Source organism: Manis javanica, chromosome 7 (genome assembly GCF_040802235.1).
Source record: "Manis javanica isolate MJ-LG chromosome 7, MJ_LKY, whole genome shotgun sequence".
Lineage (NCBI taxonomy): Eukaryota > Metazoa > Chordata > Mammalia > Pholidota > Manidae > Manis > Manis javanica.
Window position 1 is genome coordinate 119,545,342 of NC_133162.1, and position 72,089 is coordinate 119,617,430.

General features: G+C 38.5%; 1 pseudogene; it reads left to right on the forward strand.

Moving 5' to 3' along the window:
- The first annotated feature begins 40,152 nt into the window (after positions 1-40,152).
- On the forward strand, positions 40,153-47,330 carry LOC108406444 (proteasome subunit alpha type-3 pseudogene; annotated as a pseudogene).
- Positions 47,331-72,089: the final 24,759 nt, after the last annotated feature.

Sequence of the window (72,089 nt, forward strand, 5' to 3'; positions counted from 1 at the left end):
AGAATTTAGCTTCTCTTTCCCTCTGTTTTTGCCTGAAAAATTGTCTTGTAACCTTTCTCCTTGATAGGAGAAGCTAAGTGTGCAGAGGTTGGAGATGACTGTGAACCCTCTACCAGCTAATAATTCTTAACCTCTGATACTCATTTAGGACCTTAGGTGTTGTTTTGCTGTTGTTTTATTCACTTGGGTTTGGGCCACAAATTTGGTTTGCAACAATCATTAGTTTGTAGGTTTTCTCAGAATATTTGCCTTTTTATCAGCCTACCCAAATCTTTAAGAACCACATTATACTGCAACAGTAAAAGATTTTGTATTTCTTTTGCCCGATATAAATGTTTTCTCACTCGTTTTGCCTCTGGGTTTTTTTTTTTCGGTTTAGAAAGAAGGATTGTAATTCCATCTCTTCTGGAAATATCTCCTCCAACTTTGTTCTTCCTTTTCACTTTGCTGGTCCCATGGCTGCTAACTGCATGCTTAGGCCACACAATGCAAATCATTCCCTTACTGGCTACAGATTTCACATGGAGAATTCAGACATATGTTTCCCATTTTTCTCCCTTTCATGCTGCATACTTTTGCTGAATAGTTTTATTGGTAATGGGGGAGATGCCGGAATATTTACAGGATCGTGGTCATGGGAGTATGCTGTTATTTGGACTAGGTCTGGACAATGCCAACATAATCAATCAAAATGGAAACATTTGGTGAAATAAGCATTTTTTGAACCATTAACATAATGCTAATTGCTTTGAATATTTAACCAACTTTACACTTATTTTGATGTGACACAGAAACAAACTTAGCAGAGTACTTTGTAAGCACTTCTATTTCTTAAAAATGAAGAAATTTTGTGTAGTTGCAACATCTTTCTAGAAAACAGAGTTTTATGTCTAGCTCTGCCACTGCTGTTCTGAAGAAGACATGAACAAATCACTTAACCATGCTGTGATTCAGTTTCCTCATTTATAAAATGAGCATTGTTACTTAATCTTATTTATTTTTGGACACCTTTGGGAAAAATGTAATACAAACTGTCACACACCTCCACCCATACATACACATTCAAAACAATGTAACATAATAACTTCAAATTCAGAATAAGCCATGCACCTTCTTAGGGTTTTGTTAAGAAACTCTTAAGACAGATGATCTTTAAAGACTTGTTCAGCTTAAAATGATATGACTCCATGAATTTTCTCTTCCCTGTGCTGAAGGACTCCTATATCCCCAACCATTCCTTCAGCACAAGCTCTCCTGGTGCCAATTACGAGGGAGCTGTGGGTCTGCTGGAACATTTGCCTGGCTGCCATACTAGGGATGCATCTGTGTTCATGGGCTTCTGTTAATGAGGGGAACTCAAAAGAATCCTCACAGCCACCCAGGAGTGACTGACAAGCACCACCTTCTGGAGAAAATATGCAGCAAGTGTCAGAGTCGACGATGCCTAGACAGCTCTCAGCGGCCCAGAGCCAAGTCTCTTCCTACCTGGCCCCAAATTTCTTCAGCAATTCTCTTTTCCCTTATTTTTACCAATGGTGAATTTATCTTCGGCCTCTGTGAGCCTTGAGAATGGTTTAAGTCTGACAATTAAGTCTGCTAATTGAAAGAATTCTACTTTTTCTCAGAAATCTCACAGGAGCAAAATTCAGATAATTTTAAGACACTGGGCCTCAAGTGATATCAGAAGCTTTCTGTCAAGCGACTTAAATATGACTTATTAAAATGCTGGTGAACTAGTTTACTTACTCAGATGAATGGGGAGATGTCAAGAAAAGAACACAATGATGAATTGATTATAATAATGATCTACTGGAGCCCTACACATAAAAAAGCATCAAAAGAGTATTTGGTTTAAAAGGTTTATTTTAAAACATACAAAACATATTTTTTTTGATAAATAGATAAACTTGCTTTTACATGTGCAAACTTTTTGAATTTAATTGCAAATGCAAATTTTTCAATAATAGAATTTCCAGATAATTGAACTGTTCATGAATATCTTTATTACAGTGCATAAAGTTTAATTTTCTGTTATGATTTTTATAGAACTCCTTTTTGTCTCAAAATGTTTTCTCTGGTTCATTAGGATCAAACCAATGCTTATATGAAACCATCTGTCCTACAGGAATTCCTAGGGAAGTTCTATAAAAGCTTGCTAAATTGAAAGACTCCTATCCTATTTATATCTTTTTATTTTTGACCTAGAGAAGCAAGAATGATTACATTTGCTGAGAAACAATGCTTTTCTTCGCAATAAAGCAAATTCTTTAAGCCTCATTCACAATGCATCTTAGAAAACTTTTGAAAGTTGAGTTAGCTAGGGGAATATTCCTTTAGGCTTTTCATAGCCCAGAGCTGAGCTGGCTTTCCAGGGAGATAAACTGACTAACAATAAGTTTACTGTGGAGGGGATGCAGAAATGGACATTTGGAAATACAGATTGAACACATTAATATATTTCTCCTGGCATTTTTAATGAAAAACTAGGCATTGATTACTCCTAGACAAAATTTCTATGTCCTATACCTAAAAATTTTCAGTCTGCCAAAAGCTTTGCTCTTCCCAAGGGGCTATTAGTCATTCTGTAGAATTATATTTATTTTTTTAACTTACTTTCCAGATGGACATATGCATTGTTTCATTAAAGCCAAATGTAGTTTGTGAAATTTGAGGTTAATGATTAATCATGCCAGTGAGAGCATTTGAGTGAGGCATACTGAGAAAAAACCAATAATAAAAATAGAAGAGGCTGCCATTTGGGGGGCACTTAAACTATATTCCAAGCACTTTTTATGTATAAATGTATCTTGTCTACAATCTTGCACAGTAAGTGTTATTGTCCCCATTTTATAGATGGAAAGATGAGGCCCTGGGAGCTATAAAGTGGTGGAACCTGAATCCAAGTCTGTCTGGTCTAGATCCATGTCCTGTCCATTCTGCAACACTGTCTCCTGAAGTTAAGTACTCAAACTTGACAATCTTGATAACTTACTAAATTGTATGAGCTCTCTATAACTGGTAACTGGAAAGTGAAGAATTATTTGAATTTTACATAGTTCATCTATGGACAATATTTTATCTTTAAACAATATGCCTTATTGGTAGGGAACAAATTTCTTCTAATCAGTACTATCTGTCAACCAACTCAGTTTTTTTTTTTTCTAGCTGAAAAATCGTAAACACAAACACACAGGAAAATATAGCCAATCATATGCTTAGAAGGTTATTTAAAACTACTCTTAAAAAAAACACAGGAACAAAAAAGAGAATAATAAATATAGCTCAACTGACAGAGTCTCTTCATAGACAGTGGAAAGAATAAAGCAGAGGCTGATAAATGCACCTAAAAAACAAAGCATTGGTTCAAGATAGAGATTCTTTAAACCATTTCAGAGAAAGGAAAAATGCTTACATGTATTGGAAAGTAACCTCCAGCAGAAAGACATCCCTATTGCACTCCTGCCATCATGCATCTGGGAGAAGTGCGAATACTTATTTCAGAGCAAACTGAAGAGGTTGTATTGTTTTAAAATAGGAACCTGGCCAACGAGAAGGAAGTCTGCAAACAGCAGCAGCCAGTTTAGCGCACTGGGTGCCCCTGAAAAGGAACAGATGTAAACATAGAAAATTGTTCAGATTTGCAGCAGAACCTATCAGCCCATCACCAAGCAGCCAAAGTTTAGAAAATAACCAGAAATGCTTTCCTATAAACAAAAAGAATTGAAAAATGGATAGGAAATTAACATCCAGGTCTGAAACTGCTGGAAAAAGGAGAGGATGTGCTAAACTTTCATGCGGAACAAGGCACATTTGTCAAAGACACAGCATGGCAAATGTGGCAGAGAGGAGCCAGGTGCATTGCCCCTCTGTGATGGGATTTGGGGCTGGGCCCATACAGACCTGACGGGAGGGAGTGGAAAATTAAAGGGCATCAATGCTGGAATCGTTCACACACTCCGTCACAAACAGTGAGGAAATTTTACTGAAATGCATCCCTGGGAATGGCCTGTAAAACCTCAGCATGTCTGTTTCTGACGTAAGAACACAGAATGTTCACAAACTGGAAAAAAATGTATTTTTGTTGAGAATGTTATAACATTGTAGGTTTTGGTTTCCAAGTTCACTGCTCAGAGACTGCCTTTTTTTGCTCAGGTATTTTGCTTGGTTGCATCCACATGTTTGGGATTGCCAGAATTCCAGTATAGCCTTGGTTAACTAGGAAAAAAGATAAACAATCTTTTCTACTCCTCATTAAAACACAAAGCAAGAATTCTTTAATAAACTAGCAGCATTAAAGACCACTTTGAAAAGATGTTATAAAACTATAAGTCTAATAAAACTGGGCCTCTTTGTGACCTATCTCAGCCTGTGTCATACACAAAAGAAACATCCGAAAAGGTTTTGAAAAGCAATTTAAAACACACTGAAGTTGCCTAAAGAGGCAGCAAAGACGTCTGCCATTCACAACAAATGACAGACCTTCTTAAATATTCTTTCCCAAGAGCTCCCATAGCAGAATTGATGTTTTAAGTACTTTTCTTCATACACATTCAAACTTTCTCTTCCCCAATTAAGCAGACACTGGCCCTTCTTGCTCCAGTCGTCTGTCTCCCCTCCACCTTGCCCTCTCATGCACGTTATGCCCAGGACCAAGAGCAATCACTCTTTATAAGGCAATTTCCTTCTCATGAAAATTAGTTTCACCCTTGCAGCTATGTCAGCTCTGCATCTGTCCATCACACCAGATGAGACAGCAGTAGGCCAAGAACTAACATCATCTCCTCCACTGGTTGAAGGGCATGATGAATATGCTTTGGTTAGTTATTTTTCTTGTCTCTGTTATATGAAGAAGACTTAAAAGAACCAAATCAGTGCTTAGAAAGGACTTGTTACATTTTTGCCCCAGTAATCTTTGAATTACCAGTTACTACTTAATATGTCACCTTGAATCTCTTATTCACCCTGAAACATTTAGAAAGACTGATATACTCAGTCCACATAGATTCAACTCTCTGGCTTTTCTTATGATATAAAATTACTATATGTAGTTTCCAAAAGCTCTAATTAATATGGGAACTTTAGATACAGCAAGAGATAATGGCAGACCCCTAATCAGAGCCCACATTACTTCATTTTCAATTTAGTGTTGTTGCTATTTAGAGTTAGTTGAAAAGAGGTGTTAGTGACAGAAAGAAGAGAGGAATAGAGAGTAAAATCGGGGACTCCTGGAAGGGGAGGCCTGAGTGAAAAAGATAAGCCATGCCTTCCAGACACGATGCTTGTCTCGCATCAATTTCCAGCCCTCCCCACCTCTGCTCTGTACCCAGGGAGGCTCATTCCACTGGCTGGATTTCTCAGATTCCCCTACCTGCTGGTTAACAGCCAGTGGAAACCATGGCTGGAAGGTCAGAGAATAGGAGGAAGAAAGAAATCAAAGCATGTCTCCTGCCACCAATTACTTCATTCAGGGAGTAAGTCATTTGGTGGCCAACGTGACCAGAACTAACGGGAGACCATTTGTGTGAGCTGTAATTCACACACACAAAAAAAAATTAGAAATGTAACTGGACATGCCATTTGACTTTTCCTGTTATCTTGGATTTCAGAGAGGAAAATGCAACAGCCTAAAGCAGATGCTAGACCACCTGTGCAGAACACACTTGGAGACCATGATGCTCATTCTGCCAAGATTAGCCCATCATCTACCTCCCTGCTATAGAAGATGTGGCCAAGGATCCATTTGGGGACCAAGGAGATTGACAGTAAGATTTCTTTAAAGAGAGAGTTGCTGGTGTGCTGGATGTTCGTCCTTCCTCACTCATGAAGAGCAGGGGGGCATTCACCCTTCACCTCAGCCCAAACGAGGCATGTCTTCAGGAGGAACCCTGAGAGAACCTGACCCATGAACACCTAGAAGATGTGAGGACTAGAACCTCTCAAGAATGTCAAAGCACAAGCCTGCGTCGGGAGTTTCTCCTGTTTGGTGGCAGAGGGAAGGGCGAGATTTGAGTTGAGAAAAGCCTAATACTCCACAATTTGGAAGGATAAAGAAAAACTTTTCCTCATGGTCCAGATGACAACCTTTAGAAAGGGTGTCCTTGAGAGGGACTATGCAGGGGTGAGGAAACTCAAGGAGAGAGACAGTCTCCCGAGCTTGAGGTCTGCCAGCAGGCAGGAGGAGCCATTACAATACCCAGGTGGGATTCACCTTCAGATATCAGAGGTCTCCAGGGAAGCTGTTCAGTCACATAAGACATTTTCTGATCCTACATATTTTAACTGACCCTAAAACACAGGAGATAAACATGGACTATGTGGTAGGGTTATCAAACAAAGAGATGGGATATACCTTTCTTTTGTACAGCAAGTTTCCAGTCTTGAAGTAGGCCCAAATAGAGAGAAATTCAAAACTGAATGAGAATATAAAGCAGTAGTGTTCAGGATAAGGCATTTTAACCCTGGAAAGAAGAGACAACTTGTTTCTAGGCAGGCATGTGACTAAGTGACAACAAGCAACGCCCCACAGGTGCCCTCCAGGCAGGGTGGGGGAGCACTGTGATCTGTGACCAAGCTCAGTGGGAGATGTGCCATGACCACATGGACTGGGGAGCAGGACATGGAAGCAGACTCACCACGTACCTGTCGTCTACAGGCTACGGGAAATGGTGCAAGTGGACTTAATATTCTCTCTCTCAGCACCATGGGAACACTCTGAGTGAGTCTGGGACAGGGCTTAACTTAGTAAATTTTTGTTTAATCAGGATAATGTGAGCACTGGAGCAAATCTACAGACTTCATATTTTAGAGGATTCTTTGTACATATGACCACAAGATTCTGCTAAAGAGGAAAGTTACCTTTGATTTACCAGTTAGATGTAAGAATAACCATTACTACCTTTAGTATGACATGCCTAAAGGTCAGGCCCTGGTCAGGAGACACCCATGCTTCCCTGGACTAAACTCCCAAGAGTTGTTGTCACTGGAGGATGACTAACTCCCTGGCTATGATTTAACTATAAGGCTAGCCTTATATTTAGACAACATCTCTAAGATAAGGCAACAAAGGTAGGTTCTTACACTAGAAGTAAAAGAGGGTGGTTGAGGCTCCTTAACCCTTCTACTTTATGGCCCCTAGCATCTTGCTTTTGGGGTCCTAGAAGCCTCTGTCAAGACTTTTCTCTAATTTACTTGCAGACCAGTCCCCTTGTCATTTCTAGGATTACCTAAAGGAACAATCCCCTCTCTCTTATCCATCCTATACATGGTCATCAGATTTATTTTCCTAAAATGCTGAATTGTCTGTACTTCTCCCTGCTTCAAAAATATTTAGTAGCTGCTCATTCCTTAACAAATAGAATCCGTATTCCTTAGTTTCCAAAGGTCCCTACAAATGATACTGGCTCAACCTATTTTTCCAGTCTGGACTTCCACTCCACCCGTCATGCCTACAGCGCCGCAGTACTCACTAAGGATTCCCGCGGCTCATGCTGTTCCTGCTGCCAGAAGGAGGCTGCCTCCTCCTGCCTGTGCCCATCATTCGAAGCCCATCTTGAACACTACCTCCCTCGTGAAGCTTTTCACATCCAACCCACTGGTGTCCACAAGTCAGAAATTTCTCTCCCTTGGTTCAGATCATGTTTTTTGTTTTTTGTTTTAACAGAATTTATCATATATTGTCTTGTATGTTAACAGGAAAATGGCCAAACTCCCTACTAAACATTTGTTTCATAAAGGCATAAACCACGTTTAATTTTCCTTATATGGCTAATTGTACTGAATTCAACAGGGATTGTATATAGGGCAATGAATAAATAATTTAAGAATGAATTAATGTTAAAGATGATAAAAATGTTTTAGAATTAGATATAGTGGTTGCTCAACATTGTGAATACACTAAATGACACTTAACTGTTGCCTCTTAAATGACTAATTTTGTGTTACTTGAAGCTTACCTCAATAATTTTTTTAAAAAGAATGGATTAATGATTGCATGAATCAATATATCTTTCCAGCTTTTAGCTGGCAAATTGGAATAACTTCTTTCTCTCTGACTTCTTCCATTTCACAAAAGGGCAATATGAACATGTAAATGTATTACCACATCAGTAGCATGAATGTGTTCTATAACTAATTTCTCTCAATTTCCCTATCTTCTGGTCAGATTACCTTTGCAGACTGTGGCTTCAGTGACGCCACAGCCTCTGATCAAGAGTGAATCGATGGCATTATTCTGTACATTCTCCATCACCAATCCAAACCAAGCCTTACTGTCCCCCAGCCGGACTATCTGAGGGAGAACTTCACCATCTAACATAAAAACAGGAGAATCCATTTGAGGGCATGTACAACTGTCCTTAGTTTGAAAGAAAGTTAACCTAAGAATTCATAAACAAGGTACTTTTCCTTATCTATCAGAGCTAATCACTGTCAATTATAAATCCTCCTCAATATAAATGCCTTCTGAGATTATTTTATCTTCTACCACAGAAGAAATTTTAGAGTGACATTTAAACAAAATATTTAATATGGTTTAAACAAAGATTCTGAGTGGAGTCATTTCACCTACACTAATACTCCAGCCACTATGAATGAATGTTGAGAAATCCAGTTTCCATCTCCAGTTTCCCCCTTCAATATACCCTGCAAAATGTCACCAGAATTGTCTTTCTCACACACAGAAACATTACTAGCTACTCATCACATACCCAGAAAAGCCCTACCTCGTTAGGGTGATGGGTATTAACTTTGCACATTAGAAATCACCTAGTGGATTTTTTAAATATGCTAATGCCTGGATCGTCTGAATTAAAAGTGCAGCCAGGCCCAGGGGTAGGTATTCTTTTTAAGGGTCCTCAGGTGATCCTAATGTACAACTAGCACAGAGAACCATCATCTTGGATAATCTTTCAGGAACTCTGGGTAGGAAATAGCAGGGGCAGAGCTGTGGGATACAGGATAAGACACAGGTAAGAAAGAAAGAGAAGAAATGCCAGTTACAATGAAAGGACAGAAACTGAGCCCACTGGGACGTTTCTTGAAGATGCTTGGGGTATGAGGAAGATGGAGTTTTTACTCTCTAAGTACAAACAGAACATGAGCCCCACAACCAGCCCTTGACAGTTACAATCCTTCACCAGTCATCAGTCTTTTATATCTGGTTCTGGCAGAGATGGCAGCAATGCAGCCTTCTGCAAGTTACCAGTGTGTCCCAGCAGGCCATTCTTTCCACTCTTTGCCCATAGGTCCCACCCTGCTCCTTCCCAGGGGACTGGACCTCTGAAAGGCACAGTCATAAGAGCAAGCCTCCACTGGTTAGTAATTTTCCCCATTGCACAGAGATAAAGAGTGTGTTTTATCCGCTGTAACTACTTGATAGGCTCTCTCCTCTCTGGGGCAGGATCAGGTACAATTTGTGTCACAGAGTCTACCTGCTAGGATTTCTGAGCCAAAGTGAAACCGAGAATCTTGATGTAAATGGTACAACTGCAAATGGACAGAGACATCTGGTGCCCCAACTCCTTTTAGGAGGCATTCCTGTCTAGGTTTTGCTACAAGACCTAGGGTGGGCTTTATCAAAGCACTTTATGACTTTCAAAAATGTTTCCCTCTAGTCATCATTATGAGGTAATGTATTAGGTAATGTCTTGAAAAATGGCCAGAGGGCTAAAGTGTCAGCTTTACAGCTCACATACCTGAAAATAACAATGTCAGTTTATTATTTTTATACTACAATATCTTTGGAATGCCTCATAAACAGAAATTAATAGTGACAATTCTGTCTCATTACTTAAAACACAACCCTACCAATACATATGCTAAGAAAAGCCAAGGCGACGGACTGACTACTTTAAAGAATTCCTTTCCCTATTACCCCATCCAGGGTACATTCCTAGCCTCTTGGTCTCAGCCATCAGAGCCAACTGCAGTTACCCAAGGCTGACTAAAATCCACAGATAATCCTCCAGTCATATACATATATATATATATATATATATATATATATATATATATATATATTTCAGAATTTCAATTTCCGTTCCTATCTTATCTTCTATCAGAATTTCCAAAAAGCAACTTGGTATATACAGTTCTAAACACAACAGACTGACTTGAAATGTGAGAGTACTAGCAAAGAAATGACCACATTTTTGAAACCATATGTATTATATTTTTCATTCATTTCTTTTCTTTTCTTTCTTTTTATGTAAACTTTTATATGTGTGCTCCATTGATAGTTGTTATTTCTTGGAAGTTAAGAAGTTATTAGCAAATGACAAGACAGCATAATGTCTTCACAATCTGGATTTAAAATCATTACTTCGGGTAGGTCCTATACAGAAATTACTGAAGGATGCATTACTATCAAATACAAGGTTTGGTCATTCTTCTAGAGAAATATTTCAGATTTTTAAAATCAAACAATATTATTCAATAAAATACAAATTAAGCATATACTATATACAAAACAATACTCTATGTGTTTAAAGAAATAGAAAGTGGTCTCTCTATAATCCTTGATTCTAGGAAATTCATCTAACTGAGGAGATATACATAACTCTCTTATGCAATTTCCTTGGACACTCAATAAAACCATGATAATGTTCTTATACTACACTAATCAAATGTTTCATTTCCATGAGTCTGTCTGCTAGAGGTTAGCACTAAGTTATCTTACTTTTTACACCCAGTGTCTCATATAACTAGCTAATTCATAGGAGGTAATATGTATTTGTTGAATAAATGGCCATTTGTCTAATGTATCTATACCTACCAATATACATATTTTTATGTATACATACATATACATGTGCAATAGATATATATAAACATGAAACTGATTATTTATATGAAATTTGGTATGTGTGTAAAATTAGAAAGAAGTAAATGACAAATGCATAAAATATTTCCATTATGCCAACATTGGGAATATAGGGCTATGCCCAACTTGCTCTGTGATGTTATCATGTAGGTGGTAACCTACAAAATACATAGCTGGGAACTTGTTTTGTCTGTATTTCAAATGAAACTATGGCATAATAATGGCCTTCATTACATTTTTTTGGACACACTTTTAGAAGAGTTTTTCCATGAAGCACATTTTGGCCTTGCTGCTTTTTAGTGAGTTCCTGAAAAGACTGTAATGAAAAGAAAGATAACTTCCAAATATGTATCTCTGTATTACACAGAAATGTGTAATAAAATATATGATATATATTTTTTATTACCTGAATTATATATTCTGAGATCCAAAGACTGGAAAAGAGGTTCCAATATATTTTTTCCAGCATGCATAAAGGCAAATGTCCTTTAAAATCTGCACATCATGAGAATGGAATGTGCTCGGAGATCACTGAAAGTTTAAACCAGAGCTTTGCAGCTGTGGCTGTGCACTTAGGCTCAGCGGGAGAGGACAGGTCCCCTTCTGGCCATCCTGCAAGTCCTGATGAGCTCCCCAGGGAGTCACAGACAATAGCCCTGTCCTAACAAAGCCCGATGCAGCCAAACGGATGCAGGTGTACAGTAATAATAAGGTCTCACATTTGCATAGCCCAATATAACCTATTTCTCACTATGCTCTTTTGAGTTAGGCAGAGATGATCATTGTCCCCGGGGTTAGGAAATGGAACTTTCATGAGGTTTAGTGCTATGAGATAATAGAATATATACCATTGACCTCTGCCCCTGGTTCCTGAGAAAGAGCTTGTAAAACCATTATAATTTCCTAAACAGTAAGAGTACTAGAAGCATCTTGTGTTCTAATATTTGGTCTTTGACCTTGGTTCCAGATACAGAGCATCTAAAGCCCTTGGAATTTCCTCGGTGATAAGAGGGTCCTTTGTTCTAATTAGGGGAACCTGAGTGGCTCCTGGATGGGGCTGGTCACCGGGAAGACCAGGCCATGATTAGGTGCTTGGAATTTCCAGTCCCACAGCCCAGCCTCCAGAGACGGGAGAGGGCTAGAAATGGAGCTAATGATCCATCATGCCTATGTGATGAAGCCTCCATAACAAATCAAAGTACTGGGGTTGGGAGACCTTCCAGGCTGGTGAGCACACGGCGGTGCTGGGACAGTGGTGTACTCAGGGCATGGCACCTTCACGCGTCTATGCACATAGCTCATCTTATACATCCCTACCATCTGGATGTTCTTCTGTGTTCTTTACCATATCTTTTATATTAAACTGGTAAATAATGAGTAAACTTTCCTGCATTCTAAGAGTACTCTAGCAAATTCATAGAGCTGAGGAGCAGATCATGGGACCATCTCATTTATAGCTGATTAGTCACAAGCACAGGAAAGAAGTTTTACTCACAACTGGCATCTAAAGCCAGTGGGTTGGTGCAGCCTGGTGGGACTGAGCCTTTAACCTGTGAGATAGGATACTATTTCCAGCTAGTGTCAGAACAGAGTTAAATTGTAGGTCACCCAGCTGGTGTCACAGAATTGCATGGTGTGGGAAAAGCCACCACACATCTGGTGCCAGAGGTGATATGAATGCGGCGGTCATGTGAGAGTAAAGGAGAAACATGGAGAGGGACTGGGCTCTTCCTACTTAGGTGACTTGTAAGGTCCCACAGTAGAAAGGGGTGAAACTGGAAACAGACCCTATAGATCATATCATTTCCCTATGAAAACTTTTGTCCACAGCAAAGTATCATTCAAAGTTCACATCACACTCAGTCTTTTACTCCCTTGCAAACAGTAACTTGTTTTCCAGAAATACCCAGTGTTTAAAAGCCAAGTACTCAACCCACTCACTATCTCCAGTTCTGAAATTCCCAAAGCTGTAAATCAAAAGCTCATTTAGCAGCAAAATCTTACCTGAATGGACAGGCCTATTTATTACCTTGTTTTTACTTATTTGTTGTGAATATTTATTTGCCTCACAGCAGAAATACCCATGTAATTATGAGTTTACAAGTGGCTGCCTCACACCTGTAGATGTTCTGTAACAATCACTAACATAGCATATTGTCTTTCTAAAACCCAAACATCCCCTATCCCAGTGATTTTGAAAGGATCCTGGGGCTTGTTTTATGGAGCAGAATCTCAAGACCCAGCCTGGGGACCAGCTGACGACAGGATATGCTGCAACTCTGGGTGAAGACTGTGAGGATGTCAGAGGCTGGGTGGTTCTGAGCAGAGCCACAGGTTGGGTCCCCTCCAAAGCAGACTCAGGATAGCTTTAAACACGTCACATACCTTCCAGTCACAAGTTTCATCTTGATGCTTGGTCCTGAAACTAGGATGGCTCTTTGAATAACTCTGTTTACAGCAACATATCCGAGTGCCAGAACCAGAAGCCATGGTGGAAAATGGCTACACAAAGACATTGTGTGGCAGAGATCCAAGCCTGAATCCATAACCTACTGCTTACAAGCTCTGCAACTTTGGCAAGTTTACTAAGGTTTCAAAATCTCATCTTCTCATCCTTACAGGGGAATTTTAATATGTAGAGTGTTTTCTGTAGTGACTGATTGGTACTGAGTGTCCAGTAAAGGGTAGATTCCATTCTCTTCCTTTGTTAGCATTTCCATGGTATTTTCATTAACAGAAATCTCTACCATAAGGTTACTTGTGAAGTTTTTCTTCAAACTGCTGATTTGTTGTTGTTATGGTTGTTAATTAAAATAGCTGAGGTTTTTTTTTCTGAATATTGGTCTGGATCTGTGCCATATTAAAGTCCAGAAAGTTGAATTTCTGGTTCAATTCCAATATTATTCTGCCAAGCTATTTTTTTTAAGAAAACAAACTGTTTTAATAATGTATGAGGATTATAATGCACATGTCTCACAGTTTGCAGGAAACAGAGCAAAATACCCCTAAGTGATATAGTTTGTTTATTGTGGGTCAACTAATTACATTTCTCAAACCTGGAGTATACGAATTTGATGGTTGGCTCCAATCTGTGGGAACTGTGGGGCACAGACTATATCTTAGCTGTGATTCATTCTGAAGTTCTGCAGACTGGAGCTCATGACAATAGCATGTGAGCTTTGGCATGACTAATTCACTTATAATTTTATATTGGTGTTGAGTCAAAAAGTTCTCTCCAAAGTGTAATTACCACAAGTCATAAATGCACAAAGAGAGAAGTTCTTCAGTGTTCGCATTTCTGACTGCTGCTATGTGGGGCAGCGGGACAGCCAACTGAAGACAGTCAGGGCACCTTGGGGTGAGGTGCTGGGTGTTGTTCTCAGCCCCTTCTTCTCAAGCAGAGGAACATATGTTGCAAAGGGAAGACTTGCCTATAGGAAGTTATGAAGGTGGCATGTCAGTCAGTGGGGAAACTCAGCAAATGGTCACAGGACAGACAGTCATAATAAAATAAACCTCATTAACGTGGGTCCAAGTAATTCAATATCAGGTAAACTTAAGTCTTCAATGTCAATGAGAAAATTTTTATAAGAAAATATAGGAAACTACCATATGACCTCAGGATAGGGAAGGAGTCTTAAACAAGACAAAAATGCACAAACTATAAAGGAAAATACTGCCAAATTTAACTACATTAAAGTTTAAAATGTCTGCAGAATAAAAGGTACCAATAAACAAAGTTGGAAGATAAGCCACAGATTGGGACATATCTGGCTATAATCAACAAAAGATTAGTACCTGGATAAAGTAGGTCTGTACATTAAAAAGAAAATAATAGCACCATAGAAAAATGGAGAAAGGCTATGAAACACTGAAGAAGAAAGAGTATTGACCAATAAACATAAAAAGATGTGCATTTGGACAAATAATTAGGAAAATGCAAATATAAAGGGATTTGCAAAACTTTATAAGTTCATATACGAAGCTCAGGCACAGATATGGTCAACAGCAAGTGTCATATGCTACTGAAGGGCAATGTAAATTGGTGGAGCCACTTTAGGGAAGAAATATGTGGCATTACCTCCTAAGGTTGAAAATATACCTACTCCTTCTCCCAGGAATTCCATCATAGAGCAAGACTTCCCACAGATGGCATCAGTAAGCTCTGAGTCACATGTGTGCCAAGATTTTGATCCTGGAGGCTGGGGGATACGTGGGGAGGGAAAGGTCTGAAGTGGTATGAAGCCCCAGGCTGTTTTCTTCTGGATACTCATCCATTTATACAAGCCACATATTTTCATTTTCCATACATGAAAAAAGTTGAACAATACTGCCCAAACACATGTGTATTCACTTTTACAAGAATATGCATAGGGGTCATAAATACAGGACTACAGCATTATTTATGGCATCAAACAACTTGACTACAGCATTGTTTATTACAAAACCTTGGCAACCACCCAAATGTCACATTCAAAGCTTTCCAACTCAGAAAGGCCTTCCTCCAAGAGGTTTTCTGAAGTTGCCTCTCCTCTACTAGTATACTCTGACCCCTTGCTTTGCTTTTTATCTTCATCCCAGATTTTCCCAAAAGTGACATTCTATTATATATTTATTGTTTCTGTGTACCACTATATATTAATTTCTTGAGGGGAGGAAACTGTGTCTATTTTATTCACTTCTACCTACTCAGAACATCCAACAGCATGAAGCACAGCAAACAAGAATTTTTTTCAATATTTAATGGATGCCCATTTTCCAGTTTGTGTGTATTTTTAAAACAAAGCCATACAAAAGTTAAAATATAAGAATAGTCACAACTGACACCATAGATATACACAGAATGATTAGAGAATTCAATGAAAATTTATGTCCAATAAATTGGACAACTTAGAAGAAATGGAAAACTTCCTAGAAAGTACAACCTTCCAAGACCGACCCAGGAAGAAATAGAAAATCTAAACAGACCAATCACTAGTAATGACATTGAATTGGTAATCAAAAACTCCCAACAAATAAAATTGTAATACCAGATGGCTTCACAGCTGAATTTTACTAAACATTTAAAGAAGAGCTAATACTCATCCTTCTTAAAAGTATTCCAAGAAGTAGAAGAGGGAATACTTCTAAACTCATTCTATGAGGCCAGTATCACTCTAATACCAAAACCAGACAGAGACACTAACAAAAATAAAATTGCAGATAAAAATTCCTGGGGAACATAGATGTAAAAATCATCAAAAAAATATTAGCAAACTCAATCAAAAACATATCAAAAGGATCTGGGAAATGGCAGCATGAGAAGTGAGACAGAAACCTCCTCTCAAAAGCACATATAACACAAAAATACAGCAAATACAATTAATCCTGAAAGAGCGATGAGAAAGAAGACTGCAACAGTTGGACTGCATCTGGGGGAAAAAAGAAGACCTCATGGAAAAGGGTAAAGTAGCAAAGCCATGATCTAGCAGGACCCAAGCCCTCCCCCCACACAAGCTCACAGGCGGGAGGAATAGAAATGGAGTAGGGAGGGAGTGGAAGCCCAGGACTACTAAACACTCACCTCTGGAGATCTGGTTGAGAGCATGAACCCACATTACATGGTACTCTGGAGATTAGGGGGGATGGAAAGCAAAGACAGGCAGAATACTCAGAGAGACTAAGATTCCAGCCACTTGTGGAGAACAGGTACCCACAATCAGCTACTTTGGGACAAGAGAAACACAGGTGTTTTGAAAGACTTCCCAACAGTGAGAAGGCTGCTAAAGAGGCAACAATTATACAGAGTTGCTGCTCAGGAGAAAGGACAGGTGGACAAAATTGTTCCAGTACACTGAGTCCAGCAGGTCAGGAACTTTCAGGAGATTCAGGTGATCCATCCACCTGGCTGGCAAAGTGCTCCAAGGCCCCCCACTGGGATACAGAGCCTGCTGCTCCTTCCTCCCAGCCGGCACCAGTTCATAAACCAGCAGACCAAACCACTGTGCCAGGCCAGCCAGAGGGCATCCCCACCTATGGCAGTTACAGGGGAAAAATGCAGAGGCTGCTCCCTGCATACTCCACCAACTGGCCCTGGCAGTGGAGGCAGGCACTGCAGTTGGGAAGCAGAAAAGAGCTTTTGCCTCCCAGCAGGCAATGATATCACTCACCTGCAACCCCCACTATCACTCCCAGTGCTGGGCAGCTCCAGATAGTTAAGCTTCTGGGCACTAGAGGGCACTGCCGACACAAAGTTATTATACCATATTATTCATTAGAAATATGAAGCAGCAAAAGAAAGTTGTGCAAACCAAAATCCCTCAAACACCAGAAGGAGGACTCAGTGAATGTGAAGTCACCAATCTTCTTGATAAAGATTTCAAAATAAAAATCATAAACATGCTTAAGGAGCTACAGAAAATATTCAAGATCTCAGGGATGACTTGAAGAAAGAGACAGAAACTTGAAAAATACAGTATCTGAAATGAAACATACAATGGAGGTATTTAAAAGCAGATTAGAAGAGGTAGTATAGGAGACACTAAATGGAAAGGAAATTAGAGAACAGGAATACAAAATAGCTAAGGGACAGAAAGAAAAAAGATCTCTGCGAATGAAGAATAATAAGACAACTCTGCAACCAATCCAAATGGAACAATATTAACATTATAGGGGTACCAGAAGAAGAGAGAGAAAAAGGGAAAGTCTCTTTGAGAAAATAATTGCTGAAAACTTCCCCAATCTGGGGAAGGAGATAGTCTCTCAGGCCATAAGAGTATAAGATCTCCCAATACAAGGGACCCAAGGAAGACAACACTAAGAAATAGAACAATTAAAATGGCAAAGATCAAGGATAAGAACAGACTATTAAAAGCAGCCAGAGAGAGAAAAAGATCACATACAAAGGAAAACCCATCAGGCTATTATCAGACTTCTCAGCAGAAATCTTGCAGGCCAGAAGGGAGTGGTATGACATATTTAATGCAACAAAACAGAAGGGCCTCAAACCAAGAATACTCTACCAGCAAGAATATCACTTAAATTTGAGGCAGGTATTAAACAATTTCAAGATAAGCAAAAGTTGAGGGAATTTACCTCCCACAAACTGTCTCTACAGTGTATTTTAAAGGGACTGCTCTAGATGGAAGTGCTCCTAAGGCTAAATAGCTGTCACCAGGGAAAATAAAACTACAGTAAAGGCAGTAGACCAATTAATTACTAAGCAAATGCAAAATTAAATCAGCTACCCACAAAGTCAGTCAAGGGATACATAAAGAGTACAAAATATAACACCTAATATATAAAAACTGGAGGAAGAAGAAAAAGATGGGGGAACAAAATAACCGGTAGATTGTGTTTGTAATAGCATAATAAGCGAGTTAAGTTAGACTGTTAGATAGTAAAGAAGCTTCCCTTGATACTTTGGTAACCAAAAATCTAAAGCCTGCAATGGCAATAAGTACATATCTATCAATAATCACCCTAAATGTAAATGGACTGAATGCACCAATCAAAAGATGCAGAGTTACAGAATGGACAAAAAAACAAGATCCATCTATATGCTGCCTAAAGAGACTCACTTCATACACAGACTAAAAGTGAAGGGACAGAAAAATATATTTTATACAAATAATAGAAAAAGGCAGGAGTTGCAATACTTGTATCAAATAAAATAGACATCCAAACAAAAAAAGGAATGAGACAAAGAGGAACATTACATAATGATAAAGGGGTCAATCCAACAAGGGGATATAACCATTATAAATATCTATGCACCCAACACAGGAGCACCTATATATATATATATGTGAAACAAATACTAACAGAATTAAAGGGGGAAATAGAATGCAATGCATTCATTTTAGGAGACTTCAACATCACTCACTCCAAAGGACAGATCAAACAGATAGAAAATAAGTAAGGACACAGAGGCAATGAACAACACATTAGAACAGATGGACCTAATGATATCTACAGAAGACTCCACCCAAAAGCAACAGAATACACATTCTTCTCAAGTGCACATGGAACATTTTCCAGAATAGACCACATACTAGGCCACAAAGAGCCTTGGTAGATTCAGAAGGATAGAAATTGTTCCAACCAGCTTCTCAGGCCACAAAGGTATGAAACTAGAAATAAATTATGCAAAGAAAACAAAAAGGCTCACAAATGCATGGAGGCTTAACAACACGCTCCTAAATAATTAATGGAACAATGACCAGATAAAAACAGAGATCAAGCAATATATGGAGACAAATGAAAACAGAAACTCAACACCCCAAAATTTGTGGGACACAGTGAAGGTCATTCTAAGAGGGAGGTATAATGCAATATAATCTTACCTCAAGGAAGAAGAACAATCCCAAATTAACAGTTTAAACTGACAATTAGTGAAACTAGAAAAAGAAGAACAAAGGAGGCCCAAAGTCAGTAGAAGGAGCATAGTAAAGATCAGAGCAGAAATAAATAAAATTGAGAAGAATAAAACATTAGGAAGAATCAATGAAACCAGGAGCTGGTTCTTCGAGAAAATAAACAAAACAGATAAACCCCTAGCCAGACTTATCAAGAAAAAATGAGTCTACACACATAAACAGAACCAGAAATAAGAAAGGAAAAACACTATGGATACCACAGAAATACAAAGAATTATTAGAGAATACTATGAAAAATTACATGCTAACAAATTGGATAATCTGGAAGAAATGGACAACTTTCTAGAAAAATACAACCTTCCAAGATTGACCAAGGAAAAAAACAGAAAATCTGAACAGACCAATTACTAGCAACAAAATTGAATGGGTAATCATAAAACTACCTAAGAACAAAATCCCTGGACCAGATGGCTTCACCACTGAATTTTATTGAACATTTAGAGAAGACATAATACCCATCCTCCCTAATATTTTCCAAAAAGCAGAAGAGGAGGGAATACTTCCAAACTCATTCTGTGAGGCCAGTATCACTCTAAAATCAAAACCAGGCAAAGACACCACACAAAAATAAAATTTCAGACCACTATCCCAGATGAACATAGATACAAAAATACTCAACAAAATATTAGCAAACCAAACTAAAAAATACATCAAAAAGATCATCCATCATTATCCAGTGGGATTTATTCCAGAGATGCAAGGATAGTACAATATTTGAAAATCCATTAACATTACACACCACATCAACAAAAAAGAAAAAAATCACATGATCATCTCAACAGATAATGAAAATGCATTTGACAAAATTCAACATCCATTCATGATAAAAACTCTCAACAAATGTGTATAGAGGGGAAGTGTCGCAACATAATAAGGGCCATATACAACAAACCCAAAGCCAACATCACACTTAACAGTGAAAAGCTGAAAGCTTTTCCTCTAAGATCAGAAACAAGACAAAGATGCCCACTCTCTCCACTTTTATTTAACATAGTACTGGAGGTTCTAGCCACAGCAATCAGACAACACAAGAAATAAAGGCATCCAGATTGGTAAGGAAGAAGTTAAGCTGTCACTGTTTGCAGATTACATGATATTGTACATGAAAAACCCTAAAGAATCCACTCTAAAACTACTAGAACTAATAACTAAATTCAGCAAAGTTACAGGATACAAAATTAATACACAGAAATCTGTTGCATTCCTATATACTAATGATGAACTAGGAGAAAGAAAAAGCAGGAAAACAACTCCATTTACAAGTGCATCAAAAAGAATAAAATACCTATGAATAAACCTAGCCAAGGAAGTGAAAGACCTATTACACTGAAAACTACAGGACATTCACAAGAGAAATTTTAAAAGACACCAATAAATGGAAATACATCCTGTGCTCAAGGAAAATATTTTAAAATGGCCATCCTGCCTAAAGCAATCTACAGATTCAATTCAACCCTATCAAAATGCCAACAGCATTCTTTAACAAACTAGAACAAATAGTTTTAAAATTCTTATGGAACCACAAAGACCCCAAATAGCCAAAGCAATCTTGAATAGGAAGAAAAATGCTGTGGGATTATGCTCTCCAATTTCAAAATCTACTACAAAGCCACAGTAATCAAGAGAATTTGGTACTGGCACAAGAACAGATCCATAGATTAATGGAGTGGAATAGACAGCACAAATATACACCCACACAAATATGGCCAATTAATACATGATAAAGGAGCCATGGACATACAATGGGGAAATGACAGGCTCTTCAACAGCTGGTATTGGAAAACTAAACTGGACAGCTACACGCAAGAGAATGAAAGTGGATTGCTGTCTAACTCCATACACAAAAGTAAACTCGAAATGGATCAAAGACCTGAAAGTAAGTCATGAAACCATAAAACTCTTAGAATAAAACATAGGCAAAAATCTTTTGAATGTAAACATGAGCATCTTTTTCCTGACCACATCTCCTCGGGCAAGGGAAAGAAAAACAAAAATGAACACATGGGACTACATCAAACTAAAAAGCTTCTGTACAGCAAAGGACACTATCAGTAGCACAAAAAGATATCCTACAGTATGGGAGAATATATTCATAAATGACATATCCAATAAGGGGTAAACATCCAAAATACATAAAGAACTCACACCCCTCAACACCCAAAAAGCAAATAACCTGATTGAAACAAACATTTCTTCAAAGAAGAAATTCAGATGGCCAGCAGGCACATGAAAAGATGCTCCACATTGCTAATTATCAGGGAAATGCAAATTAAAACTACAATGAGATATCACCTCACACCAGTAAGGATGGTCAACATCCAAAAGACAAGGAACAACAAATGTTGGCAAGGAAGTAGAGAAAGGGGAACCCTCCTACACTGTTGGCGGGAATGTAAATTAGTTCAACGATTGGGGAAAGCAACATGGAGGTTTTTAAAAGAACTAAAAATAGAAATACCATTTGACCCAGGAATTCCACTCCTAGGAGTTTACCCAAAGAGAACAAGATCCCAGATTAAAAAAGATATATACACCCATACATTTATCACAGCACTATTTACAAAAGCCAATATGTGGAAGCAACCTAAGTGTCCATCAGTAGATGAATGGATAAAGAAGATGTGGTACATATACACAATGGAATATTATTCAGCCATAAGAAGAAAACAAATCCTACCATTAGCAACAACGTGGATGGAGCTAGAGGGCATTATGCTCAGTGAAATAAGCTAGGCAGAGAAAGACAAGTAGCACATGATTTCACTCATCTGTGGAGTATAAGAACAAAGCAAAACTGAAGGAACAAAACAGCAACAGACTCACAGAAGCCAAGAAGGGATCAGTGGTTACCAAAGGGGAGGGGTGGAGGATGGCAGGTCTGATTCAAAAAGATATATGTACCCCTATGTTTATTGCCACATTATTTACAATAACCAAGATACGGAAGCAATGAATTGTCTATCAGTAGATGAATTTATAAAGAAGATGTAGTACATATACACAATGAAATATTATTCAGACATAAAAAAGAATGAAATCTTGCCATTTGTTACAACATGGATGGACCTAGAGTTTATTATGCTAAGTGAAATAGGCCAGGTGGAAAAAGACAAATACCATATGATTTCACTTATTTGTGGAATCTAAAAACAAAACAAAAGAAAATTAACAAAATAGAAATACATTCCTAGACATTGAGAAGTGATTTGTGGTTACCATGGGGGAGGGCTTAGGTGGGTAGATCAGGAGGGTGAGGGGGATAAAGAGGCACAAAAATTCTCAATTATAATATAAGTTGGTCACAGGGGTGGTAGTACAGCCAGGGATGGAGAATATAGCCAATGATTCTGTAACATCTCCTATGTTAATGTTGATAGATAGTAATTGCACTAGTGCGGGTGAGGATTTAATAATATTGGTAACTGTTGAACTACTGTGTTATACACTTGCAACCAATATAATATTGTATATCAACTATACTTCAATAAAAAAATAAATAAAATGTATGAATTAGGCTTCTATGTATCAACTTAATGTTGTACAAAACATAAAGTACTAAAAAATGTACACCATATATACCATAACATTTTTCTAAAAAGTGAAAACTTGCAAAATAGGTCTATAGATTATTTATGTATATTAAGTACATATGATAATATAAAATATGCTTGGGAATGCGACACACCAACATCAAAACTACTGGAGTGACCTGCGAGAACAGAGAAGGGGGAGTTACGCAGGGAGCTTCCACCATACTTTGATATTTCTCTTAAAAAATGACACAAATATATTTAGTACTTAATAGATCTGCATATGGATATACAGGTGTTTGTTATACATTTTAGTACATACTTTTATATGTGAACCTGTAATATATATTTAATGTAAAAATATAATTCCCTTCATAAACAATTCACTTTGTGTCTATACAGGCAGAAGTTCATTGGCATCTATAACCAACAAATTTTGGAGTCTTGGGGATTTTTGTCTCTTCTGCAGCATGAATCAAAGTCTTCTCAATCACCTCATTTATTATTCTTAAGTTTTACTTAAGAGGCAAACTGGAGAAAAGTTTGCCTCTGATGGATGACAGATGTGAGCTCTCCCTCTGACACTGGAGCAGCAACACCGGAAGTTCCTGCCTCTCCGCAGCTGTCTCGTAGGGCTCTATAATGAGGGCTTTGCCCCACTTCCTGCCCCAGTCTCCACATCCTGGAAGTCCCGCAGAGCTTCCTCCTCCATCTCTGGGATGTGCTGAGGCATGGTAGTGGCAGAGACTGCCATTTAAAGCGGCCTGCAGCTGCTGTGATTCTGACACTGGGAAATGTGCACTTTAACATCAGGTCCCACTCTCTGATGCTAAACAGCCCTTTTCAGTGTTTAATAGACTCTTGGAGGAGGAGGAAATGGAAGCTGAGGTTAGCTTGTTCACCTGTGTGTCTGTCTCAGACAGACTGGCATCTGGCACCATGCCTCCCATTTAGTCAGAATGTTGTTTTCTGTTACATACATGCACATACACAGAACACACAAGCTCAAGCCATTCAAGCTATACATGTCTATGCCTACAAGTTACTGGCACTGGCCAAAATTATATCTAACCATAAACTGAGATATAAGTTCAAAATAAATGTTCTTTGGCATCTATAACCCTGTCAAGTTGGGTGAAGGTGAAGGTAGGATGGAGACAGTAGATGAAACTCCTTTCAAATAATTTCTACTATTTTTAATGAAAATAACTTGCAGATTGTGGTAAAAGGATTAATTCAAACAATTCCCTCACACACAGAGGGTTTGGAACCTTTCTAAAGAGCCTCAGTGAACCATTAATGTGATGAGAACTTCCCAAATCTCTCCCTCCCCAGATTCCTAAAGATAATGAGGATGATCACAGAACTCTGCCCCTTCTTGCACCCTTACATGGCTACCTTCAGGGTTAAAAACTTCCCAGAACCCAGTAAGACCTGCCCTCTCATTCTCTAAAGCGAGTCCAGAAACTTCAGAACTATTAGAGCAGAGGTTGGCAAACTATGGCCCCAAAAGCCAGATCCAATCAACTTCCTGTTTATATAAATAAAGTTTTATTGGAACACAACAATGTCTATTTCCTTATAAATTACCCATGGCTGTTTTTACACTACAATGGTAAAGAGTAGTAGCACTGAGGAGACCATAAGGCCTCAAAGCCTAAAATATTTACTATCTCACCTCTTGCCAAAAAAGTATGCTGACACTTCAGTAGCAGAACTCCATGGCTTTGAAGACTGACTAATTTACATATTATGGCCAAGAAATCTCAGGTCAAAAAGATTCTTGCATCCACTTTATGCCAAATTTATACCAGTTGAGTAGCAAATCTCCCTGTTGACCCATTATCACTGTCCTCAGCATGAACAGGGAAATAACACAGAACTGTAATTTCTCTGTGACTCATCCTCTTTATTGAAGCTGTGGTTGTTTCCCAGACTTGTCACCCCGCACCTGATGGCCAGGAGCCGAGCTGACCATGGCACTGGCATAGCCCAAAGCGCCTGTGGAGGCTGCTGACACATGGCTGATTAACTGCCCTTTAAAGGGCAACACTAACTAGCTTCCCCAAGCTCCAGGTCACCTGTTCATCACCAGTTCGTGACTAATACTGTCCCTTTTGCCTTAGAAGAAAACTGAGGCAGATGCTGACTGGAGCTAGAAGGCAAATAATATACTTATTTTTGTGTCTATGATTTCCAAAACTACCTGAATGAGCCAATAAAAATGACTATTTCAAAGAACTCCTCTCTGCAACTTACTGTAGTTAATGAGGTTGGTTTCCATACAGATTGTAATTACTGATATTATATGCATAATAATGTACTTGGCAAAGTTAACTAACCCAATAAAAAATCAGCTCAGGGTATTTTTTTTTAATCTATCTGCTTTGCAGTGAGTCAGGAGACTGAAAGTCATGTAACTCAAGGCAATTCAACTTCTTTGGGTTTCCGTTTGACTCAGAAAAAGAAGAAGCTGGACCAAATAAAAAGAAAAGCATTTTCCTCGTTTACAAAAAATACTTTCACAAATGTTATCCTACATGGTCATTCTATGATTTTAGGTAAGTCATGTACCTGCCATACTTAAATGCCATTTGAAATGCTGGAATCCCCTCGGCAGCCTGCAATAGTCTAGAAATAGCAGGTCAAAGAGCAATTCTTGTTTTGCATCATGTTCTTCTTTATGACAAAGGTATTCCTCAACCGAGTATTTTAGGGTTTGAATTTTTTTTTTTTTTTTTTTTTTTTTTTGCCAGTACTAACCTGTGCCCAAGACTTACCTAGTCTTCGTATCCCCCCTCCAGGTCACTGGCCTTGGTTGTTCCCACCAGCCTAAGGCCAGAGAAAACTAAGAAGCTCTGGCGGACACAATAAAAATATCTCCAGCCTCAGAGCACCAGGCCTAGCTGAACAAAAGCCAATTTCAGGAATTACAAAATGGCAGAAAGTTGCTGCACAGATCTTAGGTGCTTGTCCCCCCCCTTCAACTAGCCACACACATTTAAACTTGTATGAAGTGTCTCACCCGTCTGAGCACCTCTTTCCCAAGCTGGCTGTGTTAATCCTGGCGTAGTCTTTGTGGTGAAGACCTCAGACTCTGGCCTTTGTTTTCAAATTTCCATGCAGAAAAAGTTTAGGTTTCTGACTGTGTGGGCACACGGGTCCAGTTTTGTGGATTTCAGTGTGCCTTTTTGGGGTGAAGCTTGTGGTACATGAATCTGAACCATGCTTCTGTGATGGATGCAATGTGGAGGGACTGCACTCTGCTCAGGACTTTCCAAAACATCAAATGTTTTCTCTAAGGCCCAAGTATGCAGTCAGGCTTGAATTTCCTCTCCCAACATGCTCAGCTGGTTGCATTTGCACCTCTACAGCAGTGTATCTGAGTGGTTGGTACTGATGGTTGCCATAAAAATCTTGGACAATGATTAAAGATGTAAGATCTCCCTGCCCAGAAGCTAAGAGTTTGATGTGGAAAGAAAACAAAATCAATTTCCAACTCTGCTTCTTGCCCATAACATTCTGCTAGTCAAACAAATCATCCAGTCCCAAACACTTAGGGATTTTTATGTATTTCTAGTGTTTCAGAAATTAAATATAGGAGCCAAACACCAGAAGGCTTGGTGAAATGCTAAATCCTAGATAAAAACAAGAATAAAACTAGAAATGTACCAGTTGTTATACTATCACTTTGATGGTTTAGTTTATTTTATCTGCCCTGAGAGGAAAAGGCTGCCCTTCAATTAGAAAATGAAATAAGCTGCAATGTGTGCACATGTTTTACCAAACATCAATTTCAAGGATATTTTGGAAACCTTCAGAAATATGAATGTAAGTAGCACTGAAAGATTTTTCAGAGCAAAATACTTAAATAGGCACCACTGAATTGGTTTGATGGACTTTCATTTAGGGTAAGAGTTTCCTAATTTGTTAGGACACAAGCAACATTTAACTGTTTCAACCAAACTAATTCCTTTTATTTTTCTTAATACCACCTGATATTGAGGATCACAGTGTGATTTCATTTGAAAAAAAAGTTACCACAGTGCAAATAACTAGAAAGGCATTGGATGAATTTATTTCTGAGGATCCTAATGACCTTTATAGCTGATATGATGAAAAGAAAAGGAGATGAATTGTGGAGAGAATAGATACCATGGGTTTTTTACCTAGATCCAACTCTCCACTCCAGCTCACTCCTATCTTTCCTTGCTTGCAGATACCTGTTTTGTTCTGATATTTGGAGCAGCCTTGGGTTCAGGGATAGAGACTATCTCCATCCCAAAGGTGAATCTAGATTGGTCTATGCCATTCAGAATAGCCTCAATTGCTAGCGAGTCATTGGCTTATTAGACGTGGACATATGCTCTAAGCCTGGGCTACATAGAACTAGAATCTACTGGGAGTGTCTGAAAAGACTTTCTTTGCTAGAAAAAAGAGATGCACAGTAAAGTCTATTTCCTCTGCTGGAACTCTGCATTAGGGCCAGCTACATAATTTCTGAGGGCCAGTGAAAACTTAAAATTTGAAGATCCTTTCTTCCATTGTTTCTTTCTCTACCTTCATGGTGTTTTTATTTGCTAGTCAGGCAGGGCAATCCCATAGGCACCTGGAGCCTTTTCCTGCACCTCCCCATACAGGGCACATATGACCCTGACCTGCCCCACACCCATGCCCAGATTGCCACTGGAGGCAAAGGGTGGCAGTAGTCGTTGGACAGGGGCCGGGGAGCAGGTGGTCTATAACCTGTTCAACCCACATGATGAGGCAGGACTGCACATGAGTCAAGGCTCCAAGCATGCTCCTTTGTACCACTGGACTTCACTTACAAAATACAAATTAAAGTAAAACTATTAAGAATTTCAGCCCGGCACCAACAGAGCATTAGCCACCAAGCATGGCACTCTTCTGAGCCTGGGGCCCTGGGCGAGGGTATCGACTGTACACCCATGAAGTGGGCCATGGTCTGTGTGCCTGCATGTGCTACCTGAATCTGCCTCAACCATCTTGAGGCCACAAGGGGAACATGACCAAGGTTTAGAGAGGGAAGACAAAAACCACCTGGGTCCTTAACATTAGTAGCTACTACATTAACCAACCAACCAAGAAGTCTTGTTATATGAGGTGATAAAGCCTTTGTTTGTATAAGCCACTTTTATTTGGGCCTTTTATTAGTCACAACTTAAAATGTTCTGATAGGAAAGATCATACGAAAAAATATTCTACAAAGGGACTAAAACAGTGTTAAGCTAGAGGACTTTTGCTCCACCATTCAAATTTATAGCCACTCTCCTAGAGTATTCTGTTCCTGCTTTTCCCCAACTACCCTACAGGCCCTCAAAGGGCCAGTGTGTCCTTTGGAATATAAGCATACACTCCACCCCCTCACATTCCTCCACTCTTAGAAGGCTTAACAAATTCAAATAGGACAGATATTGGCAAACTATGACATATGGGATAAACACGACACCCACACTGATTTTTACGTGCACAAGAAGAGGTCACTGTGAGCTCCAGGGATAATTCGAGGCAAATTTATAAAACAGATGAGGCTTGTTTGGGGCTCACCTACTCTCTTAATAATAGAGAGACTATTTCATCCTTCAGAGACCCTCCCCTAGGTCAGCAATTTGAGTTCTATTCTTGATCATTCTTGCTTAAGGTGCTAACTGAAAAAACTCAGTAGCTACTACATACAGGTTTGATTGCCGAGCTTCTCGAGTTACTCTACACTTCCAGATTTTATGTTTCTTTACTGCTGCTCCGTACCCCTCCTATATAGAGATCCTAGAACAGTGAGCATTTGGGGACCTCAAGAAGGTCCAAATCCATTAAACTCTTCCTTGAATTATGCGGTTAAAAGAAGAATAAATAACATCCTCTGGGAAAAATAACTTCAGAGAGAAGGTAGTATGACAGGAGTGTCTTCCAGTGTCAGCTGGATAGCGTATCTGAGGGAAAGCCACTCTGCCTAGGAAACCAGCAAGAGTGCAGGTGTATCCCTCTGAGGGCCTATAGCCCTGAGAAGCTTCTTCACCCTCCTCCTCATCAATGGTTAGTCATGAAGCGTGCTTCTCAAACATTTGCAGAGACTAGAGCAGAGGTCCATAAACTATGGGTCACTTTTCTCCTCCTATACTTGGTTGAAGCATCTCCCCCGATTACATCCTCCTGGAACCGCAGAATGTGACCTTAATTAGAAATCACTATAACTAGTTAATATGAAGTCATACTAGATCCCGGTAGGCCCTAAATGCAATGACTGGTGTCCTTATAAGAAAGTATGAGGGGACGAGGACACACAGGGAAGAGGACTATGAGAAGATAGAGGCAGAGACTGGACTTATGCAGCCACAAGCCAAGGAACACCAGGAACCACCAGAAGCTAGAAGAGGCAAGGAAAAGGTTTTCCCAAGAGTCTTCGGAGGGAGATAACCCTGTCAATACCTTGATTTTGTACTTATAACCTCCAAAACTATGAAAGAATAAATTTCTGTTGTTTTCAACTACCTGGTCATGAAAATTTGTTTTGGCAGCCTTAGGAAAAGAAACTAATATGCAGCTGAATATTAGAGGTTGGCCTCTCATGCAGGCCATATAGAATGATAAGACTTGACAGCTGACCTGCAATTTCAGAAGGGGAAATGGAGGAAGTACTTCCTTAATAGAACATGTGCTCATGGCTGTGTGTTGGGGAGCAGGCCTTACCTTTCCATCTAGAATGAGCCTGTGAGGTGAGCTATATGAGCTGGATATCATCTCAAAGGTCACATTCCTGATGGTGGAATGCCCACACATCTGCAGCTGGGTTCCTCTCCCTCCTACCTTTCCATCACAACCCTCTGCCAAGTAAGGTCGGATCACAAGGTCTTCCTGTTTGAACCATGAGGTTTTTTTAGTGACATCAGACAAGAAGGCTGAAAGCTTTTGTAAGTTCCCTCCATACTAGATTAGCAGCACGTGGGTGAACCAAGCTCATACATTATTCAGAGAGGAAAAATGGGGGCCTTGACTGAACTTTGAAGGAATCAGCAGCTACTCCAGAGCAGAGTGACCTATTGTTCTGCCTCGGAGAACACAAAGAGCAACCAGAATTCCTTGCAGCATAGCTAATGGAGTGCACACAGACACTGTGATAAACTGGCCAGCAGACATCTACGAGCTTGGAAATCCTGCACAGAGCGCCCTATTCCTGATCAGAGGAAGGATATTCACGCTTTTCCTATTTCTGCAGGTCTACAACTCAGTGATACCAGGGTCAGGAATTTCTGGAAGATGAAACGGATTCATCTGTGGAGCATGTACTTGTCAACAGCTCCAAGGTCCCCTCAGAAGGGTCACCAGGCAGATTAAATTCACCTTTAAGTGATTGTCTGGCAGATCCTTCCCTGGAACATGGAAAGTGTTTCCTCTGTACTGGAGAAAATGGTTGTAAAATACACTTTCTAAAAAATTCTATAGTTTGTTTCTCTGAAACCAGAAAAGCATTTTCCAAGAAAGGGAGAAGGAAACCGACTAAAAGGATCAAGTGAAGGCTAACAGGTCCTCTCGTTCAGAGTATTTGCAAGAGTTCTGAATTAATTCCCAGTGAAGGCTCTTCTTCAGTCAGTAGCCATATTTTAAATATTCTAGAAAGAACACAGAACAAACACAGGTAAAGATATTTATTTCTGCCCTTTGTTACCACTGTGGACTTCAATAACAATAAAAGAGAATTATCGTTTATGTTTTCCTTGGCAAAAATTTATCAATCTGTGCATTAAATTGACCTGCCATTTTAAAATCTGCTTGATTTCAAAGGCTGGAAATTGATTTACTAAGAAGAAAAATATGTTGATAGTATATATTTGATATTAAAAATTCCATTTTCTTGTAAGAAGTATTTTGAATTTTAAGTACAACTCAACTCATACTTACAGAAAGACAACAAAATTATTTATAAACTTATTTAACAATATCTATAATGTTTAAGCTTGTTCTATAAAGTATATTTTAGGAATAATGTAATATTCGGGAAAGCTACATAAACCATCCTAGGTCCCAGTCTTGAATTAATAAATATCTATAGCATTTTTAGGTATAAAACATTTATAATTAAATAATTCATCACACATTAAAATAATTAATTTATTCAACAGACATTATTGAGCTTCAACCATTTTCCAAGTACTGTGTTCATATCTAGGGATAAACAAGACTGGAGCAGACACAGTATTTCATATGATTATTTGAATTAGGAAATATGTTCCCTGCATTAGTGAAGTATCTCTCAGACCTCCTCTTTGATGACATATTTGAACTCATAATGCTGAAAGGTAAATTATTAACACTCTAAAGTAAAAAGCAGTCATTATAGGAATTTTATATAGTTTATTTTTAAGAACATGATGTGTTTGATTTCTTATGTCTTACTATAAGTTTAAGCTAACTACTTTAGATAGCCATAAATAAAGCAATGGGCAAGTGTTTGGTCTCCATATTGTAGGGGCTCATATCTGTACTCTACAACTCAGTAGCTTTCGATGAATGACCCAACAGCTCTATGCCCTGTTTTCTCATCTGTAAAATGGAAATGATAATAGTATGTACTTCATAGGGTTGTGTGATGATTAAATAATTCAACAGATATAGAGTGCTTAGAAGAGTTCGTGGAACATGTAAATTCACAGAAACACTTTGCATTTCTACAGTTGAGTAATGACATGGACTCGGTGATACAATAAAATGAAGATAAACAAGTTGGTTGTGGGTGAGGAGTACTGGTCTCCACTTCAGGAGACCTGAGGTTGAATCCTACAACTGCTGCAGAAGAGAGAGTACCTGGATCCCTTTTCATGCCCCTTCTTCCCTCTTTGTCATGTGACCTCAGCTCTCTGCTACACATATGACAAATGAAGGATATGAACTACATGGTCTCCAGCATCCCGTGCACTTCTAAAACTCTGTGGAACTGTGATTCCAATGGGACCATAATTCAGGCCTGGGAAATATTTTGTTAGTGAATGATTGGTTAGAAAAGTATTATTTTCAAGTGGTATTGTGGATATTGTTGAAGGAGGCTTCTCCCACAGAGTTACTTCTATAAATTAAAAACAAGTAGGAAAAGATGTTCAGTCTGATGAAATGAATTTTGGTATTTAACTGACCATTCCATATAAACTCTTCTTTATAATCCAAGGGCTTGGGGCTGTTCTGAATAAAGAATTGAGAAGCTGTTCTGATAAAAAGTACCAAATGAGCATATAGTTGTTTGAATTCTTCAAAGCACTTTTTATCTATTATTTCATTTTCTCTATTTTGGCTACAACTTTTTCAGAAGAGTTCTACACTGGAAACCTAATACCCCAGGTTGTCCATCAGCTATATCATTGATCTCTGAGGAACAAATCACCTAGATCTTTGGGTCAACTGACTTACGTGAATACCTTTCTTATGTGGGCATTTAAAAAATTTTTTAAGTTACTTGGGAAAAGCAAGTTTTCAAAAGTCAAGTTGCAGTTATAAAAAGAAAATGTATTACACACCAAGCACAGTCTTGAGACTGACTTAGCAGCCTTCATAAGCAGCAGTTTTATTTCCATACATAGATTTTTTATCATTGGCACATCCTACTCAGAAACTATACATTGGGGACTATATAATTATTTGACACATTACCATGGTATTTAAATATATATAAGCAAACACATTGAGCTAAAAAGAAACATACTTGTGGGATGACAAAAATGTTCAGCTAACTTACATCACATTGAGATTTTTTTATTAAAAATCCTTAAATTATTGTGACACATTGAGGACACATCTAAAATTTGGAAAACTTAGGGGAAAGTTTCAATTTAGTCATTTGGGTCTGTCTTGACTGAATTTTGTTGTGCCTGCAGAATCTAACAAATAAATTGTCAGATATCCATGATAATGAAGGAGGGAAATATTCAACAAAAAGAATGATCAATTTGGTGGTTATATATCACCAATCCTCTATCTTGCAGATTATTTTCTTTTAAATAAGCAGAGATGAAATTAAATCCAATCACTTGGCCAGCAGATATACATGGAACATGTGCTGTATACTCTTTACCTGTGTAGTACCTCCTGCGTTAACAGGTGGTATCTGACTGTGGTAGTTTATACTATGGGAGGACAGGTCACACACAGACACATGAAACAACCCCTCCAACTGCATTACTACCACCCTGGCCCGAGACACCATCATCTCAAGCCTGTATTTTTGCATCTCCTCTGTTTCTTCTTTTGCTCTCCTAAAATCCTGCTCTACATAGAAGTTAGTGACCATCCATTGTACTTAAGATAAAAACCATATTATTTAGCCTAGTGAAGGAGGGAGAGATGGGAAGGGGGAGGAAAGATGTTGTCATGCTATTTTCCCACCCAGTCTGGCCCTGCCTCTTTCTCTTCCCTTACCTACTATCACTTCTCACCTTGTCCAGGGTGCTGGCTATCTTTTCCCATCAGAATTAAGTCCCATGAGAACAGGTGTCTTTACCTGTCCTGTTCTGTGTATCTGTGTTGTCTAGAACAATGATCATGCATGTAGGAGGCTCATAATAAATATTTCTGGAAAATAATGAATGAATAGGAGAGTATTATATGCCTTCTAAATTTTGGTATGTTAAATTTGCAAACTGCATGCAGACCTTAAAGAAGAGGATAATCTTTCATAAGGCTATCATACATAATAAATTCAAAAAGAAAATAAATTTAAACAATGAGAGACAGTAGTAGGCATGAGGTAGACCTCATAGAAGGTTAAGACTTGAGATGGGTTTAGAATAATAATCTGAATATCAGCCTGAGGGATAAAGTATAGCATTCTAGGACAGGCAATGACCAAAAGTGAGCCAGGAATGTGAGTAGTTGGGTGAATACAGTTAGAAGAGGACAATAAGGAGGCCAAAATGATAGACCCAAACATTCAGACTAAGGAAGAATAGAAACCAGAGTGTGGTTAAGAATGGCCAAACTAAGGATTTGAACAGATTAGCAGAAGAGATTAGAACTGTTTAAGTAGGAAACACAGGGGATTAACTGTTTTTGAAGAGAAACCCATCCTGCCAAGATTTTGGGAGATTCCTCTTGCAGCACATGCTATGTGAAATAAAAGAGGTAAAGGAAAGCCTGGTGGCCAATGGCAATCTTTGGGAATAGGTGATCAGGTAACAGCCATAATGTAAGGTTACAAAGGTAAAGAGGGAAAGAGATAAACCAGAGAAGGACACAAAGAACTGATGGTGAGAATGTAAGGAAGTGAGAAGGGAGAAAGGCAGGCAGAACTAAGACAACACCATGTGCACCAGCAATGTCCTTTCTTTTATCCAATAGGAGACTGAAGAAATATGAAGCCATATTGCTTAAAGGTCAGCATTCTACACCCAAACATAAGGGCTTCCTGTAAGCCTTAGTTTCCTATATCATTCTCTGTATTTGGACAAAATTAAAGTATGTCATTCTAGAACCCTGTTATTAGACTATGGCTCTTTCAAAGTCTCTTGGTGAGTTTATTTATAAGTATATAAACACACACACATATATATAAACCCATGTATTTATAGGTTTTCTAATCATCAATCAATCAATAAAGTGTTTTGACAGTTTGCAATGACCATTCATTTAGGTGTCTTCCAAGTGCCTCTTCTCTGCCTACTCCATTCACAGAAGAGGATCTGACTGGTAATACCCGATTGGACACTGATGTGGGTACCTGACTGAAAATCGTCCAATCAGAACCTTGCTTTGAGACTTAACCAAGAGACAATATGGAGAAGGGAACTGACACGTGCTCTTTGTGGAACTTGAGAAAAAGCCCATGAATTTGGAGCAGCTCTGTTTCCAGTCTTTCTAATGCTTCATTGTTGAAGTCTCTACTGATGTCTTAGAATCTATCCAATATACTTTTGTATATTCTTAATTCTTAACTTTTTATTCTGATTTCCATTGTATAAAATTCAAAAGAAACTTAATACCTAGAGTGAAATACTTTCAGAACTGGTATCAAATATAGACAGATATTTCTAGTGGAAATGGTAATTAAGAGTAAAACAAATGTAACTTGGGAGCGTGCAAAGAAAGCTTGCACATTAATAAAACCCTTCACAAAACTCATCTCAGAATGCCAAGCAACACTTGACTCATGAACACAGAATTAGATTTCTGTTTGTCTTTCTCCTCCCAGAGGACTGATATTTTTGGTAGTAGGATTTCTTGTATCTTTCCATCTTATTACCTCCTTCCTCAAAGGGAAACTTCTAAACTTGGATGGTGTAGAACAAATCTGCTGTGGTTTTATTTAAAAAGGTAGAAGGGTGGTGTGCCATTAGAGGAATCTGGAAAACTGGAAGGACAGGATAATGTGGGTCCTTACAGGTTAGGCTGAATGACCAGAAATAACATGTGAATTGAGACAAAACAGTTTAGCCAAGGGTGTTGCTGAGTTCCCCCGGTAACTGGAGTTCTAGCAAGGCTGCAACATTACTGTCCTGTAGCTTGAAAGCTTATGAAAAGAGCAGAGTCCAGTTCTGTGAGTGGTACCAAGGGGGTTTCTACTCACCCATTACAGTGTTTCTGTTCATTTACTATACGAAAATACTTTTGTGTTATGGTTGACTGGTTTTGTGTTCTAGTTTACTTAAGAATAATTTGATATGCTCATAGAAGTGGGCGAAGGAAGCTCTTTTAAAGATAAGATTCAGCAAGAGGGGGCTAGTAGTATTCCTTCATTTGTTCATTCATTCAAAAATACTTACTATGCTGCCAGCATCCTGCTGGAAAGTGATTTTGTAGATGTTTTAAGGATGAGGTTCCTGCTTATAATAATCATGCTCTGGTAGAGAAGCAAACATTAAACAAAAAGCCATACAAAATGGGTGAATGTAATAACCATATTTTCATGTGAAACCTTCATAAGAGTGTATGTCAAAAATACCTTAATTTTAAAAAGCCATATAAACATATGATTACAAATTGTGACAAATAAACTGAAGAAAAAGTCATGATATGTACTTTTTATGATATGAGAACTGACAGGGATTTAATTTAATTAGTAAAGATGATCAGGGTAATCCTCTCTGAGGAAGACTTATTTGAGTCTGGAAGATCAGCTGTGCCTTAGCCAAGAAAAGGGGAAGGGAGAGGTGGAGCCAGGGAAAGGGCATTCCAGAAAAAAATGGAAAGTGTGTGCAAAGGTCTTATGGCAGGAAAGAACTTAGTGCCTCTGAACAAATGAAAGGGTCCAGGGTGCCTGGGGCATAAGGAGGCAGGGGAGGCATGCTATTACAGTATGAAAAACTGGAAAGGATAAGATGACAAAGTGACAAAAGTCCTGAGAGGCTAAGTCATGGATTGGGGTTTCATTTTTGTTGCAATAGGAAGCCATTGAAGGGGGGAGGGTGATAGAAATATCATTTAAATGTTGTGAAAACTACTTCGACTGCTGTGTTGAGAAGGCTGTTGCAGTAGGTCAAAGAGTAGAAGCAGGGAGATCAGTCTGAAGGTCAGTAGAAGCAGAATCTAGTGGAAAGATGAGAAGCAACCAATGGAGCAAGGTGACGGCAAAATGATACATGAGTTTTAAAGTTAATGTGCTTTAAATCTGCTACAGTCATATATATTTATGTATATGTGTGTTTGCATGTATGTTTGTATCATATCTTTATCCATTCATCCATCAATGGACATATTGGTGGTTTCTATATTGGCTATTGTGAATAATGCTGCAAAGAATAGAGGTGCAGATATCTTTCCAAAATAGTGTTTTAATTTTCTTTGGTAAATACCCATATATTTAGTTATATATAATGTGATGCAGACCCATTTGCTTACATTTGCTTTCATTGCCATTGCCTCTGGAGCCAGATCCAGCTTCACAGATCAAAGCAACAGAACAGAGATCCCAGAAAGAAACCCATGTGTATACAGTCAATTAATTTATGATAAAGGAGGAAAGACTACCCACTGGGGAGAGGACAGTATCTTCAATAAATAGTGTTGGTAAAACTGGATAACTACCTGCAAAAGAATAAAACTAGACCACTATCTACACAACGCCACACACAAAATTTACCTCAGAAGAAAACTTGAATGTAAGGCTAGAAACCGTAAGACTCCTAGAAAAAAACAGGCAGTAAACTCTTTGACATCCACTCTTGGTGGTATTTTTTTGGATCTTGAGCCCTTCCCTTCTTGGACATTGCATGGGATTTAAGAACAACAATTTTGGACATGCTCTCCCAAGGGATCCATTTGCCTTAAATACATTGACTTCATGTCTCCCCTCTAAGACTAAGAAAAATTTAGCTTTCCCATCATCAATTTTGAGATTCATCACAGGCCTGCCATGCTACCTACTCTCTTCACCTAGTCACCCTTTAATTTCTTCTTCTTCATCCTTCTCTTCATACGAAAACATTCAGGATTTATGCCTTCACTGTACCTGTTATTTATGCATATATTTCATTGCTCACTTCATTGTACTTACTATTAAGTTTTTATTTTGTTTTTATGTTTATCATTAAACCAATAAATATTGTTAGGTTAATGAAACATGTTCTCCTTTTGTGGGGGAATCATCCTCCATCCTGCACTACTGGGACACACACAGTCGAGACTAGTCCTCTGCCCTAACTCAATTCCAGAGAATGTGGCTGTCTGGTCGTATGTGAGAGCGATGTGCATTCGCTGTGTGGAAATGCATGACTACAAGTCTGTGTGTGTGTGTGTGTCTGTCAATGGCAACTGCTTCCAAGGCCAACACCTAAAGCACGACGGAATCAATATGCAGCAGAGTCATTTCATTGGCAGTTGAAATGAACCTGCAGGAATCTTGCTGTCACTTACACATTCTTGGATGCCTGCAACTGTGAAATCACCCACCCACCTGCATAACTCAAGGGAAATAATTCCCTCAGTTTTGGAATACATCCCCCTCACAGTGGGTCAGATAATAAGCCTGAAGAGGACACAGTGATGGGTAATGACAGATTGAGAGCCAACCCCAAGTGATATTTACAGGACCTTTAGTGGGCAGAGTATGATTACAGGCTTCAGACTTACGGGTTGCTCTTGATGATTCAATTTTTGGCCGTCTCCTATCTCCTTCCTTTGTCTCACCTCATCTAACAACAAAATCCTTTATATTTGAATAATTAAAGAATGAGATGGTCTGGTTCATCAAATATCATCTGCTTCCTGGGTACTGCCCCAATAGTTAAATAGTTCATTTTGATTCACAGGTATTTTCCATTTTACTGTAAATCTTTGGAAATACATACTTGGGTGAATTACAAAGATATTCAAGGTCTTGCAATGACAGAGGCATTATTATTAGGAAAACCAATTCTCCATGTAAAATATTATACATATAGAAAACAAGCTGAAACTACTCTAACCACACCACATACCTTAGAAATTGTTAATCTGGAAATATATCTTATTATTTTTATTTACTTTGTCACACACAGAGAACTACGAATGAACCTTCTTTCTGGGCAATTCAATTGATATTTCTTGTTTGGTAATCATATAAAATGGCAGTTTATTTTCAATTAAGTGGCTTTTCTGTGACAATAACAAGCCTATCGATGCTTTGTAATTTTCAACCAAAGTGTTCTCATCAAAAGAGACCATTGTCCAGAATAGGGAATTGTTGTCCCTCCCTGAGATGCTCTCAGCTTTTGTCGGAAATGTGCTCCTCCAAACACTGACCCAGCTCAACCCCACTTAGTTTCTCAGAGAAGATGAGCTCATATCCTGGTGGTGGCCCTCAGCACAGTGCCAGTAATCTGCCCAGTGCTTGTGGATAAAATGAAGCTCAGAATTTCAGACTGTACAGCTAGCTAACAGAGGAGAGTACTGTCTGTGGGGGGAACACTACATGATTCATATTTTCATTGAAAAATTAAAGTCATATTTCTTTGATGTGTCAACAATGAGGACTGAAAGGAGATTGCAGTCTTTGTGCTCAACTGGAGGGAGAGAGCAAGACAGAGAGCAGGAGAGCGAACGACAGGCTTCTCTTGGCTCAGGCGGGGAAAACAGCAGACCCAGAAAATATACCCAAGCGCACAGTCCTTGGAACATAATTGCATAACCTAATGATGTGAGAGAAGCAATCACAGGAGGAAAATGTGAACAGAAATAAGTATTCTTGGATAGCGAGGAAAACAAATGAACTAAGAGTACTGAAGGCATCTGAACATTCGCGTGAGGCAGGAAAACAAGGACACACATTGAGTGAGAGAAGCGGCAGGAAGAGGAAAACCCTGTTCCCGAAATAATTTGGGGCCCTGCCTGGAGTGCTGTATGAAGACTCTTATCTCCTCTTCCCTTCCTCTGTCGTCACCCTGCTGTTATCTTTTCAGCATCATGACAAAGATATAAATCTCAGTTTACCCCTATACCAAACATATATCACACCTGCCAAAACAAGAGGTGAAAAAATGAGCTCTGTGTACAAAACAGTTTCCCTAAATCTATTAAGAACAGATAATACAATTCTATGGTCCCTGAAGGGAACTGGTGGCTGGTGATAGGTGGTAGATGGCTCTCCTCTAAAAGAGGGGAGAAGTGTAGGCAGGAGGCTAGAAGGAGGGAAGGAGATGATTCATCCTTGTCCTCTTTAGGGGAGTAGCTCTCTAAATGATCTCAGTTTCACTGACCCACAGTTTAGGGTTCTGGCAATGTCAGGTGGTAATTCCTTTAGGAGTTGAATCACAATACTTTATGCCCCTCATGACCTGGTTTCCTTACCAGGCTTCTTGAGGCTTCAGTGGACGTGTTACTGAATGGTCTGGGTCCCCTTGTCTGTGATTTGTACTCAAGCCAAAGCTGGGAAAGAATCTTGGAGGGGCTCAAGGGAAACCAGCTCCACCTACTCCTGAATCAATGATCACAGGCTGAGAGAAAGAGGAACTCACTGTTCCCTCCGGCCCACACAGAATTCCCAGCATTTCACGAAGAACTCCAAGAGGCTTCAGGGCCGCCACTGCCCTGCTCCAAGACAATGCACACTGTCTGTAAGAAGCCTCTTCCAACTCTCAGGATAATGACCATAAGTGGGCAATCTGAATCTTGCCAGAGAGACAACAGAACTGGGAAAATGGATCAGGCCAAACACAAAAGTTGCAACTACACTGGTGAATCTGAAGTCACTCTATAGAACACTAGTTTCTCCAAGTTCAGTCAAGTGCAATTTCTATGCTGAGGACTCAGTTATTTAAAAAAAAAGAATGGTGCTGAGAATGACTGGATGCCCTAGCACATCATAGCATATAGAGCTGTTCTTACTGAAATCTGAAAACACTCGTATTAAATGGAGTTTTATGAAGAATATCTGGCAAGGCTCCCTCCGTTGCTTTTCAGGAAGCACAACAAAATGGTGTTGCGGGGGAGGCATCCCAAATCACAGACTATCACACTGACAGCCCTGGCAGGATTGGCTTGCAAAGACCTCATTGAACGTGACAGGCTGGAGGTACGGGTGATATAATGAGGCACATACGCAGTATTTTTAAGGGTGCTAGCAGCTATTTCATGGTTCTTTCCCCTTAGGCAAGTAAGCTTCCAAATTCATCTGTCTATTTTCATATATTTTCTTTTTTTTCATTGTTCTCCCCCCTTTATCTAATGCACTGACGTTCAGTGAGTTGTGCGAGATTTCAAATGTGTATTCAGGAAATAAAAGATCCTCAGACTTCTTGGTCATCTGAATTAAAAGGGAACAATGTACTAGAGGATATATGATCAAAATGGTTGTTTCCTAAAAATAGTCTCATGTAAGATGTATGGCTTGCTTTATTCGGGAATTATATTTCATTTGAAATCATCAATGCTGTCTTGCATCAACATTTTAAAATTCTTTTAATTAATATAACAAGTCATCAAAGTTCAAGTAAGACAAGTACACATGATATTTCTTATTGTAGAAAGAGGCAATAGAGAATAAGACTGAAGCTGCAAACAGTAAGGACGGTGTGGACTGAACTGGGATTATATAATTGAGATGTCCTAGTTTTCTGCAGAGGCCGACCTCAATTACACACAGGATGAAGTATCAGAGTTTGCAGTTTCCCTGATGCACAATTAAGAAATGTTTTTTAACTTAAATGTAGAAAATTTTATGCCTATATATGCCAAGGGAAACAGATAAGCCATGAAGTTTATCTTTTTTCTTTTGCAATCTTTTAAACATATTTAACCACACAGTTTTGTGGCTTAAAAAACTAGTCTTAGTGGTAAAATGATACTGCAAGAGACTGTAACTCTTTTTTCCAAGTAAAGCCTTTAGTCATCTAAACGACCCCAATGGATCAACCACAGAGCCATTTTCTCTGTGCAAGAGCTGGTAGTTGAAAGAGACTGGTCATCCATGTGGCATTTTAGGTACTCCTAGACTTTGTGGGGAGAAAAAAAGGACTTAGTACAATGGGCAAGAAATTTTGAGTCTGTAGATCCAAGTGGGCAGTCCATTTCCTGCCCTTTTCAGTTTCTCTAGCTATAAAAGAAGGGTCATAATCCCTTTCTCACAGGTGCCGACTGAGCATCTTTCTGAGAGATCCTCTCTGTGTTTTTCAGTTTCTGTCTCTTCTCTTCTTTGTCCTCCTTCTCCTATTGTTGATCTTGCCCTCTCAATTGCTCTTTCATTCACCTTGGGACCCGTATTTCTGAGGGCAGCAAGGGGTTCATGATGGGAAACACTCGGTCGTGGCCCCCTGGTCCAGGAAAGTGGACCTCCAGTGAGTGTGTGCAGATAGGTGGGATAGGAGAACAAACGCAGAAGAGCAGGTGATGTTCCTGAGGAAATCCTTCTGTTCATACATGCCCAGATCCTTGGTGTCTCCCTCAACCTGGCCCCATGGTGAGCCTGATTGCTCTATTCACCTGGGGTTCTGGCAGGACCTATCTTTACTACCTCTGGAACGATCTGTGCTGTCTTTTTGAGGATTCCCTAGAAAAGGCTGAATGCAGACAGCGATACTTTATAGGAATATTTTACCATCTACCCTTTTCTCTGGAGTGCAAGAGACACAGTCATCATTGCAATGCACATGATGTTTCTTATTAGTCATGATGTAATTGTCCTAGGGAAAAACAATCAGATCAGCATCATCATTGCTAACATTCTACTAAATCCTAGGCACAGTGCTAAGTACAAAACATCTAATGTATTATTTAATACATCAACATTAAGAGACAAGGAGCATTATCATTCCCGTATCACAGCTGGGGAAGGCTACATTGTTCCCCAGCTCACACAGGCAGAATGTGATCCCAGGCTCCTTAAACCACTGTGCTCTTAGCAAACATGGGCTTCTCTTTCATGCAGAGGCATCATCCTTCTCACTGCCCACTTCCAGGCTATAGCAGTTCTAATTCATACTGAACTGCTGCCAGACGGTTCACATTACCTAAGGCATCTAGCTGGCTGGGGTGCCTGTTTGCAGTCTCTAATTTCAGTGATGCACACTTCCTCTCGTTTCCAGCTTTGCTGTCTGTCCTAAAGCTTGCCCTTTTGTTATTCCACTTTCCCGCACCTTGCCTGCCCCTCTGGCCCTGAGAAGTCATCTAAGTTTTGCTTTGCCTCCTTTCTCCAGCCGGGATATTCTGGCAATGCCTTTGTTTCTGCTGGCTCCCCCTCTCACCCATCTTCCCATTCCATTCTTTATGACTAGTCTCATGACATTCTCCACAGTAACAATTAAAGGCTGGAAAAGCACTTAACCAATGACAAAGTACTGTAAGAATGCTAGTTACTAATAATTAATTAAGATGTCATTATTCTGAGAAGCAGTGTAGTATGGAACACAATCAGGATGTGTAACTGCTGTTAGCCAAACTAAGTTTACTCTGGTATCACCACCTCCTGAGTGCTTGTACTAAAGTACATGGCCCTATGTTTCTGAGCATCAGTTTTCTTATATTGAAAATGAAGCTAATAATGCTTACTTCCCAGCATGGTTGCAAAGATTCGATTTGATATGTGATACTATTAATAATCACTGTTTACTAGTCTTCTAAAGAGCTAACACTGTGCAATGGACTATGTGTTGAAGCCCTAACCCCCAGTTTGATGTAGTTGGAGATAAGGCCTTTAAAGAGGTAGTTAAGGTTAAATAAGGCCGTAAGGGTAGAGCCCTAACCCAATAGAATTAGTGTCCTTATAGGAAGAGACTGTGTGCTGCACACAAAGAAGAGGTCACTGATCTCACAGCAAGCTGGCAGCCCTCCGAAAGCCAGGGAGAGACTTCACGAGAAGTCAGATCCACAAGTACATTGATCTTGGACTCCTCAGCTTCCAGAACTGTGAGAAAATAAATTTCTGTCTTTGAAACCACCCAGTCTATATATTTTATGGCAGCTGGAAGAGACTAATACCAAACTGAAATAATGTTACCTTATATAGAGATAAAAGTTAGAGCCTGTAATTATCCTAGTTTACAAAAAAACCCAAGAACCTCAGGGAGATTAAGTGAAACGTTGAAGTCTCCATGAAGTGGCACACAGGGACTTGAACTTAGTGCGGTCTGCTCAACACAAGGCTTAGTCACCATACCAGTTTATTCCCTGTATCTACTAAAATGCAGTGCCCTGTTCAAAGGTCGTTCAAAGGTTCTTCCATTCCCCATAATATTTGGCTCAATTAAGTCTGCTAACCTTTTACAAGAACTAATTGCTGTCATTTTATCGATGTAATTCCAAGGTTTCCTATAAGAAATCTTTACCTCTTCTTGCGTACTCCACCCAAATGTTATTTATGTTGAAAATATTGAGAAGTATAGACTTTTCTTTCTTACGAACACTTTTAAAAATATTTATGAAAGTAAAATTATGAATAATTTCTATAAATTCTACAGTTTTCCTAGGGAGGCTGTGTTAAGAAATTTTATCTACTACTATTACTTTTTAGCATTTTTTTCATCTATGATTTGATAGTGTGATTAATCTGCCAATGCGTGAATCATAGTTACTTTAATACATAGTGTAAATTAACAAAATAAAACTTAGTGTAAATAAACACAGTGTACTGAATTCTGGACATTGCCCAGATTGGCTGGTGCTCTTTGAAATACATATTCCCATCAGATAACTCAGACCAGCAGCACTCAACAAATATTCTGAAATGAGATTTATTGGTAATTTGCATACCTATAAATATAATCTTTAAGAATATATGTTGCATCTGTTTTGTAAAGAGAATTAAAGGAAAGTAATTTATAATAATATAATAGATATTTCAATGTAATTTCTGGAAAACAAGATGAAACAGATGTTTCCTCCTCTACATAGAATTGCCATGACTTTGACAGAAACAAATGCATTGAACTGAAAAGCCAAATATCATGAGTATCATCAGTGATGGAATTTTCTAAAATAATGAAAAACACTTAGTAAAGTTCCAAAATATAGAAGAGTAAAGGTACAAGGTACCTTGTTATTTAATTAGCAAACAATGTAAGCCGTTTGCTCCCATCCTCTGCCTAACCCTCTTCTCAACTGAGGGTGAGCTGACTTTCTTAACCATGTCGGTGGGTGAAGACATAGACATGCAAGAGCAAAGCCAAGCAGCAGGCAACTTTATTTAGAGAAACAACAGGAAAGAGGTGAATTATTGCTGCTGCTGTTTTGGAAGTTTCAGCCAGCCACAGGACCCAGAATTGTCCCCAGCAGTATTGAGCTGCCTCAAATTGTCTCCCACAATACAACTGCCTGAAGGTAGTGCCATACCACACCTGGATCTGGACATATTTGGAGTGTGGCTCTTGCATTTGAGTCACTGGAACCATTATTCTTGGGTGGCTGCTCAGGTTTACCTTGGTCATTTCCTTAATCTACAGTAACATCACTCAGCCTTGTATGCACTATTTGGATTTTTTAGAACCCACTTAACAAGTTATTGTGGAGCTTCATGTAAAATCTCTTAATTTATGTGTTAGTTTCATTCTTAGAAAATTCAGTGGGTATTAAAATAATGCAAAACTTTGTGATATGTGTCAACTGGAATTAGGTTCTAACTTCAGATAATTTTTAAGAATTCATTTCCCACATGATACCCAGCAGAGATCACAAAAATTCCTGTGCAACCCAGAATAATTCTTTACTGGGTGGAATTATTCCCATATATTGCTAGATATGTACAATCCCTGGTTGGCACAGCTAAATCCCAGTAACTTTTTCCTCCAAATCCCTACCTCTCACACTGCTTCTATTAATTAAAATACTTCCTAGAATACAGTATTCTGAGAACCACTAGTAGAAGTTAAAAACAGGTTTTGCTATTAAGAAGTGCTGAGTTCCAATTTTAACTTGGACTTTGGACAAGTTATTCAAAGTTAAGACTGGCTGAAAGTTCAACTCTATCAAAAGTCCCCTGAAATGCTTGAAATACTTGAACCAAATACAAACTCACTCTACCTAGAGGATGAGTCATTTTTAATATTGCAAATTTCGTGACTATCCATTACGCTCTAGAGCTTTAACGGACGTTGGTGGGTGGGTAATGAAGCACAGGACAATATATCCTTGTCTCTGGGAACAAGCAGGAATAGTGAGAGAAAGACATGGAAATCTAACATGCAAATTGGAAAAATGTTTTGTTAGTCTACAGTTGCCAGATAAAAATAAAATTCAAGATACCCAGTTAAACTTAAATTTCAGATCAATCAAAAATTTCTTTGTTTAAGTATAGCCCATCCATTGGAGTGCATTTGAACTTTGTGGGCATTTCTAATGTATGGAATGCTTATACTGAAAAAAATTTGTAATTTATCTAAAATTCAAAGTAGTTGGGTCTTCTGTACCTTAACTGGCAACCTTATATGCATTGCTGAAATCATCATATTAACTCATACCCATGTTTAGCTGGAATACTTCAAAATAATTCAATCATTAGCATATATAGAATTTTAAAGCCTAATATATAGATGAGTGCTTATAATAAAGTAAATGGTCCATTTATAAATAAGCCAGTGCACTGAGCACTTGACAGACAGAAAAACTGGACATGAAGTTTAAAAAGACATTATTTTATTTAAAACATTTATTTTTTAAAATCTAAACTGTGTTTCTTAATCTTGGGACCTAAGGCTAGATTTCATGATCCCTTTGAGGTAGTAAACAAAATTTTGTGTATCTCTGTACTTTTCTGGAAAAAGAGACTATAGCACTAGTTAGATTCTCAAAAATCATATAAACCAAAACATGTTAAGAATAACCAAACTCAAAACAAATTTCAAAACAACTCAGGGAATAAACCAAGAAGCTCTCATTCTCTTTCCCAAACATGTATTTTCCAAGAATTTCACTCCTTCTGCTGAAAGTCTTCATTCTAGAGAGAGGTCATTCAAGTGACATAAGTCCTTATAACCTCCAATCATTCAACAGTGTAAATAACAGATAGCATTTTCAACATGACTAAACACTTTTCCCTTAAATATCCTTTTCTTATCTCTATGCTAAATGAAATAAAATGGAAAAACACTACAAATTGATGAATGATTTTATTGTTCAAGCATTATACCATACATACCTCTTAAGCTTTTACCACCCCTGTCCTCAAATACATTTTCCTTTTTTATTTTTTAAGGGGCAGCATTACTACTGTTTATCAATCAACATATCTAGTCTGTCAGGGTGCAATGCTCTCGGCAGGATCACCATCACTCCTAGGTACTCCAGTAATAACAATTTTTTTCACAAAAATCCTATCATCACTAGTGTGCGTGCTGCGGGGCAGGGGGTGTGCTTCAGGCCTGGCAGCCCTACGGGTACCACTGGTTTTTGCGCCATGAGTTCTTCGGCACCGGATATGACCTGCCAGCCTCTACATTCTCTCCTGATGGAAGAGTTTTTCAAGTTGAGTATGCGATGAAGGCTGTGGAAAACAGTAGCTATTGGAATCAGATGTAAAGATGGTGTCATCTTTGGGGTAGAAAAATTAGTCCTTTCTAAGCTTTATGAAGAAGGTTCCAATAAACGACTTTTTAATGTTGCTCAGCATGTTGGAATGGCAGTAGCAGGTTCATTGGCAGGTGCTCTATCTTTAGCAGACATTGCAAGAGAAGAAGCTTCCAACTTTAGATCTAACTTTGGCTATAACATTCCACTAAAACACCTTGCAGACAGAGTGGCCATGTACGTTCATGCATATACACTCTGCAGTGCTGTTAGACCTTTTGGCTGCAGTTTCATGTTAGGGTCTTACAGTGTGAATGACTGTGCACAGCTCTGCCTGACTGACCCATCAGGAGTTCGTATGGTTATTGGGGCTGTGCCATTGGCAAAGCTAGGCAAGCTACAAAGACAGAAATAGAAAAGCTTCAGATGAAAGAAATGACCTGCCGTGATGTTGTTAAAGAAGTTACAAAAATAATTTACATAGTACATGATGAAGTTAAGGATAAAGCTTTTGAACTAGAGCTCAGTTGGGTTGGTGAAATAACTAAAGGAAGACAGAAAATTGTTCCAAAGGATATCAGGGAAGAAGCAGAGAAATATGCCAAAGAATCCTTGAAGGAAGAAGATGAATCAGATGATAACAACATGTAACCTACACTTCAGCATCAGTTTTAAATTTCTAATACAGTCCCATGTAACTGTTTAGCTCTGAGGATTATGACATACCACTGACCAGTTTTCAATAAATTTTTGTCTTGAAAAAAAAAATCCTATTGGCCTAGTCATGTGTTAATTTCATTCACTTGAAAAAATGGGACTAATGTTGCTTATTCTGAAGATGTCTAGTCAGTTCAGGCTGCTATAACAGAGTACTATAGACTGGGCAGCTTCAACAACAGAAATGTCTTTCTGACAGTTCTAGAGGACTGGGAAGTCAAAGATGAAGATGCCAGCCAATCTGACTCCTGGGGAGGGCCTCCTTCCTGGCTTGCAGACGGCTGTCTTCTCATAGGCTCACGTGGTGGAGAGACAGAAGCAACCTCCCTGATGTCTCTTCTTGTAAAGGTACTAATTCCACAAGGGCTGCTCCACCCTCACAACCCAATTACTTCCCAAAGGCCCCAACTCCAAATACTATCACATTGGGGATTAGAGTTTCAACACATGAATTTTGGGGGCACCCAAACATTCAGTTCATAGTGGAAGGCTCCTGTGCAACATGTGAAAGGGCAAACTCTAAACTCTAAAGTACTCCTTCAGCTGAAAGTGTTGGAACTATAAGGCATGAATAAATTCAGGTGTCAAATACTAATAATAAAAGGTGCTAACCCTAAGTCTTTACATCATGTGAGTCATTATATACATTATCTCATTTAATCTTCACACATTTCTATAGCACCATTGCTATTATTATTATTAATGAGAAATATGCAAAAAATAAACTTGATTGACTGTATCCAGGTCAATACAAAAGTTGGTGTACTATATCCTTTCCTAGGAAAGGACAATAAAGTAAACAAATTTCTGACATTTTGATAAAGCAAAAACACAAAACAAAATGTTAGGAGGGAAAAGATGATGAAATTGCAAGATGGTAAAGATAATAGGAAACTTACATTGATTGCTATTCAGGCTTAGATAATTGATTTACAAAAATGAACCAGACAACATTATAGCTAGATACAAATTATAAAATTCCAGTAGTAGAAGAAATAGAGGAGAAATACAGAATGAAATTAGACTGCATCTCTAACATAGTTACCTCTGCACTGGGGAGGGGCGCAGCCACAGGAACAGAGGAGAGAGCTATCATACTTTGCTCTGTGGGTCAGCATTAGTTCACTAGTGCTCAAGCCTTCTAATCAGGGGCACACATTCAGATGGCAGTTTGGCAGCACTGGCATGTAAAATTTTAGTTTCAGCTTTTTTGTAAGACAGTTTTAAAATTCTGAAAAACACTGTAAGTGAAATGAAGAAAAGAAAAATAATTGCAACACAGTTTACAACATCTGTAAACAAAATCAAATCCTCTTATATACAGCAAGAAAACTTTTACTTTGTTTCGATCATCTGAATTGAGTTATTTTTGTCTGAAATTAGTTCATATGTAAAATCATTCTTTAGTGAATAGATGAATTCCTTAAGATCTGCCGGCATTTAGAGCTCTAAAAAAATCACTCTGCCCTGGGAATAATTATTTCACAAATAATTAATGTGAAAAAAAATGTTTAACATTTGCAAAGTGTATGTTATGATGGCTTTATAAGATAAAGGACAGTTAATTGCACATATACAAGGTGGTTTGAGAGAGGTCCTGAATTCCCCAACCTTTCCTTCTCCATCGTAGTCTGTTGACCTCTGGTAGGTGTAAAATTAATTGTTCTTTCCAGAGTCCTTATGTTTTACATGTCTTCCATTAGCATCCACTGGCTGTTTCAAGTACAGATGAATAGAATCACTTTTAGTAGGGTTTTTGCACTTGTTTGGGGTGGGGAAGACACTATCTTAGAGTTCATAAAACCCTCTTTAGAAGAGAGCTTTTCCACCTTCATGGTCTATGACAACCCAGCGAATTAATTAACCTGAGTGAACCTAATGGCATTCAATGCAGTGTTCACTGCAGGCCAAAGGATAATAAAATATTGATAGTTGAGTAGTAGGAGAGAAAATATCTATTAAACTCTGTGGCTAACATTTTGCATGCATTTTCTCACTTAGTCCTCACAATAACTTACTACAAAGGATCTATTCTACCTCTTCCTTTATGGACAAGCAAACTGAGGCTCAAAAAGGTCAAGCAACTCCTGCAAGATCACACAGTTAATAACTTGGAACCTGAACCCTCCAAGCAGTCTAAATAAAAAATCTCTACCTACAGCTCTCTAATAGTTCATATACATCAGAATAATATTGTTACCATTACTTAATAAAGGAATAATTTTTCCCACTCTATATCAGTGAACATGTCTGTCTCAGTTTTCTGAAATGATTACATTGCAAAATTACCGCAAGTTCAGATTAGCTTCAAACACAATGAATGATACAGAACATTCAGGAAAAACCAATACAGGTGATATCAATTGAGGTTCATGAGTTGCGACAGTCAACACAAGACCATATGTGAGGCATTAGCTTACTGGAATGTGAGGCATATGCTTGCTGGCACCCAGCCATACTGTATGTTTTCCATTTTGCTCACCTCATTGCAGATGGGCTTGTTTTATTAGCAGAGATGTCTGAGTGTATAATCAGAAACATGAAAATAGAACCTGACAGCTGACTAGATAATAGAAGTTCTTATGTGGCCCATGTATGCATCCACAGACACACAGAACCCAACTGCAAAACCATGAGGACAATGCATACTGCTGACAAGAAATCTGCCAATTACTAGTATCGCTGCTAAGATGCCAGCAAGTTGGAGGCCAATTTAGATGTAGCTGCATCAGATTAGTTGCAGATGGAATGACTCATATAAGACAAGCAGCCAGGGTCCCACACCTTTCAAGTGCATTTACCGACACTGCTTATTTTAATATTGACTCTTCTGGCAAAAGTACTGGTTTAAATTGACAAATAAAAAAGTACAGCCCAAATGCAAATGTAATGAAATCAGCATCAAAAGAGGACTTCTGTTATAAGTACTTTGGAAAACTTATGGAAGATGAATTTTAACTTATGACTTCAGGTCAGTTAATCAAGGCTTTGCCTTCCAGAGATGTAGAAAACCTCACAGACACTGTTTCATCTTTTATATGTATGGATGCACTTTTGAGTTGTGTGTGGGTAAACTGTATGTGGGTGTGTCTGAAAACACCTCAAGGAGAGGAGAGAAATAAATCTCCTGTTGACCAACTCAAGGAAGCTATGACATAAATATTACAAAACTTCAGATAATCTAATCAATAATTCTCTGAAATAAGTTAGAGTACATTTCACACTACCATACACAATGCAAACACACTCCCTGCAATGTAGATCTTATTTCTAAATTCAACTTGGACATAATCCAAGGGAGTTGACTTGTTGAAGTCAAAAAAGTAACTGAATTGTGAATCAGTTTGGCCTCCAAGCAGAGTCTATGGCATGATGATGAAAATGACAGTGCTACCAGAGTGAAATTTTGCATTTGAGGATGATACTGCTGTCATCTGAATGTGTGGGGATGGCTGAGACTTCCCACACTGCGAACACATTTGGCTCAAATTACAAACTGCTTAGTCCACCCTGCACCCTAGGCTCAGACTGATTCACAGTCCTTTCCTTGGTTCCTCTCTCCTGATCGCACCCATCAATGAACTCTGCAATTCCACGAGGTCTGACCCAGACCCACTGTGAAAGCCCCAGGCTGTTGCTATTTCCAAAGCCAAGAAACTCCCCAAAGTAGGGTAGGCTAACACTCCTACCGGCCCCCTGGCCTCTACTCAGTTCTGCCCAATCATCTTCTAAACTTGCTGCCAAAGTGATAGTTCCAATATGAAAAATCTAACAGTGAAACCTTGGCTTCAAGCCCCTAAAATGCTTCCCTAGCATCTACAGAGTAAACTATACACTCACTCACTTGGCATACAAAGAACTTCAAGATCTGGCCACTGCCTAAATGTCAAGACTCATCTGTCATTTCTTGCCTTGCTCTTTGCAGGCCAGCAATATTGACCTACTCAGAGTTCTCTTAGTGTACTGGGCTCTGTGCTGGCACCTGCCTTTACACATGCTCTCCCTGGAACAGCCTCTCCTGCTTTTGTGACTGACAGACTCATTCATTCTTCAAGCCTCAATTCAAATGCTGCCTCTTCTGAGCAGTCTTCCTTGACTCCTCCAGGAAACGTGTTGTGCCACTTCTCGGGTGATCGCACTTTTGTTCGCACATACATCTTTAAGAAAATCATCCTATGGTTTGATGGCACATTTCTTTCACCTCTCCAAGTTACATAAGGGTAGAGACCACGTCTTTCCATTTTTCATCCCCAGCATCCTGGATACTGCCTGGCATAAAGTGAGTAAGGCTCAATGCACATTGGTGAATCAATGAATGAATATGACATAGACTTTCTCCTCACGTGAACAAGAGAACAAACAGTTCAATAAGTAGAAACAGTTCAAACTTTCAGGACATGTTTTGAGAACAATGCTTCCAGTGGTCCAGTTGGGCCAGTCCCTGTGCTCTGCTCAGCAACCTAAGTAGCCAGAAAGGGCATTTTATAAATGACTGACCCATTCTAACTACTTAGCAGCCATGTCCTTGGAGTGAAGGCTTTGTGGAGTATTATCCACACAGTCTGTAGAGGGTCATCTAATAAAGTCATGTACAACTCGCCATGCAAATGAAATCATGAATACCCAATCTGTGTGTAATCACTGCCCTCTCTTACCTTGGCAATGAATGGGAAGCAGTACAGCACAGTGTTTAAGACTACACAGTAAGGGGACTTAAGACTGCATCCTGACTCTACCACATACTCTTTACAGGTATGAATCTGTAAATCAGGGATACTAAAGGACCAGCCTCACAGGGTTGTTGTGGCGATTAACTAAAGTGTATATATGTAATTATGGCTTATTCACATAATCAGTTCTAAGTAAGTGTAGTTATTACTTTTATCATCATGTTTTTTTAAACAATAAAATCTACCCTATTCCTCCTGACCTTCATACAAACTGGACAAAGCAGCCCTGTTCTGCATTGTCATGGAGGCATTAACAAGCCCAATGTCCCCACACATTGAAAGTAACAAATAGCATCAGCCACAGATGCCTAAAGCTCCATGTAGAAAAACAAAAATCAAACAATTGCTCGAGATCCTGTCTCTCATCTCAAAAAGTTGCTCCTTTGATCTGAACTCTGGCTGGCCTCAAAGTCTTGGTTCTTCAACCAGAGCTGGGCCTTTGGGTTGGTGTTTGTGTTGTGACTTCCTAGAAATCTAATTAAAACTTTCCTCACAGGCTCTGCTGTGACTTGTCCTGAGGCCCTCCAGGCCCATGTTAACCTCAGGTTGAATTCTCAACAGTAGTTCCCAGAACTCAGCCAAGACAGTCCCACCAGGACCAGTGATGCCTGCTGCCCACCAAGGAAGAGAAGAACTCAGGGGAAAGGGGAGGATTTTGGCCATTCGGGTAGCAACTGACTCACCAAGAATAGCAAAGTACGGCTTCAGGGTCTCCTGCAGATTCCCTAGAGTGACTTATAATCACAACCAACTTTAGAGGCAACATTCACTTAGAAAAACAAAAAACAAAGCAAAAAAAACCCCTAAAAAACAGGAAGGCCTAGGCCTGGAGAGGGCTAGCTTACTTTAAATACTTTAAGTATTGGGTAAAAATGGCTGGTTTGCTTGGTATTTCTCCTCGGTTAGATTTTCTGGGCTTTTCCTCACTGTGGGAGTGGTAAAAAAAGCTTGAGAACATGGGCTTGGGAAAAAGTTCCAAGGTAGCAAAATATTCTGAGGTGGCAGTGGTTCTGCTGTAGCTTACACTTTCAGCCAGATGGTCAGAAAGAATTCCTGTGTCCTAGGCTGGCTCATCAAGGGTCAAAGCCCAAGAACTAGCCCAGAACCTTCCTCATGAACCTGCAGCAGTGGCAGGTTTCAACAAGTTGAGGGTTTTGAATCTCAGCCATCACAGTTCCAGACACTGCTATTGTTTGGAAGTTTGGAGTTTCATCCATTTGGCTCATGGACTGTCTGCTCACAAAACCATCTGATTTCCTGTGATGATGAAACCTCACAATTGGAAGCTGCCTTAAAGGTGTACTACTGGATGCAGGTCCAAATGCTCTGTTGGCTACTGCTGCTAAATACTAGCATTGTAAGTATAGGCTACGTGATCTAACAGTTGTTCTTAAATATTTTCATAGACTCTCCTTGGCCTGATTTGTCGATAGGTAAGGGTTCAGCCAGCATTGTGGGGCCTGTGTAAAATATATGCTGGAAGGAAGACCCAGTACAGTTACAAATCTATGAATCTAATCATGCCCCAGGCTATGATACCAATTTTATATTTAATATTTTGTACCTATTTTTAGAATTTTTCATCTAATCCCCTAATGCCATTCTCCTGCTAAAAATATTTTCTTTTGTCAATGCCTTGAAAAAAAATGACCTAAGCATGTTTTATAATGAGTTTACTCATAATCTTCTAATGTTTTGCCAAGGGGCCTATCTTCTGGACATTGGATAGAGTTTTGCCCATAATTCATACCATCCCATCCTATTATATACCTAGGTTCAAATAATTTTCAAGCACTGTATCCCTTCTGGCTGAATCTAAAATCCAGTCATAAAATCAAGATACCTGGGAAATTTGAGAAGTAATGATTATAACCTAGCAATACTACACATCTTGATTGTAACATACTATTATGTCTCATACAAATTGGCTCCAATATCAAAACATCCATTCCAAAATGACTCACGTAAATGGGATAAGGACAGCTGGTAATCTAATTAGAACTTAGAAATGAATTGGCTGGATATGGGCTGTACCCATGATGGACAGGGGAAATACAGGAGAAGGATTTAACTAAATGTTAGCTGAAAGTGTAAAGACTTAAGCAGATTGCACGTATCCTGTGTTCTCACTCAGTCCAAGATTAAACTGTAAGTCATCTGTCAATAACCTGTTTTGTTTCTTTAGGAAATGTTTCCTCCAATAGGATTCTTGGCTGAATTGAAGTTCCTCATGTTTTCTCCTAAGTCCAGTCTCATTGCTAACTTTATAAAAACAAATTTGTCAAAACCAAGTCTTTGAATTCTGAAAATTAAGATGACTTTATTTTTAAAAATGTCTGCTGACATAGATTCTCCACAGAGAGCTCCATCCTGAACGAGTTATTTGCATAGAACAAGTTAAAACTTCAAGAAGAATTCAGCCATTTTTCCATTAAATAAAGCTATACTGTTAACAAAGGTACCAGAACTGTCTGTTCACAGAAGGCACATTTCTAAACACCTTCTCTTTACATAAAATCAAAATACAAGAAGTCATGGATGAATTATCTGATAACTCAGTTGGAGTTAGAACTATTTTATTTTTCTAAATTGTGGTACTGCCAGGACTGAGAGTCCCTGCCTTAAGAGACAACCATGGTGAAACAGAGGAAAAATATTTGGGGGTGATCTGGTTTGACCAAGCTTATACAATGACAACTAAATTCCTGTAAGAATCTCATTTAAAATGAGGCTAGACACAGAAATCCCAAGTACCTAGTGAATCTCTTGACCCATGTGTTGGACACTGACCCCATTCCTTAAATTACTTCAAAACCTAAAAAGGAAACATGAATGACTTTTTTATTACCACTGACTGGAAAAGGTCTTTATACTAAAGACACTAACTTCAAACTACATTAAATTTTTCATGATCAGTAGAATAACACACAACTGAAAAACTACATCCAACATATTCGAAATAATAATTCTTTTTAATTTTTAAGTCTTTAATTTATAAAGAATCTTGACCTATACTCCATCATGAAAATAAACAGGCAAACATCGTGAACAAAGAGTACACATACACAGGTCTGCGCGCACGCGTGCGCGCGCGCACACACACACACACACACACACACACACACACACACTGCACCTATAAATGGGGGACAAACATAAAACCATCTCTTCAAAGAGTAGAGTGGAGCTATTATTCTCCCCAGTAATTAGCAGGAAGCACTGGGAAGGCCCACTGACTCTGACCTCTTCAGAATTATCTTAAGTGGAAGTGCCCTATAGAAGGGGCTGTGGCTAACAATCCGTATTATGGTCCACTTCCTCTGGTAAACTAGAACCTTGTTCTAGGGTGGGGAAAAGGGTGGACTCCCGAACAGTTGTGCAACCACAAAGTAAAGCTGTTGTGTGGCATTTGGAGATGTTATGGCCTGAACTGCATGCCCCCAAAATTCACATGTTGAAGTCTTAATCCCCAGTGGTGAATACGTATTCAGAGATAGGGTTTTTAAAGAGGTAATTAAATTAAAATGAGGCAATTAGGGTGGATCCTAATTCATGCAAATGGCGCCCTCATAAGAAGAGATTAGGACACAGACATGTCCAGAAGGAAGACCAAGTGAAGACACAGGGAGGAGACAGCCAGCTGCGAGGCAAGGAGAGAGGCCTCAGAGCTAAACCTGCCCACTCCGTGATCTCAGACCTCCACCTTCCGGAGTTGTGAGGACACAAATTTGTTCTTTAAGCCACCCAGTCTGTGATATTTTCTTATGGCAGCTCTTGGCAAACATATACAGATCCACAGATTAAATGGCAACCTCAGTGGGGGAAATCCTGCACTTCTTGAACAAAACCGCTTGGTTCTAGATTATGGCAGCCTATCCACTGTAGACAGCAGAGCCTGGAGTGATGGAATACGGAAGGCTCCAAGCACCCGTGGACAATCTATGTTTGGGCATAACAGGACGAGTTAGGTGGAAAGACCTGTTTCCTAGCATTCTACTCCATGCAGAGGCCATGGATTACATGAATTTTAGTCTCTGAATTCACTTAATGTAGTCACCAGGACAGAGAGGAAGGTAGGGATTATGAAGAGCCTTACTACGGCTGTTTCTAATCATCATTTATTCATCAAAAATATTTTTTTATATAACTATTACGTGCTAAGCACCATGTGACATGTAGGGAATATAACAGTAAACAAGATGGGTTTTCTTCAGAGTGTACCATCTAATGGAAATAAAGACAAGCAAACAGACAATTGTAATAGTATGAGATGTGCTTCATGGGACGCTTATCTCAGTACCTGTTTCCATTTTGGGAGGATAATAGAAATAAATAACCACAATGGCTCAAAGGTCTGGATTTGCTATTTGGTTTGGGTTTGCTGGCTCTTTCTGGGGCTATAATGGTTGAAACATTTACCAGTCAATTCTCCCTTAGTAACAGGACAGGACTTAAAAGTATCAGGCATCATCATGAATCAGAACTAAAACCCAGTTCCCAAAGGTCCATAGATGATCAGAGGAAGGTGTATTATTAGGCAATACAAGGAATTCTAGGCATTTAGCATTCAGCAGCCTGCAGACTACAGACCAGACAAAACATGGATGCCCCACCAGCTGATCAGATCCTACCACCAGGGTAATCTGCCAACATTAGGATAAGCAAGGAGCTGGTTTCAAAAGAGTGCAGGACCATGCTACTGGTTGAGAACCCTGGTTGAAAACCGAGCTCAGATGAAATAGAAGTTTGTGTATGAAGCAATGACTTAAGACAGTGAGTGACTCAGGGTTGACAGTCAGAAAATTTCAAAGTAAGTTGGGTGAAGGGTTCTCATATTTGGATGGATGTCACAATCTCCTGGGGAGCTTATAAACACACTTGTGCCTGGACCTCATCCCTAGAGATTTTCATTCAGTCTTTTGATGGCTAGCCCAGACATTTATATTCTTAAGGAACTCAGCGTGGGATGATAATGTGCACTCAAAATTTAAAATTACTGGATTACAAGATTGGGAGGTTAAAGGCAAGCAGATTATTACCAGACATGCAGCTGCATGCATATGGGTGTGAGTCTTTGTCGAGAGAGGAGGGAACTGAGCAGCAGAAGACATTTGCTAAGCAGAATAAGTTCAACACACGCTTCTCTGCTGAGAAGGGGAATAAGTTGTTTGAAGAAAAACTGAGGAGGATTTCAAACTGTGCTAAATATCTGTATGTAGAAAAGCTGGCTGCTGGGTTTCTTAGAGAAGTCAAAGGAAATACTAATTGTATCACCATAGCAACAGTCCGCCTAATTCTGCTTCTGCCTCTTGACTTTCTTATAAACCCTTAACACTCAAATCCTACTTGTCCCCTCTATAAACCGGCAGGAGCCTCATCATTAAACAATAACCATGCTTTCCCTTCTCTCCTAGTCTAGTGAAATCTGTGTAGAGTATCTTTTAGGTATAAAAGTAAAACCTCTCCTCTAAACAAGAGTTAACCGATCAGGTGGATGGAGTCTACTTCTGGTGGCACAGCCTGACCAAAAAACCTTTGCCCTGGTGCTTGAAGCAGCGATGAATGGATTCTCCTCTAGATCCTCTGTAGGAAATGCTGTCAATACCTTGGTATTGGACTTCTGGCCTCCAGAGCTCTGAGAGAATAAAAACCTATTGTTTTAAGGCACCTAGTTTATGGATATTCTTACAGCCACCCCAGGAAATAAATAAATAACAGAGTACAAATGTAATTACTTTTATTATTAGACTATAGAAAGCACTTAGGAAGAAATCCATGCTCAGAACACTACCGCTGACACGGAACATTTCCTCACTCAAACCAACTTCTGTCCTGATACTTGGGCATGTGGAAACTGCTAAAGAGATTACAACCTGGTCTTGTCATAGAGAGGAAAACAATTGTCTACATACTACAATAACTGAATATCAAATTTTTATTTTCTCCTTTTGCATCCAGGAAGGGTATCAAGAGAGGATCTTCAGAAACACCTTCACTAAGTTATAATTTATTACCATGCACCTGAATTTTAGAAAAAACAAATGCAGCAAAACAAATTACTTTCATGATTTCCATCTATCTGATTTTAGTAGACATTTTCACTTTGTGAATCTCCATTTCCTCATGTTAAAGTAGGAATGGTGAATTAATCTCATGGGGTAGTAGTAAGGTTTACTTTAGAAAAAAGGTTTACTTGACACATAACAAGTACTCAAAAATTATCATCAACTGGATAAGACACTTATAATTTATCCTTTTCTTTTGACTTCTAGGAGGCTCAGAAGTAGATTTGTTGTTTTTTATAATAACTTATTAACCTGAGTTAATATATGGTAGTTCATTTTTCTATTCATATTTTTAATTTATGTTAATTTTTAACAAACTTGCATATTTTCTTATAAACTGCTCTCTGGAAACAAATTACATAGGTACAATTAATAAGCAATAAAGTATGGTCTGTTCATATTAGTTGTAAAAGTACTTGTTTAATATTGCCTATCTTGTGTTCATTTGCTTTGGTGGGGCAGAAAGCACTCAAAGCATTTAGCAGAGAGAAAGATAGTCAGTTTATCTTTCATCCAGGGGAACTATTCTCACCTCAGAAAAGGGTACCTTCCTTTAAAATTAACCTGTTTAGAAATGTAGCAAGGCCAGACCATCTACACATGACAGAGAAAGCTTTGCCAGGAGAAAACTAAAGAGCTATTTAGGGATATGTAATGCTCAGAAGAACAGAAATGTGTGAGAGAGATAAGTAAAAGTCTGTATTCTAACTATCAGCTAGCTGAGTAAAAATTGACATTAAAATCTTAAAAAGTATATCGGGTAGCCAGATGGGAGAACAATATGCTTGCTATACACTCTAAATAAGATTTAAACTAGTGCACCTAAGTATGTTTACAATACTCTCAAACTAATACTTAAACAGACTCTGTATTCTATTTTACTCATCTAAATTCTAGTTAATTCAAGAAAATTGAGTTCTCTCTCTTTCTCAGGTATGCGTGTTTGAGCTAAGCTTGCAGTTTCCGTTACATACGGTCAGAAATCAGTATTGAACATGACATTAATTGCCCAATAACAAAACAGAATTTTTAAATTCAATTTTCAAAGAATTGTACTTTTTAGACATCAATACTTAATAGTCAAAAGGAAAGCACAATTATTTTTATAGTTTGTACCTTATTAGAAGGCAATGGCCTAACTGCATCAAAGTAACTTTTTCACCCAAATTTGCCCCCAAAATAGTATTTTAAATGTTATCAATCATTACTAGAGTAGATGGGAGATTAGAAATAAATATAAATGGCACCAGTGATAGCAACAGCCACACAGACGTAATGCTTGCTTTTATTTCCTTTGTACACATTTCAGGTAAGGCTAGCCTTTCCCCAGCCTCCTTACCTCCACTGGGAGGAGTGAAGCGTGGGGGTGGGGCACAGGACTTTGCAGACTTTTGGCAAGACCCTGCCACCTCCTGCCTGATTCCCACCCCCAGACCCCCAGACTCCCACTCTCTGCTTTGAGGCTGTGCAGACAGCTCTTTGTGCACTCTCCCTCCCTGTGATCTGGCCGCCTGAGGACTCTTCGGGCTCTCAAGTCACCCTTCAAGCCCCAGAATCAATTCCTCACATGGCTCTGCACACACCCCAATTTTGCAGCCCTTGACTCCCCTCCAATGTCTTCTGAAACTTATAGTTTGGTCATCAATAACACCTTCATATCCTCAAATTCTTCCAAAGGTTCTTTTCACCTCCTTGTTCTAATGGAAATCTGGCTCCCACTGAGGACTTGACTTCTTTCAATCCTTCTAGATTAACAGCTGTTCTCTCTCTCCGTGAGTCCCAGAAGTGGGCTGAATATCATCCTTGCTCCTACGCTGCTTCCAGATTCTTCTTCTTCTTCTTCCGATTCCTTTAAAACCCCAGTTTTGTATCTGATCTCATCAAACTATGCCACCCAACACCTCACAGAGTATCCCTCTCATACCAGATGATTTGGGCTGCTGGGGTTCTCCATCAGAATCTTAAAATACTACATATATTTTGGTGCTTTTGATACCCACATTCCAATACTCAGGACTCTCAGATAATTTACTCCTTGTCTGTCATGTCCTGGAAGTTGTATCTTGTCCTCCACACAATGTCAGTTACTCATTCCCATGCTCATGCCTATGCTTCCTTACAACCAGGCATTAACTGTGATACCTCCATCAACTCAGTTTCAAGCACTCCAATTTCTTACTGTATCCATCTCATTCCTTTCTACCTTGTTATTGTGCTCTGACTCTAGAAATCCTTCAACTCTACTGGAATCTCCAATCCACTGATTCTACTTCCTTTTTACAGGACCTCACCCCTTCAATTTGATACATGTCCCTTTTTTGGCTTCAAGACTGCACACTCTGATGTGAACTGCTTCTCAGCTTTCTTTGCTCATTCCTCTCATCTCCCCAATCTCTTATTATTGCAATCTCAGAATCGAGTCCTTTATCTCTTTTCTTTTCTATCCTTGTATCCTTAATTTCCTCTGGGTTTTAATGGCTTTTAATACTGAATATGTTTTGAAGGCTCCCATATTTTTACCTAAAATCCAGGCAGCTTCTCTCAGTCTGAGCCTCACATATTTACTGCCTACCTGGATGACAAATATTCAAGTAGAACTCAAGTCCACAACTGAACACTGAACTGTCAACCTTCATATACCATCTATTCTTTCCATTGTCTTCCACGTCTTAATTAATGACAACTCTTATCCTTACAGTTGCTTCAACCAATAACTTGGAGTCATCCTTCTCTCCTTTTTCTTGCAATCTAAATCCAATTGGGATGATTCACCTTCAAAATGCAGAATGTGACATTTTCTTCCCACCTCCAGTCTATCATGTAGTCCAGGATGATTGTATTTTTCCTTGATGATTACAATTAACTGCTATCCTCCTTATGTCATATTCTCAACACAGGAACAGGAGAGATATTTTACAAATAGAAATTTTATTTCTTCATTTTATTCCTCAAACTCCTCTTTTATCTTCTCCCTGTCCCCTGATACTCCTTATCCCTCTTTCCTTGCTTTATTTTTCTCCTTATCACTTATCACCATTCAATATATATACATGACATATTTTCTTAACACATTTTGTGTATGTCTGCCTTTCTCCAGTAGAGTGTAAGCCCCACAAATGCAGAGATTCTGTCTGTTAGGTTCACAGTGCTGGACACATACCAGGTGATACTCAGTCAATCTCCTTGGAATGAATGAATCATATAGTGATAACTGCATTACTCAGCTCAGGATGCCATAACAAAATACCACAGACTGGGCAGCTCAGACAACATTTAGTTTTTCATAGCTCTGGAGGCTAGAAGTCCAAGATCAAGGTGCCAGGGTTGATCTCCAGTGAGATTTCTCTCCCTGGTTTGTAGAAAGCCAACTTCACACTGATTCCTTATATGGCCTTTTCTCTGTGTTTACAGGGAGAGAGATATCTCTTGTCTTTTACTCTTCTGATAAGGGCACCAATCCTATTGGATTATGGCCCCACCTTTATTACTTAATTTAACTTTGATTGCCTCCCTAATGGCCCAATCTCTTAATAGAATCACATTGGGCATTAGGACTTAAATATAAATTTGGGGGTGGAATTCAGTGCAGTCCAGAACATTGCCCAAGAGGAAAGGCTAGTGCTTGAAGAAACATAAAGCCCTAAAAGAGTTGCCCTACAGTGTCAACTCTGCTAATAAGTGATACCCACATGCCATTTCTCCATTAATATGCCATTAAGCTTCTATTCATACTTGCCAATCTCCCCCTCCTCCCTAACCAGCTCTCATCCATTCATTGACGTTTTTGCACTAGTTTTTATGTTCAGGGAAGAAATGTTTTTGCAAGTCCTAACCGATCACTAACTTAAGTCTTGTGGCCTGCTCACTGCTGTATGCCCAACCTCCCCTAGTGGCAGGCACAGAGTCATTCCTCATCAAGTATTTTATGAAGTGAGTGATCTTGTGTAGCAAAATGAGGCTCTTTACTTTTACCCTTTTCAAGCTGGTGCAGGCAGCACTCAGGGGGGGTTGCCACTTAACTTGGGCTTACGAGAAGGCATAGGATAAACATATGCATCTTGCTGAAGCACAAGTTTTGCTTATTATAAGTCATCTAAAACATTCTGTAATACTAAGGAAAACTTGGTCTATTGCAGAAAAAGAGCAAATTCCCAGAAGTGCTAAGGGAAAGTGATTTCCTCAGGCACCCTTCTCCCTTATCTTCCCCCAGGATCAATGTTAATTATGGGTTGTCCATCTGATCCTAGGTGCTACCAGATGCCAAACAGAAAATACAGAATATTCACAGATGTATGTAAACAAATGTATGTCCAAGTTCAAGGATGATTATGAGGACATACAGACATTGTTTTCACTGCTTTCTCTTAAAAGCAAAACAAAGAGAATTAGACAATGCATAGAAACCATATAACTGCAATTTTACAGAGACAATAAAGTGCAAAATGCAAAGGCTTTTAATTTATAAAAGGAGATTGGGTAAAGAGCTGCTTAATGTTTCATAAAATTAGTTGCAGATGGTAGAACATCCTCAGGTCTCCTGGGCCCGGCTTTCCTGACCCCACACTGATGTTTTAAAAATACATACTTGTGTCTAGATTCAGGAATAAAATCTCAATTACTTGCTTTAAATTATATTCTGATGGTTAAGTATTCCTGCCAATGCTAATGGATGTATTCCCACATTGATCCCCTGGTACCCTTTGAACATTTTTTCTTTGTTATGCCCCTTCGATGTATTTGGGCAAATTCCTAACTAAAAATCATTCCTCTGACATAACTGATGTAAAGCACAGTTGTATCCTACTTGTCTCTCTTTTTTTGACCAGATAGTTTGACTCATTTTAGAAATTCATTGTGGAATTCTTTCTTTGTTTTCAAAACACACTCGGACTGACTGTGATTTACAGCTCTCTGTCATTCACACTTCATCTTCATTGCTTGCCACCGTGATTTTACACAGGTTCTACTAGATCAGAAAAACCTTGTCTGTTTTCACAGCAACAATATGATTATGATTCTTAATCATTAACCCTCAAGCATCTTGAGGATAAACTTTATTTGTGTTAGTTATATTTATGCATCTTATGTGTTGCTCCAAAAAGTGACTTTAGACAGCTCCTTTTCTAACTATTCTTGATTTCAGTGCATTTTACATTTTAGATTTGTCTCCAGAATAGACTTATGCCTTCATGACTACTTCAGAATTTTTTCAATTTGCTCCGTCTCAGTTTGATCATCTTTACTTCGGATTTGACTCCCAGTTGTCCTTGTTATTCATAAAAATCAAGGAAATGTGAGCACTTGATGTTTATTTAATTCCTACTCTCAAGATCTTGACAGATATACTCTGTCTCTGAATGTATCTAAAAGCAAATAAAATAGTTTAAATCCACTTCTTATGTACTTATCCAGACTACCTCTCAGCTATCTATATACACAGCAGCACTGAATGGGAACTGTGTCTGTGCCATTCAGAATTCTATCTGGGAAAGAATTTGAGGTGATTTATGACTTCTTGAAGCTGAGTAGCTTTGCTGAAATACAGAATACAATCAAGAAACATGACTATTTCAGTCTTGGCAAGCAATACCTTGCACAATTAAAAAAAAGGGAAAGGAAAGAAACACAAGAAAAATTTCAACTATGACAAAAATAGATGATTTATGATATATAAGGAATGCTCTTTAGAAATAATGGTTGATGCAGAATGCAGATGTCAAATACTTAAAAAGATCCATCTCCATCTATAATCCAATGAGGTATTAATATACATAAGCATAATGGGGACAAAATTTATAAACCACCAAAGATAAACACAACCGACTTTTTGATGCATTTAACATAGCTATATAAATCAGTCTCAACTAAAATTTTTCTTCAGAAATTTCCAGCAAACTGGGTAAAAATCTTTTAATGGCACTGAGACCAATTTAAAAAATCAGGTTTGTGTTAGCATATATGAAGAGAATTAAGCAATAATTTTCAAGAAACATAAGTGGCAGCCAGACTTGCCATTTTTTGTATGTGTTCATGGCATCAAAGATGTATTTCTAGATTTTGTTTTTTTAAATCATTCTCAAAAGGTGTGACCTAGGAAATTGAGACTATCAATGCATATAGCCATTTATTGGGATAAAAATACATCACTATTTAAAACTCAATTAAACTCTTATAAATTAACAATTCAAGAGGAAAAAAAATGGACAAAGGGTTTGCAGCAACAATTCAAAAAGAACACCCAAAGCATACAAAAGATGCTGAACTTCACTAGTAATGTGAATTTATATGGCAAATCCATAGCTAACATCATACTTATGGTGAAAAGCTGAAAGCTTTTCCTCTAATATCAGGAATAAGACAAGGATGTTCACTGTCTCCACATTTATTTAACATATTACTATTGCAATCAGACAACACAGAGACAAAAGGCATCCAAGTTGGTAAGGAAGAAGTTACTGTCTCTATTTGCAGATTACATGATGTTATACATAGAAAACCCTAAAGACTCCACAAAAATCTATTAGAACTAATAACTGGATTCAGCAAAATTGCAGGAAACAAAATTAATACACAGAAATCTGTTGCATTCCTATTACTAACAATGAACTAGCAGAAAGAGAAATCAAGAAAATAATTCCACTTACAATTGCATCAAAAAGAATAAAATACCTAGGAATAAACCTAACCAAGGAAGTGAAAGACCTGTACTATGAAACTATCAGAAACTCATGAAAGAAATTAAAGAAGACACCTTTATTAGTGTCCATTTATTTGGAAATCTGTACTGTGCTCATGGACAGAGGGAATTAATATTGTCAAAATGGCCATCCTGCCCAAAGCAATTCATAGATTCAATGCAATCCCTATCAAACTTCTGCAATGAACTAGAACTAATAGTACTAAAATTCATATAGAACCACAAAAGACCCAGAATAGCCAAAGCAATCCTGAGAAAGAAGAACAAAGCTGGGTTATTATACTCCATGACTTCAAGCTACACTACAAAGCTACAGTAATCAAAACAGTATGCTACTGGCCCAAGAATAGACCCATAGATCAATGCAACAGAATAGAGGACCCAGATATAAACCCACACATATATGACCAATTAATATATGATAAAGGAGTCATGAATATACAATGGGGAAAAGAGAGCCTCTTCAATAACTGGTATTGAGAAAATTGGACAGCTATATGCAAGAGAATGAGCCTGGATTACTGTCTAATTCCATACACAAAGGTCAACTCAGAATGGATCAAAGACCTGAATGTAAGACATGAAACCTTAAAACTCTTACAAGAAGACATAGGCAAAAATCTCTTAAACATAAACATAGGCAATTTTTTTCCTAGACACATCTCATTGAGCAAGGGAAACAAAATAAAAAATGAACAAGTGGGACTATATCAAACTAAAAAGCTTCTGTACAGCAAAGGACAGCATCAGCAGAACAAAAAGGCATCCTATACTATGGGAGAGTATATTCATAAATGACTCTTCTGATAAGGGGTTAACATCCAAAATATATAAAGAACTCACATGCCTCAATACCAAATAAACAAATAACCTGATTAAAAAATGGGCATAGGACCTGAACAGGCATTTTTCAAAGAAGAAATACAGATGGTGAGCAGGTACATAAAAAATAATAATAAAAAAAACAATGCAAAGTAAATCAACACTAAAATATCACTTTATACCCATCAGTTCTATAAAATATTTTTTTTAAGTATTGGCAAGTTTATAGTAAAATAACTTGTAAAACCAGCAGGAGTATAAATCAATACAACTCACTGGAAAATTATTTGGCAAAATCTAGTGACACAAAGAGATACATATCCTATGACCCAGCAGCAATTGCCTTCTAGGTTTAAGGAGTGAATTAAAAAATAAGAACAAATATATTCAATGCAGAAATATTTGTATTAGTAAAAATCTGAAATATTTTACATACGTAATAATATATTCTTTCAATAAAATAAGACACAGCAGCCAAAACGAATGAAACAGAACTCTAAGTATTAACATGGTTGTATCTCACTGAGTGAAAAAAAAGCAAGATATAGAACAACATGCAAGTATGATGCCATTTACATCCATTTTAAAAGAAGAAATATATTTCATTAGTAATTCTATCTAAAAAAGTCATCCTTACAGGCAATAAACACTAAATATAGGATAGTGATTACCTTGGGGTCAGGAGTAGGGAAGAAATTGGGGTAAAGAAGGGGTGCACAGGAGCTTCAACTGTTTTTGAAATAGATTATTTCTCAAACTGGGTGGTTGGATAGACTGGAGTTTAACATATTATTCTCTTTCCTTTTTTTGTGTACATGTGTGGAACAATTCATAAAAACCCATTAAATCCAGTGTTTGATGACACTGGTGTTAGGACTAGTGTAATAAACCCAAGTAGAATGTCACATCAGTTTGCATGTTACCGTAAGATGCCAACTCTGTCACCATGTGTGACTTAACACCAGTAGACTTTTTGCTTTTTCTTTTCCTAAGATGAGTGCCTATGTGGAGATTAATCAAACATTAAAGAATAAAATACAAGGAATAATTGAGAAGAGCTGTCTTTTGTAGGATCAGCATTCTTCATAAAACTTTATGCCAGTTTAGCTGTGCATACAAATAACACATACCCACCTTGACAATCACACCCTTCTCTCTGTAGAGGGATCAACTTTCTCTGCCTCAGGGCTGAGTCAATGTCGTAGCTGTGAGTCTGTATCATCTTCTTTCACTCGCAGCATATTTTTTTTAATGCTCTATGCTTGTAAAGATCACACACGACTGTTGCATTTATAAGAATCTGGTTATGAATGTTTAATTAGATTTCTATCCTAAATGAAAATCTGTGCCCCTACACTTGCTCTTCATTTGTATTTCTATCTTTGTGTGGAAACAAAGGCACAAGGACAAAAGATATCCAGCACAAGAGAATTGCAAATTCAGATGTCACAGAGACCAGGAAAACAACTTAAATAAATGATGCAGGCCAAAGATAAAGGAAAAAATGGAGAGTTTCTGTCCCTTCTCTTAGGCACAGATATTATTAGTCAGGTCCAGGCTACTTTTGGAAAGTAAAAATACAGGTTCTGTGTTATCGGCCCCTCCAAATGTTCAACAAATAAGAAAAAATGCAGATTTGCATGTTAAATCTCTTGATTTTTTACAACTTGGCAACTAATTAAACATAATTTGAATCTTGCTTGGGCAAACCAACCAGGAATAGAGCTGCAGCTATAATTAACCCCTTGGCCGCCAGCTGGAGATTTCTGCTCCACACACTGGGAACTGTGAGGAAATAAAATGACTTGTCCTTGGGATTAAAAAAATAGCAAGAAGCCCTCAACAACCAAAGAACTTTATTTTCCTAAAACAGCAGCAGAACTTAACAATTCCTTAGAAGTACACTTGTGGAAGAATATCTTCAGATGCCATTTGGAAGACAGCTCCAGGAAGCCACCAGACCCTCTGCTTTATGACTACATGTTGAACTTGATCCTTGTCACCCACTGCAAGTGCTGCATCAGAGGTGGGCTGCCCCTAGACCAGAGGGCCCTAGAGGTTATTCTTGGTAAGCAGTTGCCCTAAATGGCTTCCATTCCTGTCATTAAATGAGACTCTACTTTTTTGTGTATTTTTTTATTTTTTGTTTTTAAATACTCTTATTTTTTAAATACTCTTGGGTATTTAGAAATGTTTGTCACAATCCCCAAAACAACTTCTTTGGAAACAACCTATATGTCTGAAATGTGGAGAGTAGCTAAGTAAATTACATTTATCAAATGGTATATTATAGTAGTATTAAAATCAGCAGTTACAAAAGCTATATTCAAGGTGGAAAGTATTTGGAGTGTTAAAAGAAACAAGATATTTATATTATGATGACAACTACCTTAACTGTATAAAATATCAGCTCATTAATTTTATCATTATTGTTTAAAGGTAATGGGATTAATGGTAACTGTTTCTTCTAAATTTTCTATTATGTAGTTACACTACTTACATAATTAAAATTATTTTTAAATCAATTATTTAAAAATAAGTCCCCCTTTTTAGTGCTGTGTTTGTAAAAAGAAGGATTCTCTTAACTTCCTCCTCCCGAGGAGTTCTGGGGGTGTTACTAGCAAATCTCTCTTCAAGTAGAAGGTAGAAGAGCCTCCAGTTACCCATTTTCTATATTCTTACATCAGGATTCACCAGTTAATTTATCAAAGGAGACTTCATGGCTGGGAAGTGCTCTAGAAGAAACTCTACAGTGTTATATTTTCAGATCTTTGTTTCTCACAAACTTCCTCTGGAGTGATATAATCCACTTCCACACCAAACACCATACAGTTCACATGGTGGGCGAGGGGACACTGGCTTGCTAAAATACTTTCGTGAGTTTCCTTACTTTCTGTTACTAAGTGAACGAAGCAAAGACTGGAGGCATTTGTGAGCTATTGTGTTTCTCTGCAGGAACACAGGCAATGTTCCTGAGACAAAGACAACTTATTCCAACAGACACAAGAGCAAAAGGAAGGTGGTCAACACAGTAAACACCTAACTGAGTTCTTTGCTTCTTATGTCCCTTGCCTCAAACATTAAAATTCACCCTTTTTATAAACAAAGAAATGATTCTCGAAAACAAAAGCCAGATGATCTGCCAACCTTCTGTGATTCACACTGGCTTGAAGAAAAATTCATTTGCAGAGGGAGGCAAAGTTAGATGCATAAACTGCTTTGAAATATACGTGTTCCCATGTCATAGTTGAATTATAGGATAAAATCTAGGATATATTCTGAGCTCTGGTTTCAGGTTAAGTGGATACTCATGGCAAATAATTTTGGCGAGGAGGGAAAGAGGAGCTAATTCTTATTGAGTACCTGCTGTGCCTTAAGATTTTTACATACAGTACTTTCTTTAATGTATAGAACTAGTCCCACTTGGTAGGACCATTACCTAACTTTATAAAGGAGGAAATATGATCAGGGAAGTAGAATAACTTGCCTGGACAAATAGCAAATAGAGGGCAGCAACAGGATTCAATCTCAAGTCTCTCTGATTTCAAAATCTGTATGTTTCATTCTATCAGGCTTCCTGAGTGAAATCTATTGAAAACCTGTTCTAAATTAAGGAACCAAATCTTTTGATCTGGAATGTAAGATCGATTTCTGAACCCCTTTTCATATGTATCATGTCAATATTTTGGAAAGTACAGCATCCTGAATTTTTTTTTAAGTGCTTTGTTTTGGTGAATAGCCAATACAAATTGAATGCCTATCTGATCCACTGCTTTAAGCAATAGTTTCCCAAGTGAATGTTCTTGAAGTGTTCCTTGTGTAAGAGACTGAAAACTTCCCTCTATCTTAAATTCTACGGCTGGACCTAAGAACTAAACTGACATAAAGTGGAATAACAGAAAAACAGCATATATACATTTAATATTTTTATATGTATATGAGAGTCCTCAGAAGGAAAATAAAGACTCAAGGAAACCATTATGCCCAATAGCTTATATACCTTTTTATACAAAGAATGATAAACTGTGGGGATGTGACAAGATAAAGGATTTTTGGCTAGAGAAAGTTAATTGTGGGACACTAACGAGGAAATGTATGAAGGAAACTAATAGAAGATAAGGGTTATATTTGTTGGTTTGTTTGTGCAGGTCCATTTTAGTATCTACTCCCAGTCTCGGGGCATAAGAATGCTCTTCTCTTCTTATACAGGGAGGGTATCCTTCTCATCAGAGATTTTATGATCTACTGGCTTATAGATGGAAATGGGATGCCAGAGGGCTGTTCCTGCACCTGCTGTTTCTCAAGTGCCTTCAGGTCAAAATAGTCCATATGCCAAAGCAGCACATTTTGGAGTGGTGTGTTCCGATTCCTTTCACTGGTTTTTTTGTTGTACTTTTCTGAAGTTGTGTTGTCAGGACCAATGGTTTGACCATTTGTGCTTGATCACAAACAAGTGAAATGGTGGTCAATTCAGAGTTTCAGAAGAATATTTTAAAAGCCAAGCAAATAAAGGAAACTGGTCTGCTTAGCTTTGCCAGGTATTTTTCCTTTCCTTTTCCTTAGTTTTTTGTTTGTTTGTTTTTACAAGAAGTTAGTATGTTAATACCCTGACAAAATAGACAAAATCCCTACAACTGGAATCTAGGCTCAAAATGATTATGAAACACAGATGTGGTCATATTTCCCAGAGCCAGGTTCTGATTGTATTACTTTACTTCCCTCCAGAGAGGTTTCAGAAAACTGCATATTTGGCCAAAAGAAAAAATTCCTTTAAGTTATATTAAGTGGTTATACCCTATGGCACTTTTATAAAAATCTAAGAAACTGCTGAGGCAGTACTGAAATGATACCTATATATTTTATGAGGCCCCCATATTATAGATACAGATGCAGACAGTGGTAGAAATACAGAGATACTGATGTCGTTAGATAAAGATACAGATACTACACACACACACAGACACACAGACACAGACACACACACACACACACACACACACACACACACACACACACACACACACACAGGTCCAATAATTTAGAACTCATTTCTTACTTTCTAAGACAGTAATAGTGCTGACATATCTAATAAACTAGCCGAGGCAGGCAAATGCTTTAGGATGATAAAGGGTGATTCTGTATAAGACTATAAAAATGACCTTTAGGGATAAAATGACCCTGAAATATGGATTCTAGAACCCCAGTGAGACGATGATTCTATCAATTGTTATGTTGAAAAATACTGGGACAACAGTATTCAGGGAAGTATTGACTATTACATTTCATCCAACACTTCAGAAATCAATCATCATATTCCCACAATTAGCATATCACAAGCTCTGGTCATTCCCAGCACCACACTAGAAAAAAGTGCACATAGGTATTAAACTCTGAAAATGTTGATATGACTAGCTATTGAAGCTGGTCATCAGTTATAAAGAATTAAAGATCTTTCATTGGGCATAATCTAGGACCTGACTTTACCCAGCATATGGTTAAAACAGACTCCATACATCCCTAGCATCTTGTGGATGCAGTGTATTGCTATTTTTTCTCATTATGTAGATTAATAGATTTGCCAATATTAAACATTATAAAGCAGTTATTACTCCCCAAATTATAAGGCTTGAGAGCTCTGTGATCATCCTTCATGATCTTCAGAATTCTGTTCTCAGCTTGGTATTGGGCTCCTACAATATCACCAAAAGGTAGATGCAGTTCAAATTATCACACCATGAACTACAGCAAATCATGATTTTAGTATTGCTACTACTGAATCATTCACAAAATTCATTTACAAAATTCTTTAAGAATAATTTCCACTCTTTTAAGTGTTCTGGAGTTGAGATGCCTAAATAAATGATATTCTATTTGAATAGGTCATTGGATATCTGATATTCCCCAGTGCCAGAAAATCACAAGCACTTGAATCTTGGCTCCCTGATTCTTTGAGATTTGTATCTCCCTAGACATGCCTAGAAGTCTAAATCAAGGCTTATTCACTGGTTATTTCAACCTGTGCGGACTTTGTAATCATCTTAATCCCACAGCAATTACCATTAGTGTCATTTCTCTAGATACTTAATCACAGACGGCTTTCTGTTATTACTTGACACTTTATATGTGTGACTTAAGATTTCTTGAGATTCCAAGTTCCTTGAGGTCGGCTCCCATGACTTACATTCTTTTGTACCACTTTATCACCAACCACAATTCGACTTTCACAGTATATGCCTAGTAAATGGCTATTAAAATTAATCTTGTTGAGTGGACAAAAGAGAAATGCTAAACTCTCACTCCTCACTTGGAAAATATGTAGTGAGATGTGGAGAGGAACTTTTCCTATTGCCTTACATAGGCTCTAGGGCAGGTATTAGTAAACTTTTTT